Source organism: Cynocephalus volans, chromosome X (assembly GCF_027409185.1).
Source record: "Cynocephalus volans isolate mCynVol1 chromosome X, mCynVol1.pri, whole genome shotgun sequence".
NCBI lineage: Eukaryota > Metazoa > Chordata > Mammalia > Dermoptera > Cynocephalidae > Cynocephalus > Cynocephalus volans.
Window position 1 is genome coordinate 85,508,575 of NC_084478.1, and position 72,089 is coordinate 85,580,663.

General features: G+C 36.6%; 2 protein-coding genes and 1 pseudogene across 2 annotated transcripts; 1 reads left to right on the top strand and 2 right to left on the bottom strand.

Moving 5' to 3' along the window:
* Positions 1–4,758: 4,758 nt before the first annotated feature.
* On the bottom strand, positions 4,759–38,716 carry MAGT1 (magnesium transporter 1). Its single transcript, XM_063083096.1, has 10 exons — positions 38,498–38,716; positions 27,546–27,715; positions 24,290–24,407; positions 18,459–18,599; positions 17,834–17,974; positions 17,140–17,229; positions 16,051–16,114; positions 11,650–11,724; positions 8,701–8,791; positions 4,759–6,831 (listed from the first exon to the last, which is right to left on the bottom strand). The coding sequence occupies exons 1-10, from the start codon at positions 38,597–38,599 to the stop codon at positions 6,816–6,818; spliced, it is 1,008 nt and encodes a 335-aa protein (XP_062939166.1). The 5' UTR covers positions 38,600–38,716; the 3' UTR covers positions 4,759–6,815.
* A 4,192-nt stretch (positions 38,717–42,908) lies between these two features.
* LOC134367479 (cytochrome c oxidase subunit 7B, mitochondrial) lies at positions 42,909–47,984 on the top strand. Its single transcript, XM_063084230.1, has 3 exons — positions 42,909–43,047; positions 45,803–45,921; positions 47,785–47,984. Exons 1-3 carry the CDS (start codon positions 43,008–43,010, stop codon positions 47,860–47,862), a joined length of 237 nt encoding a protein of 78 aa, XP_062940300.1. The 5' UTR covers positions 42,909–43,007; the 3' UTR covers positions 47,863–47,984.
* Positions 46,856–46,954, bottom strand: LOC134368781 (U6 spliceosomal RNA; annotated as a pseudogene).
* Positions 47,985–72,089: the final 24,105 nt, after the last annotated feature.

A 72,089-nucleotide genomic window follows, 5' to 3' on the forward strand; every position in this document is an offset into this window, starting at 1 on the left:
GGTGCAGCCATGCTTTCCAACCTACGGCTTCCAAGGACCTTTTGGCTGGTTACCTAGCTCATAGACCTGCGTGAAGGGGTCTGGTGACCCAGCCTGGCGTGTGTGGGGTCTGGTGACCCAGCCTGGCGTGTGTGGGGTCTGGTGACCCAGACTGGTGTATGAAGGTTTTGTGACCCAGTCTGTGGATGGGCTTGAGGGGAGCTCCAGACCCAGCCTTAGCTCGACAATCGGCCCAGTTGGTGCGGGATTACTGGCAGGTAAAAGAGCTGGACAACTGGCGTGGTCACCTAGCTTTACAATTGGCGTCAAGAAAGGATTAAGAGCGCTACAATTGGCAATGTTGACAGGATTCCGACATTAGCCAGAGCTCCACAATCATTTATTACATTTATTCCTAATACTATACTAATTCTAATACTTAATGAATATTTGACAAATCTAACTAGCTAGTCATCAGGGAATTCTACCTTCCATTTTTCTGCTAAGCTGTTGGGAATTGAATCTAGTATGTTTGATACCATAGCAAAATGATAATACTGTTATTTTAGTATTTATTTTGCATATTACCAAAACACTGCTGTTTTATAAAAATCTAAGATACAGTTGACATAGTCATCTATATGTTGTATTCATATCTGTTAACCTGAAAGAGGGACAGGAACCAGGATTAAAGATGCTTTGTACTTCTGGCTTGTGTCTTTCCACGTACAATAACTAAGGAAGAAAATCTTGATTAAAAGAGGTGAGGAGTAGTCAGTCCTTGTGAGAATGAATTTGGCCTTGGAGGAAAAAAAAGGGAAGAGGAGGAAATCTAACCCTGAAGGAAGAAAAGCAGTTGGGTTTTCAGGAGTCTTGGAATTGTTCCTGGAAACCTGATTCCCCCTCTTTTTTCTTCTCCCCAAATCACCCTACTATCTGCTCTGTCTCTTTCCCTAAGGTTTCCCCACCTCAGTTTGAACAAGACTCCATAGGAGATCTTTGGAATTTGATGGGGTCCAAATTGGTTCTAAGGGACATACAGTGACTAATAAATATAAGAAAAAATGTTCAGAGTCACTAATAACTTGGGGATTGGTAATTAAAACAAGATACCTTGGAATAATTAGAAGAAATAGGAAAAGGGATAAGAATGGTAACAATACTTTTAAACTAGTGCATCTATGTTCAAGTAGAAATTTTCAAATTCCATGTAACTCTGGGCATGACTCAGGATGTAAATGACTCAGATTTCAGATTTTTAAGTACTGAAATGATATTATACCAATAAAAATACTTATTTTGGCATTTTAGCACTTTATAAAAATCTCTCTTGTGAACTAATCATCCCTTAAAATTTCAATCCCTGTTACAGAAGGCTTCTTCCCCTCCTATTCCAAGAAAGTGATCACAATATAACACATTTTCCACTAGTGCACAGGATTTCATTTGTTTACATGTTTATCTCCACTACAAGACAGTAAGCAACTTGAGAGTAAAGATCTTTTTTCTTCTTCATTCAGTCGGTGAAAATGTACTGAGCATGTACTATGCAGGCATGTTAGAAAACCAGCACACAAAGATGAGTAAGACAACACCCCTATTCTCAAGGAATTTAAGGTTTCATGAGGGAAAGGACAATTACAAGGTAGAGTAACAGATCAACATGTAATGAAGAACAGAGGAAGGGTACGGAACCCAAACTGGGAAGTCAGGAAAAGCTTCCCAGGAGTTAACATGTTTGAGCTGTATCTGAAGGGGTGAAAAACATTTCATTAATTTCATTGAAAGAACATAAAAAGAACTGCAGACCCTAAATTCTGTAGCTATATCTGCTGACCACAGAGCCATGGCCAGGTACTATAAGCTGGAAGGTTCAGACCAAATGGACCATTTCTGAGCCTGGATATTGGGTGAAGCCAGCATCTTAATTTTCTAGCTGGAAGTCATTATTTATGAAGCACTCATTGGAATATACTAATCATCATTGATTCTGCAGGCTGGGTTTAGCTGAATGTCCTTAAACTATCACCCAAAAAAGCCTGAAGACCATCTCTCAACATTTCTACCATGAGTCATATTCTATCCAGCTGTACTCATACTTTTAGGACCTACATGAAAGATCAAATACAAAGTAGTGTCACTGGGGATGTGCCCTAGGTTTGGGGCTCAGGCATTGACATTTAAAATTTTTTTTTTAAACTATGGTAAAATACACTTAAAATTTATCATTTTAGCCATTTTTAAGTGTACAGCTCAGTAGTGTTAAGTACATTCACATTGTTGTGTGACCAATTTCCAGAACTCTTTTCATCCTGCAAAACTAAAACTCTGTACCCATTAAACAACTCCTTATTACCCCTTCTCCCCAGCTTCTGGAAACTGCCCTTCTACTTTCTGTCATAGATTTGACCACTCTAGGTACCTCATAAAAATAGAATCATACAGTAATTTGTCTTTTTGTGACTGGCTTATTTCACTTAGCATCATGTCCTCAAGGTTCATCCATGTGGTAGCATGTGTCAGAACTTCTTCCTTTTTAAAGCTGAATAATGTTGCATTGTATGTATATCCACATTTTGTTTATCCATTCATCTGTTGACAAGACACTTGGGTTGCTTCTACCTTTCGGCTATTGTGAATGATGCAATGCATGTGGTTGTACAAATATCTCTTTAAGTCCGTTTTCAATTCTTTGGGGTACATACTATACTGAGAAGTGGAATTGCTGGATTATATAGTAATTCTATTTTAAAATTTTTTAGGTACCTTCATACTGTTTTCTATAGTGACTGCTTTATTTTTACATTCCCACCAACAGTGTGCAGTTGTTCTAATTTTTCCACATCCTTGCCACCACTTATTTTTTGAAAGTAGCCATTTGTGAAGGTTAATTGTAGGTGTCAACTTGATTAGACTAAGGAATGTTGAGAAACCTGGTAAAGCTATCTTTTTAGGTGTGTCAATGAGGGTGTTTCCAGAACAAATTAGCATGAGAGCCTGAGTGGACTGGGTGAGAAAGATCTGCCCTCAATATGTGTGGGATGCCTCCAATCTGCTGGGGGCCTAGAGAGAACAAAAAGTGGAGAAAAAAAGATGAAGCGCTCTCTCTATCCGCTGGAGCTGGGATACACTCTTCTCTCCTGTCCATGGACATCAGAGCTCGAGACTCATCAGCTTTTGGGTTCCAGGACTTATACCAAGGACACCATCGGCTTCTCTAGTTTTGAGGCCTTTTGACTTGGACTGAGCCATCCAGTTTGCAGACGGCCTATTGTGGGACTTCCCTTCACAAAATTACGTAAGCTAATTTCCCTAATAAATCCCTTCTCATATACTTATAACATCCTATTGATTCTGTTTCTCTGGAGAACCCTAATACACCACCCTAATGGGTATGAGGTGTCATCTCTTTGTGTTTTTGATTTGCATTTCCCTTATGATTAGTAACAAGCATTGGTATTTTTTTTTTAACTACCTAATTATGCACAGGAAAGGTTGGGAACACACAAATTAAAGGATGTATACAAAGCTCTGAAGAGTAAACTCTAAGCTATTGTTCCTGCCTCCCTTCTGAATAGTCCATCTCCCACCTAAGTTCTACTTCCACAGATTAAAGAGAGTTGATCAAAATTCCTCCCTTTAGGAAGACTGCATCAACTTCTCTAGGGAATTGCCTCCCTCATTAGGACTCTTGTCCCAGCCATCTAGATGTCAGGAAGCAATCAAAAAGGACTGTGGTTTCCACGTCTCTAGGAAAACTACAAGTGAAATGTAATCCATAGGGAATTTGTGGCAAAACAGGAAACTTGTAGGCCTTTCTTTGGAAAATAACCTTTAGTAAATTGCTTTACTCCTCTAGGGCAGATTTTCTTCAGCAGACCCAAAATGAAGGGGTTGATTTAAAGGGTATCTAAGGTCCCTTTAGCATTGACTTTCTATAATATCAGCATACTATTACAGTTGTTGATCTCACCCTTGCTCAAAATTGGGTAGAACCCATTTATCTCAAGTTCTGATATTAAATACTGGTAATGTTTCAATGCATATTATTAAAATTTGTAGTTATAATGGCCTCCACTAGCATTTCATAGGTTCTTCAGAAATCTGACTACAGAACACCCTACATTTCAATTGATTTAATTTAACACCAAATCTGGATATCACAAATGATATCTATTCAAAATTTAAATACATCTTTAATATTTTGCATAATAGAACAATACAGCAGGAAAAACACTGAAGTGGTTTAGCCTAACACATTCTTAGGATAAATAGGTCCAGAGAGGTTCAAGTGACTTGCCTATGGTCACATAGCTAGACAGAAATAGAGGAAGGACTAAAAACCCGATCTCTTTACTTCCTGTCCAATGTTTCTACTCCATATTCACAAATGTACTGTTGTCCAGTCTCATATAACTTGATAATCTGCAAGGGTAACTGTTTAAAATCAATTTTTTATTACCAAAAGGGAATTACCTAGTCAAGGAGTGTCCATTGATTAGGACAAAAGGTAAATCAATCATTGACAACAGCCATTCATCTACTTGTGCTCTCTGTTTTGACTAATCTAATGGGTGACAACATTAATGAAATACCACATATGAATTCCTGAAAAAAATGTATCTCAACATAGAAATACTTAAGGGATTTGTTCTATCAAACTGTCATTAGGACCATAAGAAATTTAATTATAACTTCAAAATGGAATATCCTAATTTTACAGTTCTAGTTTAGTGTTTTAAATTCACCCTTCTTTAGACAGTAATCAAAAACTCAGAATTTAGATTGTAAAAATTTATTGATATGGTCAAAAAGCAAACAGCCAGACATTTAGTTATCTTTGCCACTATAATGCGTTGTTTTGAATGGTGTGTTAAAAATGCATAACAAAGGATATTTAAACCGTTACTAGAAAAGTAAATTAAGAGTCTACTTAAGGCACTTCAGATAAAAAGCTAATTGCAAAATTTCCCCTAAAGTAACAGCATTTTAAGTGTAGTAATTCTGCTTTCCACACATTTTAGCCAGAATGCTACCTTTCTCCTTACAGAAGATGAGTGTGCTCTTAAAGGGAGACAAGACAAATACAAAAAACTGTCATTCTTTGAATGCTCATGGCAAATTATCTGGATCTATACAGATTACATGGCAGTAGTAGTCCCCTGGTCAATCTGTACATATCAGGGCATCTTCATACAAGTCTTGTAAAAACCACAGCATAAGTTTATTTGGCCTGAGACAAGTACAACAACAGCAGATAAGGAATCTAGAATTACACAATTTACAGGGCAGTAATTAACAAAAAGTGGCTCCATTAAAGAGTTAAAAAATGTCAGCTATATCCCATCCCCCACCAAATCTAACAAAAAATAAAAACAAAAACCCACATAAAACATTTCTTCTGAGGCAACTGCATCCATCTCCCGCAAACCTGTAAGACTTCCCTATACCACATGTGAGGGTTATTAGGTGGTAAACAGCAAGAGGCAGTCACAGTATCTTTTTAATGTAGTACTTCTAAGATTTCTTTAAATTTTTTTTCAAATAAAAAATCAATCAAACAAACAAACAAAATTTTTAAAAAGAAAGAAAAAAAAATTTTCTTTTGACAATTATAATTCTTGTACTTCCGTAATAGTGGCATTTCAGGTTACTCCTCATAACTATGAGGGAGGTTATAGTTAGATGTAATGATAACCATGAAAACATTCTTCACAGAAATTTGGTTAGCACATATGGTTATTTCTGATAGAAAAAAATAATTCAAACAAGACCGTTTCAAATTTTTACTTGTTTCTCCACTTAAAGGGAGAGAATAAAGGCTAAAATAACAGCTTTTAAAACAGAACAGCTTTTAAGAAACAATTTCTGTACATCAGCAACAACTCAATATTTCATGATTTTCTTTTCTCATTCTAAGGAAGTCCTTTTCCTAAACACAACTGAGCCTATTTTTCTCTTAGGCACAAAAGAAATAAGGGACAATCTCTAATTTGCAGAAACATTTTTGACCATTTATAAGTTACACTGATTTTAGCATTAAGCCATATTTTTATTAGAGATGAGCCATCCTAAATAAAAGAAAACTAAGGAGATAAAATGAATCTGCAATCTTTCCAAATACAAGGTAGTTAACACCATACTCATGCAGAAATCATAATCCTGTATTTAGAGATACTTTTTAATGTCTATAGTTATCAAGAAGCATAGATAGCACTGTATTTCAGTAGAAAAGATGCAGGAGGAAAAAGACTGACTAGTCTTTCTAAAGGCTAGACGTATACTCTGAAAAATTGTATCCCATATTCAGAAGACCACATAGTACACATGATCCCTCTGCCCAAAAGGAAAGATGTGTAAAGTATACACATCCATGCAAAGATGGAAAAGGTAAGAATGAATTCCTGATGAAGGTATCTGTAATAGGCATACGTGTGAACACCTGGTCAGGACTTTCTTTCTCCATCTTTGGATAAAACAATATGAAATCAGATGACCAAAAGTTAACTGAAGCAATTCTGAGTTTTGTTCTAATTAAAACAAAGTAGTAGTTTTAAAATTTTTATAATATACTTAATTCTATTAAATTAAATGTTCCATAAAGTTCACTGAGAAAGGAAGGTTAAGAGGTAAGTCATTTCCAAATACCTCATGATTCTGACAGGCAATTGCTTGTTAAGGCACTACACATCTTCTTTGGTTAAATGACTAACTATTTAAATCACATGAAAAAAAGAGGTAATACAAAATACACAAGTTGCATTTTTCTTTCAAATACATGTTTTTTGCTTTTCAATTTCCATTATTCCAGTGTCTACATATCTCTGGGATCCTTTTTAACTCATCAGAAAGCTGAAACAAAAATATATACCAATCTATTAGTCTCTGAAAGAAAAGTACACATCACTTCTAATAAATTTGTAGGATCTTGACTAACAGATCAAAGAGCATTTTGGTACATGTATGATAATCTTGGAGTATCAATAACAAAAAGAGAAACACTGAGAGACCAGGTAGTCTTATGATAAAAAGAAATAGACAATCACAAATTAAAATATCTCCTTAATATAGAGACACTAATTAATAATCGAATCAATCCTGGTGATCGAATAATTAACAGAAGTCCCAGAAAAATTACCCCTGAATCCCAGTTAGTATTCTACGAGGAGAAATTATCTTAAAAAACAGATATACAGAAGAATAAAAGTATAAAGTTGGAAGATTATAAATCAAGAATCAAGGTTCTAGGAGATTTCTGTCTTAAAAAGTTCACAAGAAAAAAGAAAAATGCAAAAGAAGATTTATTTATATTGTTCACTGATCAAAAGGCATTTAGCAATGCCACAATATAATGAATCAACTAGGAAGCTGTTCAAAATTATCTACTAAAATCTTGCGTTAAAAATAACATGAAGAATAAATTTGTCTCTCAAAAATACCAGCTGATATATTTTACCTTTAGTGTTCATAATCCTTTATACAAAAGGGACAAAGTTGTATTAACGAATAGGAATTATATTAACTGACACTCAGATTATGAAACTAACTTAGAACATCCCCCATAGTGTAGGTACATTTCTCTGGTCTACTAACAGAGTGAAATCAAGAACCTACACCAGGAGAACAATTTCCTCTGTGAACCTTGGGCATCTATAAACATTTCAAGCTGATCAGACCTTAAACACTCTTTCTTATACTCTCTGCAAAGTGGATTCTAATCAAATGTTCTGTTTATACCATCTAAACAACCTTGAAAAGTGGAGGTGAAAAGTTTTAAAAATCATTAAAAAATCAGTTTTTCCTCAATAGGAAGTATAGTATGCAGACAAGGAACTGTGTAAATAGATACGGTGTGATGGAATTTGGATTTTTGTCGTCCCAGAACTCATGTGGAAATCTAATCCCCAATGTGGCAGTGTTGGAAGCTGTTTGAGTCATGGGGGTGGATCCCTCATGAATGGATTAATGCTCTCCCAGGGGGTTGTGGGTAGTGAGTTCTCACTCTATTAGTTCCTGCCATAGCTGGTTGTCTAACAGACTCTCTCTCTCTCTTTTCCTCTTGTACTCCATTTGTATTCGCTGGCTGCCTGCCACTTCCCACCATGAGTACAAGCAGCCTAAGGCCCTAGCCAGATGCAGCTGTAAGCCATATAAACCTCTGTTCTTTATAAATTACCCAGCCTCAGGTATTCTGTTATAGCATCACAAGATGGACCAATACATGGTGTAAATATTCTAATCATTATGTGTTATTACAGATTTCTAGATTAAATTAGGTGATGTCAGAATAACCCTGAAAGATGTTCCTGAGAAAAGAAATCACATATGGGCCGACCCCCTGGCGCACTCGGGAGAGTGCGGTGCTGGGAGCGCTGCAGCGCTCCCACCGTGGGTTTGGATCCTATATAGGGATGGCCCGTGCGCTCGGTGCGGCCGGTCTCACACACACACACACACACACACACAAAAAAAAAAAATTGGAAAAAAAAAATTAAAAAAAAAAAAAAAGAAAGAAAAGAAATCACATACAAATACTGTCCATTATACCATAATTATCTTAAATTAATTTTTATATTTAACATATCTAAATAAAGCCTATCTCCTTTAGAAGCTAGAACAGTTTGAAAGCAAAGCAAGAAAAGAAAATATTATAAAGCAACATCAACTTTAATCATTGTAAGTATAGGTAATCACTACATAAATCAAAAGTAAGAGTCATACCTATATGGATATCCATGATATTTAGATCTGAAAATAGAGAGCATCCAACTGAAGAATAATACAACAAGTCCAATACCAGCCACACACATTACTAAAGAAAAAACAAAAGAAGAGTAAAATGAGAATGTTGAGCATACTAAATAACCAGGGCATAAATCTTAGTCTACATTTCCAAAGAGTAAAAATGAAGAGCTATAATTTATTGATAAATCTCAACTTTCCAACAATTTTCATCCCCATTTTTTTGTTAGGAGTCTGCCTTCTCTTTAACTTGCTCCATTACAATATAATAGAGTGACTAGACTTACTCATGCAATTCAACTGTATGAAATAATGAATTCCTGTAATGCCATCACATTTAAGAATTTAGTGTTAGAAACACTGTCTTACTAACAAGAAAATCACCCACTCATTTATTAAACTTCTTTTAAACCCTTAAAAGTGGCCTTCTTGTATATTGATAAATATTAACTTAAAGACATCTGATAACATCATTGTGATAGCCTCACTTGAAAGTACTTTATTCATGCATAGGTAATTACACAGCCTTGTACGAAGAACTCATTCAACATGGATTCTTATTTGAATAATGAGGAAGAAACCTGATTCCTAGCCCTAAATTCATGGCTCTCTCCACTAATTCCACATGCTCTGGTTCACATAGCAGATACTGACCTGAACTCCAGAAATTGACCCCACAATGCTTAAGTCTGAATTCCCATGACTTGAGGCTCTGAGTCCCTGGACTAAGACTAGCTAAGAAGCACAGAGACAGGGATGTGGGAAAACGTGTGCGACAGCAATAGGAGCTCTAGTGAAACATACTTAGTGATGGATATTAAAAACAACTTTTAGTTTTGTTATACTTAAACAACTCTTTTTCCTTTTCTAATTTTTAGGCAATATGATAAGGGGCTAAAATGCAAATTTTACACAATATTTTCCTGAGTATTAACACATGCTCAGTGTAGAAAAGTTAGTCTTTTTTTCCCCTAAGAAAATGTATGTATATATGTACATACATAGCACCACTCTGTATGTTTGTATTCTACTCTTTTTTTCCACATATCTAAAAGTACTTAAGAGTAGCTCCTGGTACATGCTAAAGAAATGTTTATTATTTTTATTAGTGATCATTTCATTAGGTTAGAATCTTAGAAGTAGATCAAATTGTGAGTTTTAATATATGTCATCAAAATGTTTTACAATTTAAGTTCATACAAGCAGTGTACTTAGATGGCCTTTTCCTAATAATGAAGACTGGAACGGGAAATTTTTTTTTTTGTCAGCTAATGAAAGAATGTATATCAACTGGATAAAAAGTGGATACATGTTACTTTTTCTAACATATAAAAATTCATTTTAGTTCCCAACTTTGAAATCTAATGTCTTCATCTTTTTTCTAGAAGACAAAAGTTTTGGTTTTTTTCTTTTTTGAAGTTTTTTGTCTAAAAGACAAAAATATTAGACTTTATTTAGGTAGGTTCATTTTGACAATATTTAACTCTTTAACCATAAAAGGAGAACCCTGACATACTTATTTCACGTAAATAAAATCAAAGTACATTGCTAGCCTCTCTCTGCAACAAATAACAATGTGTGAGTATTCTAATATATAAAATATCCATGCAAACCAATAGGAAAAGGACTAAGACTCTAATAAATGGCAAAAAGACAATTTACAGAAGGAAAAACACAAATAAACACAAATGACTAATGAACATTTAGAAAAATATTCAACCTCATAATAATCAAAGAAGTAGAAAATACAAAGGTACTTCAAAAAGTTCATGGAAAGATTCATAACATTTTTTAATTCTATTTTTCCACAAAGTTTTTAAAGTATCCCTTTATCTGATTAGCAAATGTGAGGGTACTTCAAAAAGTTCATGGAAAAATAGAATTAAAAGATGGTACGAATCTGTCCACGAACTTTTTGGATATTCCTTATATATACACACATATATTTTTAAATGAGATTCTCTAACGCTGATAAGATTATAGTGTAACAAGCATTCTCAAATACTACTAGTAGGAATCTAAATTATTAAAACTTTTGGGGGAAGAATTTGGCATTATCAGTTTGAAACATCAGAAGAACTGAAAACACTCAGACTCAGGACCACACAGTTATTCTACTTCTAGAAATCTACCTTAAGGAAATACAGCTGACCCTTGAACAACATGGGGCAGAGGGCTGACAACCCCCTGCATAGTCAAAAATCCTCAAATAACTTCTGACTCTCCCAAAACTTAACAACAATAGCCTACTGTTGACTGGAAGCCTTACCAATAACATAGCTGATTAACACATATTTTATATATGCATCACATACTGTATTCTTATAATAAAGTAATATAGAGAAAAGAAAATGTTAAGAAAATACATTTACAGTACTGTACAGTATTTATTGAAAAAAAATCTGCATATTAAGTGAACCCCCTGTGTTGCTCAAGGGTCAACTGTAATATGACAAAAGGATGTAGTTTAACGTATCATGACAGTCACTAAAGAAGTATTTATTAAAATGAAGGTCAGAAAAAAACTGAACGTTTAAGAAAATCAGAACAGTTAAATTACAGTGTAGAGTACAAATTTAAAATTATGTATAGGAAAATATTTATTAGTTAATTATTTAACTCCAGTTTTAAAAGGGGGTATAAGATTCAAAATTTTATACACACAATTTAAATAATGTCTTTACGAATGGAAGAAAATACATAGTGTTAAAATTATTAGATTTCAGCAGTAGAATAATGGGTGAATCTCCCCCCAAATGTTTCACACTCCTGTTTTCCACATTTTCTATAATAAGCATGTATTAACTTCATAATAGTAAAGGAATAAAATAACATCTTATAACTAAGGGGAAAAAAGTGATTAAGAGATCATTCTTTTTTCTGTACTAAAGACAAAACTGTTACATTTTGGCATACGACGGGACTTACTCTTTCGCTTTCCAATATCCATGTCAGAAGTAGCAGCTTCACATAAAAGCACCATCCCTAAAGTAACCCCGCCATCTAAGAAAAATTGTTTAAGGAGAAATTCACATAGATACAAAAGGCATACTACTTTACTAGTCCTAGTTTCTCATGAAGAAAATTAAAATGAATAAATATATAAACCTTGAATTCTTAATTACAAAAAAATTAAATAAGTAATCTTGTATCTACTATACAGTGTAAAAATTGTTTACTATGAAGATATAATAAAAAAATTAAGGTTGGAAGATTACTTCATTTGTGCAAAGAAAATTAATATTTAAAACAACTTTTACTTATAGATGAAATATGAGTTTTCCTGAAATTGAACTTTGAAATAACCTGCCTGAGCATTCAGCTATTGCTGTGGACCCATACACATTTAAAAATATTAAATAGCCATTCTGAATAATATTTCAACACTTCTAAAAGAACACACTTGAAATATGTACCATTTATACAGAATAGTAACTAATTTTTATTTGAAAAATAATTTCTCAAAAATGTTTCCAGAAATTCAACAATTAACCTTTAAAACACAAGTTACATATTACTAAGCTACCTAATTTTATCCTATTCTAATAAAAAAGGATAATCCCACATGTGCTGTGACCTTGCTTTTATTCAGCTTAATAACAGGAGCTAAACAAATACAAAATGGAACTACCCTTATAAACAGGTTATCCATGGCATGGTTGAATGTTAAAATAAGAAAAGTTGAATTTTAAAGCAAATAGAATGAATTCTAGTAGAAAAAAGAGATTCATCCTGCAGTTCAGTGAATACTAACAGTAGTAAAAAATTCCCAAATTAATTATGCATACACACATGCACATTGTATACTACTGCATGTGGGTATAATTAAGCAGAAAAGGAAAAATAGGTGTTCAGATGAGGTCTGAATTTATAATTGCCTCTATAATTTGACTATTCATCCCTTCATTAGCATCTTGCACTCTCTCTTCAATAGCCTCTTGTTAGGGATGATGCCCATTCATCATGTTTTTAGTTGCTCAGCCAAGTCTCTTTTCCAGCAATTTTTAAATTCTTACTTAGCTTCTTTATATCCAGATTTGTACAAAGACTGAACATTTCTATAGGCCTTGGTTCCTGGGTACCCTCTGATTAATGGTTGAGACTTTTGTTTTGGGGACTGTTTGTCTTTGTATCATGGCCTATATGCTTTTGCTTTGAAAGAGCTTTCCATTTTGCTATATACCCCAAGGTCTCTGTGTGCTATTCTCAGCTGTCAAGAGCTATCATGCACTTCTACATGTATTGTTTCATTTCATTTTTGATTCTTTGAATTTTTACTAACACTGCCTACTATATGGCAGGCACCACTAATTGTTGGAGTTACAAACTTGAATGAAACATTAGACCCTTCCACGGACAGACGAGTTTATACTCTAGTTGGGGATACAAACAATAAAATAAATATATAATTACATAATTAGGAGTAAATGTTACTCTGGGAGAACTGAACAGAAAATAGAGGAGGTGGTATTCCACAACGTACAAGAACTAGGCTATTGGGCCGAGCCCGTGGCGCCCTCGGGAGAGTGCGGCGCTGGGAGCGCGCGGTGCTGGGAGCGCAGCGACGCTCCCGCCGCGGGTTCGGATCCTATATAGGAATGACAGGTGCACTCACTGGCTGAGTGTCGGTCACGAAAAAGACAAAACAAACAAACAAACAAACAAACAAAAAGAACTAGGCTATTACAAGAGCTCGCAGAATTAAAGTACATTATATATGACAAAGGCAAAGACATTTGCATAAAATAAAGCATAAATTACAAAACCATTGAAAAATGTTTAAATTACTTTGATTATAATTGTCCAAGGTAGATTTAAACAGTGATGTATAATATCTTTGCCTGTTGAATTAGCAGTTTAAAAAAATGAGAATACATGATGATGGTTAGGACTTGCCAGGGATACCAGTGCACATATACATTTCTGGCAGCAAAACCCTTCTGGAAAACAATTTAGACATCACATCAAGAGCAACAGTTTCGTACACTTTGTTTGGAATCTTAGTTATGGGAATTTGGAGATATGCCAAATTATTTTTTATCTCCTAGAAAACATTCTTTGTAATATTCAATAATAGGAAAATAACTGAATTATATCCATTATTATAAACATTAAGAATGACTATTGTTCTTTCTCCTTGTCTGTATTTTCAGATTTCTCTGTAATCCTCATGTATTTTTGTAACTATGAAGGCCATACAACAGTACAGAAAATGCTTATATTAAGACACCAAAATCCATGCAAAGTATGTCTATAACTATGAAAGAAGGAATACCCTCTCCATAAAACATACACATGGGCAAAGAATGCAAGAGAATATGCAAAAATAAACATGTTTTTTAATATTAGTGTTTTAGACTATGGGTGATATTTTTCCATACTGCTACTTAATTTAAAAAATATGTAAAGTTCAAAAATAGGGCCGGCCCCATGGCTCACTCAGGAGAGAGCGGCGCTGGTAGCGCCAAGGCCACAGGTTCGGATCCTATATAGGGAGGGCCGGTGCACTCACTGGTTGAGCGTGGTGCAGACCACACCGGGCCGGGGTTGCGATCCCCTTACCGGTCAAAAAAACCAACAAAAAAAAGGTAAAATCCAGGATAGCAGTTACCTTTGGGCAGGAAGACAGCAAACAGGAGGGGTGATGAGAGGGGGATGCTTTGGGATGTGGGTAAAGTTTTATTTCTTGATCTGGGTGCTGGTTACACAGGTGTGTTCATTTTTTAAAAATTCAGCGGACTATATACACTTATGATTTGTGGATTTTTCTGCATGAATGTAATACTTCAAATAAAAAAGTTCAAAACGTAATTTTAAAAGTTACTTAGTAGATCAGGCAACTCATTATACAGTTTACTTTATTAATCATGCATTAAACTGTACAATATTAGGGCCGGCCCGTGGCTCACTTGGGAGAGTGTGGTGCTAATAACACCAAGGCCATGGGTTCAGATCGCTATACAGGGATGGCCGGTTTGCTCTATGGCTGAGTGTGGTGCTGACAACATCAAGCCAAGGGTTAAGATCCCGTTACTGGTCATCTTAAAAATAAATAAATAAATAAATAAATTGTACAGTATTAAACTAATGATAAATATGTGATTGTTTTCCAAAATCATAACTACTACTTAGTAGTGGTCTCATTCTATTAATTCTTAACAACATGGAAACTTTATTTTTGAGTCTTCAGGCTTCATGCCTACTAAAAAAAAATAAGTCAACTAGTTGTTGAGATGAGAAGGCAGGGCAAATGACTTTACCACCAAGTAGTAAACTGGGCAGGCTCTCCAACAGCCTGGTCTACAACTGATTCTAGTACATATATCAATGTCAAAACACCTTGGCTGAGAAGCACAACTCTAGGAACATTACCTTTGTTCACCTTGTTGATTTGTTCCATAGAGTCACTGCTCATATATTCAGGTGGGTAAACTTTGTTCTGTAATACTATAAATTTAGACTCTTACCTATCTGATGTTACACTTACCTATACTTGCAACTTACAGAGGCATACATTTTCAGATGTCAGAAAGTAAAAATTAGCTTGGGCTGAGAAAGTAAAAATCTGCTCTGCCATTCAAGAGGATGGAACAACTCACATGTAAGGCAGCTGCAAAGCTCACAGGAAATAATATTTCTCCCTAGGACATGCTGAAGCTGTAAAATGTCAAAATACCTCTGTCTTTGAGTAACTATTGCTTTCTTACTCACTGAGGAGCACTGTTCTGTAAAATCATAGTCTGTATAAAACGATACCAGTAAGAATAAAACATTTCATTCTTACCTGGACGATTTAAGTCACTCAATTTACAAGTACAATTTCTAAGTAGCCTCAATTTACAACCAAGGTACAGAGCTTCAAATAAAGACTTTCTGAAGAGAAAATCCCACATTTATCTCAACTTTGTAGTTTCCAAGGAAACAGAACACCAAGTCCACTTCACAGTCTAGAATCCCTTTATACTCAGCCTTGCTTTGCTTTTAGCCTATCAAAATAATGGTTTATTTAAATTTTACCTAAACTCCACCCTTCTCCCAAATCTTATAACAAATCTATCTTTTCTATGGTAAGATGTCCCATGGTTCATCTGATGTGTAGTCTTCCTTGCATCAACAAACCAATAAACCTGGCTTTATTAGACTCCAGGTTTTGTCTCTGGTCGTCTAGCTGACTGGGCTAAGATGAATGACACAGCAATATGATTTCCAAAGTATATTATGACCTGCATAAAGAGAGCAGCTCCAACCAAATGCTGTAGAGAGAATACTAGACTGTGAAAAATGGACAAATTAAAATGGAGCAACAAAGACTTATTGTAAAAAGGATACTAAATAGAAGAACGATGTGTGTTTCAGCTACAAACTGGGCTTGGCTGCTTCCATGGATATAATTCTGGTGGAGGGTGGGGGGCAGAGGAGAGACAAAATGGAATCTTTAAATATACATTAAATTTTGGTATCCTAACCCTAAAATGGGCTATTTAAAACTCTACGAAATTATTAATTCACCTGATGTATGTAAGCATATAACATACTTTGGGTCTGTGGCATTCATCAATAAATATGTTTGATTACTATAAAAGTTATTTTTATTTATTTATTTTTTTAAATTTTATTTTGTCGATATACACTGTGGCTGATTATTGCTCCCCATCACCAAAACCTCCCTCCCTTCTCCCTCCTCCCTCCCCCCTCCCCCCAACAATGTCCTTTCTGTTTGCTTCTCGTATCAACTTCAAGTAATTGTGGTTGTTATATCTTCTCCCCCCCCCCGTTTTTGTGTGTGTGTGTGTGTGTGTGTGTGAATTTATATATTAATTTAAAAGTTATTTTTGTATTATTTATTCTCTATGTCTTTTCATTGCACTTATACTATGTTTTCAACCAGAATATATGAGAAACCTAATATTTAAGTGTGTAAGACCATGAGGTACAATAATGTAGACTGCATCAAGACAGGGACCATATCTTTCTTGTTTATCACTATACCTAATAACACCTAGGTCTGGCCAGTTAGCTCAAGTGGTTTAGAGCATGGTGCTGACAACACCAAGGTCCAGGGTTCAATCCCTGTACTGGTCTACTGCTCAAAAAAAAAAAAAAAAAAAAAAAAAAAGCCTAGTACAGTACCTAGAAATGGTTGGTATAGGATCAAGTTCTTGATCAATTATTCTATTTAGCTGAAGGCTGACTTTCATTCTTAGCCAGCTTAGTCAAAAGGACTCACCGAATGGGATAAGGAACTCCCCACTTTTAAGAGCACTCCATGGTCTTATCAACAATTGAATCTTGTTAACGGAGAACAATTGAAAAGTCAAAACTAAATCTAGTTCCTTCATATGCTGGTACTGGTCTCAAAGGGTAATAATCATTGTTAACTTCTGTATACAATGGAAAGAAATCCCAGACTTCCCTTACCACATGTCCTGTGTGGGGATTCTTATGAGCATATGGTGGTCCTCTTATATGGTTCCACATTTGACCAGATGTCATAGCAAGCACAAAACACTAGGAAACAAAAAATAATGAAATACTCATGGTCCAGTTACTCCCACATTGATTAGATTACTGGGTATATGAAAAAGTATATCTGTTCAGGTAATGCACGAAATTTTTTTCATATAAATTTATTTATTTATTAAGGTTTATATTTCGCCAGAAAGATCATGATTCAAAAATACTTACTTCAAAAGGAAAACACTATTTAAAAATTATAACTAAGCTGACACAAGTTTCAAAACTGAGAGTTCAGATCTCCATACTGGCCAGCCATGAAAAACAAAAACAAAAACAAAACAAACAAAAGTTTCAAAACTGAACACTGAAAAGGCTTTTTAGAAGAATATTCTCAAAAGAACCATACATTTGCACAGAGATCACAGTCTATCATTAGCCTGAGTAAAAAATGGGTACAATCAGTTCGTTTAAGTTCTGGACATTTTAATGAGATAAAGGAGGAAGCAAACTGATTTTAAGGCAGAAAATAAAATACATAAAATCCTTTCCCTCAGGGGAGAAATAAACAAAATACTACTCATATAAATGAAAGCTTACCTAAAAATGCACTATTAGGTGTTTTATTTGAATAATTTTTCTTCTAAAATTCACTCACCAAAGCTGCAAAAGCCCATCCAGTTTTATTGAAGAGAAATTCCATATTGCTCCTTCGAAGATACACAAGTCCACCAATAACAGCCAAAAGTAATCCCAACATAAGGGGACCAGCATAATTTGGGGGTCTAATTACTCTAATCTAATGGAAAGGAGAAAAAAACACTTTAAGGTATAAAATTTATTTACTAATTATATGGGTCAAAATAATTTGAAATGAAAGCAATCAAAATCAGTGTGGTTACGTTCAGGAAAAATGATATTTTTTTCATTTCATCCTGATCAAAATAGTCTACACTGTATCCTAAAATGGGATGAAATAGGTACAATATTCTGTTTACAACATAACATCTTTCAGATTAAGAAGGATTTGCCAAGTACAGCTAAATAGCCCATGGACTTAAGAAGGTCCATAGAGTGGTTTCCATGCCAAATTCAATAGGGTAATAGAGGGTGTTTTGTAATTTTCACTCATTCATCAGGATGATTCTGTTAAATGCTACTTATGAAAGAACTGCCAAAGTATTATCACCTTAGTGATAGGAGGATAAGACAAATTAGGGCCTCCCAGTAAGATTCAAAGGAGATAATGGCAAAGTAACTTTCTACAAAGTAGAGAAACTTACATTGACATCAGTTCTGTCTGCGATCCACCGGGCAATCTGCTCAGCTGAGAAACCCCGCACCTGCAACTCATATGTATCACCCCGTTTGGGTTTCCCTTTTGCAGGAAAGTTGATGAAAGTTGGAGCTGAATTCATGTTTAGCTGAATAAAAAGTAGCCCATGAAAGTATAAGATACCCAGAAAATAATCTTAATGGCAAATAACATCTTGAAAATTAGGCATTTTACAAGGATGAGAAAGCCCAGGTTTAGGCAGGTTAAGTAATTTGCCTAAGGAAAGTGATAAGTAAGTGGTGGAGCCAGGATTCAAACTCAAGGCTGTCTGTGACCTTAACCGTTACACTTTACTGACCGAATATAAATTCCTAGCTAAGAAACCTACATTTCATTCCACTAGAACAGAAAAGTTCTTATACCACAGATATTTTAATTTATTTGGTGATTATGTAGCTGAGGCAAACTCCAAATAGAGTACATTCTCAATTTGGAGGAAGCGAGATCAGGATAAGATGATGCTCTAAAATTGCAGTGAAAACCAATACAACATAGTAGCCATATGCAGAAAGCCAATTTTAGGAGAGTTCATAAACGTTTACTGATGAGCATCACATTTCTCTACTCCCCATCATGAGACCATGATATGCTTGAGAACACTGGGATTGCTAAGGTAAAGAAACCATAAACTCTCATCTGCATTATATCTTTCCTGACATGGCTATACTTGTGGAAAAAAGAAAGCATGACTAAGTCTAGGGGAAAGATCCTGACCAACAACAGATGCAAGATTCGGGTCCCCTCAGCAGGTAATCCTATAATGGAGACTGGCTTGCACAAAACAGTTACAGTCATGTGTTGCATAACATTTTGGTCAATGACAGAACACATATATGAACACATATACAAAGGTGGTCCCGTAAGATTATAATGAAGCTGAAAAATTCCTATCACTTAGTGACATCGTAGTCGTCATAATACCATAGTGCAATTATTTAATTAAAGAAATAAATTTAGTGTAGCCTAAGTATACAGTCTTTATAAGTCTACAGTAGTGTACAGTAATATCCTAGGCCTTCACATCCACTCACCACTCACTCACTGACTCACCCAGAGCAACTTTCATGGTAAGTGGCTTATACAGGTATGTCACTTTTTATCTTTTATACTGTATTTTTACTGTACCTGTTCTATGTTTAGATATACAAATACTTACTATCGTGTTATAATTGCCTACAGTATTCAGTATAGTAACATGCTGTACAAGTTTGTAGCCTAGGAGCCATAGGCTATACCATATAGCCTAGGTGTGTAGTAGGCTGTACCATCTAGGTTTCTGTAAGTATACTCTATGATGTTCACACAAAGACGAAATTGCCCAACGATGCATTTCTCAGAACATATCCCTGTCATTAAGCGATGCATGACTTAAAAACATCAGCCAATAAAATGATCCAACATCCTTGTTTTGATTTTATACTCACAATAAACCCTTCTAACAGTAACTTTTTAGGATTTCCCATAAGGCGAGAGGGTATACTGACTACTGGATATGATTGTTTTGGTTTCTTTGGCTGTATAAAATGGTGAGATAATGAATTAATAAATTAGTCCTTTGGTTACTAATGTCAATGAATTTTTATGGTTTGGTTGTTGATGTACACAAAATTGTCACAGGTAGAAAAATTCTGGCCACACTGTTAAAATTCAATTTCTGAGTCTGCAAAGCTAAAAACTAGATCCAAACACTGCCCAGTTTTAGGCCAAACTCTTTCTTCAATATCTGTTTAGCTACACTACCTTTGGATTTTTGAAAACGTGTCTAAAAAACAAAACAAAAACTAAGTAACATATGAATACATTTCCCTTGTAAACATTTTTTTAAAAACACTACAGTGTTACAAGGACCAATCCCAGTGCATTCTAGCAGCCACAGTTACCATTTCCAGATCTTTCCGAATTTATTCACATATGTGTGTATGTACCAACAGAAAACATATAATATTGCTTTCTGTCTTTTATTTTAACATAAATGGCATTATATTAAATGTACCATCCTGTAATTTGCTTTTTTATACTCAACCATGTTTCAGACATTTACCCATGATAATGTATATATTATACACTTATATATATAAGGGTACTTCAAAAAGTTTGTGGGAAAATAGAATTAAAATATAATGTAAATCTTTCCATGAACTTTTTGAAGTCCCTTGTAATATATATTACCTCACTCTCATAGTTATTAAGTAATTATGCTATTTTTGGATTTTTAGAGTTTTTTTTCCTTTTTTCCAATTACAAACAATGTTGCAGTAAGCATCCTTGCACATATCTCCTTTTACACTCATGAAGGTGTTTCTCTAGAAGTGGAATTGTTAGTCAAAGGGCAGAAACTTTTTAAAATTAAAATGAAGCTAGCCAAAATGGCTGATCCATTTTCACAGCAGCATTATTCACAATAGCCAAAAGGTAGGAGAACCCAAGTGGCCACAGACAGATGACACGTAAACAAAATATGTTATATACATACAGTACAAGGATATTTCAAAAAGTTCAAGGAAAGATTCATATTATCTTTCAATTCTATTTTTCTATGAACTTTGTAAAGAACCCTCATACAGCACTATTTAGCCTTAAAAAGGAAGTTCTTACGCATGCTACAACATGGATGAACTTTGAGGATATTATGCTAAGTGAAATAAGCCAGTCACAAAAAGACAAATGGCGGTTGCCTAAGGCTGAGGGAGGGGGAAATGGAAGTTGTTTAACGGGTATAGTATAGTTTTAGTTTTGCAAGATGAAAACAGTTCTGGAGACTGGTTGTACAACGATGTGAATGTACCTAACACCACTGACCTGTACATTTAAAAATGGTTAAGATGGTAAATTTTGTTATGTATATTTTACCACTATTTAAAACAAACAAACAAACAAAAAAACCTTGCTTTGAAAATCCTTGGAGGTTAATGAGCCAAAATAAGATACACTATTTTTGGTAGATCACTTTTCATCCATGCTTAGCTTTTGTATACTATGGAATATGACAGTTACCTGAGGAAAGATTTGAATTTCTTCCACAGATGGACCCGCTACCATTCTTATAACCTCTAATTCTAAAATGTAGCCCTAAAATGGAGTAATAGGCATTGATATTAAAAACTGTTTGTGGTAGGAGAAAATTGGTTTTGTATTTTTAGAAATCACTAACAGAAGATATATATATATATGAATAGTTAAAACAAATGGAATTAAAATTTTTAATTTCTAAAACAATCCTAGTTTGAATAGCAGAGAATAAGAAAGCAGGGGCTGTCTGGTTAGCTCAGTTGGTTACAGCATGGTGCCAATAACACCAAGATCCAGGGTTAGATCCCTGTACTGGCCAGTAGCCAAAAAAAAAAGAAAGAAAGAGAATGAGAAAGCAATTTCTTAAACTTTAGAAATTATTTTATTTGGCCTAATAAAGGCTAAATGGACCAACCTTTTAGGTTACAGCATTTTTATAGATGCACTGATTTTGATTTATGGAGATGGTTGCGTGAGACTGAAATACAAATAGTACAATGGTATTCTGTAAAATAGGAACATTAAGCCATTTTTTCCAACATTTACTGAACATCTATTATGTACTTAGCACTGATAGCTACAGGATATTGGCTCTGCCATTAAGTAAATAACTATATTCCAAGAAAGACTGTCAAACAACTATAAGGCTAATTCTACCATAAGATAGGATGTGAATAGTGTATAATAGAAATATAAGGTAAGTAGTGTTAAAATACAAGAAAAGGGATGACTCGCTTTTTATCTGGAGGATTTGAAAAGGTTTAAAGGGAGTATCTGAAATGAGGACTAAAGGGTAAGCAGGATTTTGAGAGAGAGAATGGAATCAGGAAAGAAAGGATACTTCATGTTGTCATATACAATCAACCAACAGTGATGAAATAAGATAGTGCATGGCATAATATGATTGTGGGAAAGGTGGTCTTATATGTCCAGAGTAGAGTGCATGAATTGAGGAGGACTAAGGAATTCTGGCTTTAGTTTATACACCACTCTTCAAAAGTATGTTTCATGGTATCTAGCCAAAATGCTCCATTAAGTGGTCCAATAATTTGGGAAATTCTGTGTATTAGAGCCCCCTATTTGAAAGGAAAGTATAATACATATCAGCATGTTAAAGTCTCTGAGAAGTTATGTGTTGGGAGACAACTCTTCATGGGCTTCTCATGTTTCTGCACGTCTTACGGTAGAGGCACTGAATGCCTTTGTTCTGGATGATCTTATCAAGGATATTTTATAACTTTGGAAGACAGAGATAGTCTCCTTCGAAGCAAAGGGCAGGCATGCTTACACCTGTTATAGAAGATTTGGATTCCCAGAGCTTGGTGTTCCTCTCCCATAATACAAACAAACCATCGGCTCCTTTGCATTGCCCTATGGGAAGTGCATTGCCCTTGAGGAACCTGTGCAAGAAAATGCTGATACTTTGGGCTACTTGCTGTTGTTGTGAGTATTAAAGTCCTTTAACTCTGACCCAGGAGTGTCACACCTTCCAGCATTCATGAAACTGTGGCAGGTTAACTTGTTAGCTTACAATTAGAGTAAAAATTCAGACCCTTCCTGAACCCTGAGGTAAAAAAAAAAAAAAAAAAAACAGTTTAATTTTGATTAAACTACGGTTTCCCAAATTTATTTTTTCCAAGTATTCTTATTGATACCCTGTAGGAAAAACTCTGGGAAATGTTACAGCAGGCAATATGGAGAGAGTACCTATATGGAAAGTAAGTGGACCAGTTAAAAGGCTATTGCATTAGTTCAAATGAGAGATGATGAGGACCTTGGAATGTAAAGGGGGGTGGCTATGACACATATTGTACAAGATGATGAAGATGACAAAGAAGTGTCACTAATGATATAGAACACAGGAAGACCAGGTTTTGGTGGAATTGAGAGATGGGAGTTTAACTTGGAACATAATCAATTTTTGGATTGGGAAGTCATTCATGTGAAGATACATAGCAAGGAGTTATATCCCGATATTTCCTTTTATGTTTTAAACAATTATTAGAGTAAAACATGTATAAATGTATGAGTTAGACATTTATAAACAAAGACAAAATTGAATCTATATCTTTAAGTGTTTCTATGCAAGGGGAAAAACTAGTAGAGTGGTTGAAATACAGATGTGATAGGTCGTGATTGACAGAATAGGTGGGTATAAGATCCCGGGCACAGGAAAGGGCTCAGTTTTGAATGAGAAAAAGGATCTTTTCTTTTCTTTTTTTTTTTTTTTTTTTGTCTTTTTCGTGACCAGCACTCAGCCAGTGAGCGCACCGGTCATTCCTATATGGGATCCGAACCCCTGGCGGGAGAGTCGCCGCGCTCCCAGCGCAGCACTCTACCAAGCGCGCCACGGGCTCGGCCCGAAAAAGGATCTTTTCTACTAAGGCAAGAGTGCAAACAGGTACCTGGCTCTACTAAGGACTTCAGTATTATATAATGGTGGGATTCATGCTATAATTCAAAAAATTACTTGACAAATTGTACACTTAAAAATGGATAAAATGGTAAATTTTATGTTTTATATATTTTACCACAATAAAAAAAATATATAAAAGTAACTTGATTACTACACAATTTCCACATTCTAATAGGTTAGCATTAATCACTACACTTTATGGTTAGCTCAAATTTAGCTTTTAGTTCACTAACTACTCTAGTTCTTACACAAGAGCAGTCCTATTTAACTTTTTGTGGCCACTGAAAGAAATGTATCCCACTTTATTTACATTTTACCTATTCCTACATAGTAAAATAAACCAAAGATCTTACCATCTGAAATACATCGGAGCCTTCATCAAAATCCACCATGGCAAAAAATATTCTGTTGGTGAATGCACTGGAGTATCGCCAGGAGTTTGCCAGGATCTGGAATTCTTCATCAGCTTGCCTGGATGCAATCAGATTTGTGAAGATGACATATAAAACAATCTTTTAAAGGCAATCTAGTTTATCAGCAGCAAAATGGGTCCAACCAAGTAATAGCAGTTTTTCCAATGGGAGAAATATTAAAAAACATTGACAACAATGTTACAAACAAGTGAGGCGCTGCTGACAGAAAGTAGGAATTACCTGACTCCACTTCATGCTTTGTGCCTGTTTCTTATCCCGAAGCTATTTCAGTGGTCACTGAAAAAATCCAGCTACTGTCTCTACAATTTTTAATAGTCTAAATTACTTCTAAGAGTTCAAAGACAAGGTAGAAGTATTTTTTCCAGAGAAAGTAGAACTACAGTATTAACCCATTTAAAAAACTGAAAGCACAAACGCTACTTGGTAAGTAAAAATACAATCAGATGAATTATTAGGATGAAAGCATCTAAGGAATTGAGATTAATAGAAACCTCAAGTCATCTTTGATTTTTTTCGTATCTCCCATATACTATCATTTTCTAAGATCTGTCAATTCTTCATTTGTGAATAACTTTTCACTCTATCCGATCTTGTTTATTTTTACTGTTATCATCTAAGGCCAGATCCTTAATATCTAACAGGATATTAAAATACTGACTATAGTTTCTCCTCCTCCAATCCTTCCTACAATGTGATATACACCAGTCTCCCTAAACTACTACATTCCCTGAAACCCTTCCTCTTCTCAGAAACCACTGTTGCTTTTCTATTACCTTTGGAATACAGTCTACAAGCTGTTCCACTAGGTTATTCAAGGTTCTTTATCACCTAGTTCCAAATAAAGCATCTAGCTTTTATCTGGCCTTTCTACTAATCAATCTCAAGCAAGATCCCTTAATTCCAGCACCTTATTTAATGTCTATCTCTGCACCCTTTATGCTTAAGTATCATCTGGTATTTAATCTGGTATTTAATCATAAATTGCCTTATATTGCCAGCTAAATTTTCATGTGTGTAACATTTCCCTAACAAGATGATAAAGGTAAGGCATCTTTCTTACACTTCTCATCACCAAAGCATCAAAAATACAGTATTATTCACATTGCTGTTGCTTAATTTTTATTTGCTGAATGAGTTTAGGAAAATGTGAGTTAATTTAAAATTTGGTCTTACAGAAAGTAAGATACCAGTAAAAACTTAGGTTAGTAAAAATTCCATTAATTTGCATTTAATACGGAATTATGAATGTTTGTGTTTGCTCCCTGCCATTTTTGTATACTCTTGATTGCTACTAACTGAACTGACTGAATTAGAAATAATTCTAGATTTTAATTTTATTCACAGTTAATACCTACTATTCTTCTTCCTTTTTCTATTTACTTTTAATTTATATTCAGCATACAGCCTGCAAAATAAGCACTATGGAACCAAATACCTTGACTTTCCTCCACACCCAGGGAGAAAGTCCTTTAAGAAAAGTTAGCAAGGCTTGGGATAGCATAATACACCATTCTGAAACATGGCTGTCTATTCCTTCGTATTGCCCAGGCTGTCAGAATTTGGAGAGCTTCCAAGTTTTTACTAAACTAGTTCTTCATGGAGTAGCTTTGTCATTTTATTTAAAGTGAATTCCCAATAGATCAACACGCATTGTATACATGTACGGAAATACAACTCTGAACCCCATAAATATGTACAACCAATATGTTTCAATAAAAAATTTTAAAAAATAAAGTGAATTCCCAGATCAGACATACTAATATAAAAATATAAGTAAAAAGACACTACAAAACAAAAGCTATTTTATTTTTGTGTTCACGATTTTAAATTGTCCATGGTATTTTTGTTTAAAGAAATAGCAATCTTTATTCCTAAATCATTCAAAAACAGTAAAATAAAAGAAACAAACTATTGTTTGGTAAAAATTTAAATGAGATTAGTTTCCACTTCCAAGATTTACAATCACTACAAAATAATCAAGAAAAAAAGAAATCTCTCTAAATCATGCATCTTTGGGTTTTAAAAAAACTAACTTATTTCTATTTATGTATTTTTTTGCATCAAAAGTGGTTTATTTTTTTATTTTAAAGTTTATTATTAGCATATTCATTCTTACAAATTTTGATATTTCTTTATGCCCTTTACCTGACCTATTACTTCCTAAACCCCCTCCCTTCCTCCCCCCGACCTCTAGTATCCTTAGGTTTGTTCTCTCCTTCTGAAAGAAATTAACTTATTTTTAAATCGACAAATTGTATATATTTATGGGGTACAGTGACATTTTGATATATGTATACACTGTGGAATGATTAAATCAAGCTAATTAATATACCCATCTCCTCAACTACTTATTTTGTGTGTGTGTGTGGTTAGAACATTTGAAATCTACTTTTAACAATTTGAAAATACACAATACAATTATGATTAACTATGGTCACCATGCTGTGCAACAGATCACTAAAAATTATTCCTTCTATGTATCCAAAACTGTACTCTCTGATAACCAACATCTCTCCTTCCTCTACCCCCCGAATGCCCCTGGTAATCACCATTCCACTTTCTCCTATGATTTTGATGTCTTTAGATTCCACATATGCAATCACTTGTATCCTTGTTTTTTAAAAAAGTCCCATCCTCTCATATTCCAAATTTTAATGAAGCCACCATTATTGCATTAATAAATATCTCAAGCTTTGGGTAGACCAGTTAAAAGTTTGGAGCTTGTTTCTTCCAAAAATGGGAGAGTATTTACTTTATCTACCTTCTGGGATTGTTGTGATAAAACAAGAACATGAAGTTGAAAGCACTCATAAAAATAAAACTTATAAACATAAAATAAATAAATACTTATACATAAAACTTACAAATAATAAATGTATGCTACTGGAATACATTTAGATAAAATGATGCCAATTTATAAGATGATTGTTTGATTTTCAAGTTATTCATATGATGGCTACCACAATACTTTATCCATGCCCCCCCCCCAATACAGACAACCAATAACTGACTATAAAAGAACAGCAGTATTACATGTTACCAAAGAGACATACTAAGTAAGGCATGCATATTAATTATTTATGTACCCACTGAACTAATTTGGTTCTTCTGGGGTTGAGAAATGGTTAAAATTTTATAAGTTATTTAACTTTAAAGTGTAGTTGAAAGTTCATACTTGCAAACGACACACTGTCTATGAAGTTGAAGAGCAGTGAACATGACAATAACGGAGTAATTTCTTGGTGGGGCTTTAACAAGGCGACGGAATTTGTCTCCATTCATTCTTATCACAGGCCTTTTATTGGTCCATTCCATCAGCTGACTAACCTTTTCAGATAACACCATCTAAAAAAGGCAAGGTAAGCTGTTAATACACTCAACTTGGCATTTAAAGTTCCTTTACGCAACTTACTTAAAAACCAAGACTAACAAGCTGAAGTACATAGAAAATGTGAGAGATCTAAAAACAAAATTTGGTAGTTGGGCCTAATGATAATTATACTTAAAATATATTATTTTAGAAGATTTAATCAGATATTACACCTTTTTTTCTTTTCTTTTAGCAACTGGCCAGTACTGGGACCTGAACCCTTGACCTTGGTGTTACAACACTGATAGGATATCACACTTTTTGATGTGAGTTACTTATTATTTACTAATAAATAAAATAAGATAAAATCATAAAACCAGGGCCGGCTGGTTAGCTCACTTGGTTAGAGCCAAGTGCTGACAACACCAAGGTCAAGGGTTCAGATCCCCTTACTGGCCAGCCACCAAAAAAAAAATCATAAAACTTTTGATTTGCCAAAGATTCCAAAGAATGCTAAATTAAACCAACCAGCTAGTGTTATATAAAATTTTACTTCTCAAAAAAAACTACAAAGAAAACAATCTTGAAAATGAAAAGTAAAATGGGAGGAATCACTCTACCCAATTTAAAGTTTACTAAATAGCTACAGTAATCAAGACAGTGTGGTACTGATGAAGGCACAGACAAATAGATCAATGGAACAGAATAAAGAACCCAGAAATTGACCCACACAAGTACAGCTAACTGATTTTGCACAAAGGTGCAAAAGCAACTCAGTGGAAGAAGGATGGACTTTTCAACAAATGGTGCAGGAGCAACTGGACGTCCATAAACAAAAATATAAATCTCCAACTAAACTTCACATCCTCTACAAAAATTAACTCAAAATGGACCACATACTTAAATGTAAAATTGTTAAGCTACAAAACTTCTAGGAAAAAAAGATAGAAAATCTAGAGGATTCAAGGGTAGGAAAGAGTTCTTAGAATTGACACCAAAAGTAGAATCCATAAAAAGAAAAAAATAGGTAAAACCCACCTCATCAAAACTAAAAACCTTTACTCTATGCAAGATCCTGTTACAAGGATAAAAAGACAAGCTACAGAGCAGGAGAAAATATTTTCAAAACACATATCTGACAAAGGATTAGTAGCTAGAATATATTTTTTAAAAAACTATCAAAACTGAACGGGTGGGGGAGGTTTGGAGAGGGATATAGGTTGGGTAAAGGGCATAAAGAAAAGTCATGATTTGTAATAATATGCCTATAGTAAATAATATTTTTTAAAAAAACCCTCAACAGTAAAAAACCAAACAATTCAATTAGAAAATGGGCAAAAGACACGAAGAGACATTTAATCGAAGAGAAACTACAGATGGCAAACAGACATATGAAAAGATGTTCAACATCATTAGCCATGATGGAAATGCAAATTAAGAGCACAATGAGATACCGCTACACATCTGTTACTAAAATAAAATACAGTGATAATACCAAATGCTGGCAAGGATGTGGAGAAACTGGATTTTTCTTACATTGCTGGTGGGATTGTACTATGGTACAACCACTCAGGAAAACAGTTGTCAGTTTCTTTAAAAATTAAGCAGCTAGGGGCTGGCTGGTTAGTTTAATTGATTAGACCGTGGTGTTATAATACCAAGATCAAGAGTTTGGATTCCTGTATCAGCCAGCTGCCAAAAAAAAAAGCTACCTAAACATAACCCAGGAATCATATTCCTTGGCATTTATCCCAGAGAAATGAAAATTTAGGTCTACACAATAAAGGAGCTACCTTTCGTTTGTTCCTTTTTAATAGCCAATCATCATGAGGCAGTGGACGAGAAGCATGGTTAGTCAACAGGAATTCAGTTTGAAATTAAACGCCATCATATTTATTTATCCTCCTCTTCATCTCCACTGTTAATGTTCAATCTTTGCAAGAGTAGTAAGACAGGAAAGGATAACAAAGTACAGAAGACAAGAATCTCAAAGTAGAATTAATGCTAACTTACGATTTTGTTCTTCTTTTAGGGATATGTCTATAAAGGGCTAGGAAATCATAGAGTGGTTCATCATTCAGAAACATTCGAACAGTTACATTTCCCATTACCTGTATTCTAGCACTCACCATTCTAAGACACTTTGACATCTGATTCCTCCACTAGACTGTCAGCTACTAGACAGCAGGAACGTGTAGTACCTTAGCATATGGTAGGTACTCAACAAGTGTGTACTAATTTCCATTTAATGAAACCCAACTGGGAACGGAATGACTTGCACATGTTAGGAAGAAATAATGATTGCACACATAAACACTAACATAGAAATGAAACTTTTTTTCCATTTCAGGAATGGAACAGTAACATGGAATCTACAAATGCATTTTTTAAAATAAATGTATGTATGTTTCATATGTTTATTTTCTTTCTTACCAATTATTTTTTTGAATTTTTAAAGACAATTTATTTATTATACATACATGTGGGCACAAAGTTGATTTTCAATAGCTGTGTACAATGTGTGATGGTTAGAACAGGATAATTAGCTTATTCATTATTACTATCACAATCATTCTTTGTGTCTATTAACCAATTCCTCGTTAATCCCCCCCATCTCCCCCTCCTTTCCCCTTTTCCACGTCTAGTAACCAAGGTAACTTTTCTCTCTTTCTAAAAGTTCAACATACTACTGTGTTGTTTCTTCCTTTCTCTCTCTCTGTATCTCTTTGGTTATTTGTTTATTTATGGATTCAGCTCCCGCTTATGAGTGAGAACACGTGGTATTTCTCTTTCTGTACCTGGGTTGTTTCACTTAGGATAATTTTCTCCAGGCTCATCCATGTTGCTGCAAATGGCAAAATTTCATTCTTTTTTTTATGGCTGAGAAGTATCCCATTGTTTATATATACCACAATTTCCTTATCCAGTCATCTATCGACAGACATTTAGCTTGGTTCCATTGCCTAGCTATTGTAAATAGAGCTGCAATAAACATGGGAGTGCAGGTATTCCTTCGACATGATGATTTCCAATCCTCTGTATATATCACCAGTAGTGGGAATGCTGGATCATATGATAGCTCTACCTGTAGTTGAGGAAGCTCCATACTGTTCTCCATAATGGCTGTACAAATTTATAGTCCCACCAACAGTGCAGAAGAATTCCCCTTTCTCCATATCCTCGCCAGCATTACAAATGCATTTGTCTTTAGCTAATACTGAAAACAGTATTTTATTTCCTGAGTACACCTCTATGACTGATGGAAAAAGACTGCATAAATACTAGTTTTGTTACACATGCAAAATAATTCTAGTAAGAGCCACGAAATGAATATGCCACACATGGAAAACTAAACAGACTATAAACCCATAGAGAAATATATACACTCTCAAAAGATTGATATAACAAATAATTAACAAGATTGTGGAACAATGAAACAAGTAATTGGTAAAGGCTGTGGGAGAGAGTGAATCAGGAGATAGAATAAGGGGCAAATGGTGATCAAGATAGCCTCAGGATGTTACTAGTTCATCAATTCAACAGTAGAATTAGTTACCAGTAATTGTCAAGAGTAGGGAATATTTGATTTAAATTAAGGCTGCATAGATTAAATTTATTCAGTTTTTCCAACAAAATGAATTATTATTATTTGATACAGCTTTGATGATCCTCACAGCTCAGACAATAATACTGGTTCACATTTTAAAAATATGCATTCTATATTTTAAAGCAGTCATTAATTTTAACATGTTTTCAAATTAAATTGGACAGTTACCAGCAAATTCAAACATGAGTTGGCTATTTTATTAACCATGACTTCAGATTTTATTTAGGGCTATTTGAGAAAAAAGAGTGTAAAGCAGTAACAGGTATTTACATAGTTATATATGTTCTATTTCTATTTGACCACATATATATGATCATGACAACAAAACAAATATATGTACTTTGAATTAGTTTGTATTAGTGGTGTTTTCTTACATAAAAATCCTTAAATAGACTTTTTCAACCAAGTAATTATAAAAAACTTATAATATTTGTCTTCCTATTTATCAACAGACTGGAAAGACTAGATTTCTGGCTATTCAACCCCCAAATGATTTGTCAAGTAGAAGAAATTAGTTCGAAGGAATTACATATTCTTTTTAAAGCTCTCATAAGATGGGATAACCACTTCAAAAGACTGCTTAATGCAGAGGCAATTAGGTTACCTTCTGAGTTTATTTTTTTTAAAATGAAGACACATCACAACAGTTTTAAACTTTCACAATAAAATTACATGAACATAGCCTTGAACATGATAATGAAAAATTATAATCCTTATTCACTATGATCCAGTATTTTAATATATCCTAAATAAGCCTATCTTGAATTGGTTTTATGGAGAAAATAGCAGCTACTATTTGGAATACCTACTATGTGTCAGGTAGCTACTTCTTGCTTTATAGGGTATATAATTTAGTTCAATCCTCAAAACAATATTCTGAAGTAAGCATTCTATTTTTATGCTCACTTAACTGTTGAGTAAACAGGATCAGAGAGGTTAAGTAACTTACCCAAAGTGCCACAGTTAGTAAGACACAGAGCTAGGTTTCAAAAGCCCATAATCATTCTAAACCAGGATTTCTCAACAGTGGCATTACTTAATCTTGCACCAGATCATCATTTGTTGGGAGGAGCTATCCTGTCTGTGCACTGTAGGATGCTGAGTACCATCCCTGGCCTCTACCCACCAGATGCCAATAGCACCCCTCCCTCCAGTTCTAACAACCAGAAATGTCACCAGACACTGACAGATATCTCCTGGGGAGCAAAATCCCTCTCACACACACACCTGAAACTGAAAAGAATTTATGTTTTTTTATAATCTTATTATGCTTTCAAAAATATTTTTAAGTCATTACTGATCAGAATACAACAGAAAAAAAGGATCTGATGATAAAGTAAACCAAAACTTCTCTAGAGCAAGCCCTTAGCATAATGAATAGTAAACTTTCTAGACCTGTGCTTCTTAAAGTGTGGTTGGTATAAAGGAGCTTGTTAAAAATGTAGACTTCTAGGTTTCATCCCCCAATAAATTTAATTCAGTAGGTCTAGGGTAGAGCCCAAGAATATGGAATTTTAACATGTACCTGAAGTGATTCTTCACATACATTGAAGTTTGAGAACCACAGGTCTACATTCTAATCTTAAGAGCGGGGACTACATGTTATATACATTTCTATGTATAATGCAGGGAAATTAAATAAACATTAGGTGATCCAGTGATAAGCAACAGCAAAAAATACACCATTCCTAATATTAAATCACCTCCTCGGGCCGAGCCCGTGGCGCACTTGGTAGAGTGCTGCGCTGGGAGTGCGGCGACGCTCCCGCCGCGGGTTCGGATCCTATATAGGACTGACCGGTGCACTCACTGGCTGAGTGCCGGTCACGAAAAAAAAAAAAAAAAAAAAAACCCGATAAATCACCTCCTAATCTTCCTGGAATGGTTGAAGAATGCTATATTCTAGATAATTCAAATATAAATGTCTTAGACACTTTTTCACTAGTCCTCTTCTTTCGTCTTCTCTAGTATATGGTTTTATAAAAGAATTTCTCTTTTTTTCAAATTTGAGTTGAAAGTTTTCCTGATCAAGGTAAATCTCCAGTCCTGAAGAATCTTCTTCCTTGGGTGCCTCTCATCCTTTGTCAAGAGCCCATTATTTGGGTACTGAAAAGCATGGTTCAGAAATAAAAATTTTGTTCCTCTATTGCATCTACACTAAGTCCCACTATTCAATTTCCAGATATTCATTAATCTTCCAAAGTCACAACCTTCAAATGGAAAATACTAAAATTTTACCTGTGCCCTTCAGGTCCTTCTGTTTACTATTTATTACTTTAAGTCATTAGTTAGAAACACATTTTCCAAGGACTATAGTATGTAAAGGTAAGAGGTTTTTAAAGTGAACTACTTAGAAACCCCAAAAAGCAATTGCTTTGGAAACAACTCCTATTATAAATACTTTTTCCACTAATAGTTTTAAACATTTAAGAAAATATATCGATCCAAAGTTTTAAACTGCATTGGATATATTTATTTAAAGCAAATTGCATTAGAGTGTGGTATTGATAACACCAAGGTCAAGGGTTCGGATCCCTGTACCGGCCAGCTGCCAAAACAAACAAACAAATTACAGATGTACTATAGAAAAACACATTAAATTTATAAGCAAAGATATTCATGATCAATTAACTTCCCTCCTTCTTGGAGTACATCAGTCTATTTTCAACTATTCAAATAAAACAAAAAAAGCAATAATATTCACAATTAAAACATAATATGTACCAACAAAGTAAAGTAAGTTTAAAGTCTTTCTCTTCCCTTGAAACATTTTGATAAGTATGGCTAAAAAATCCCCCACTACCAAAAAGTCAATTAATATCTCTAATCCTGTCATTAATAATCAAGTGTTATGAAAATCTAGTATTACAAGAGATTAAGAGGACCAAGAAAGGACAGTGAGATAGCTGTTTAATTTCACTCTACCTGCTTGTATATTTACCTCGATTAGCTCTAGCAAAGTAGCTTAAACCTTAACAACTACACATTCTCCAACTGTCACTGAATATCACTCATCAAAAATAGTATAGGAATCCACTAATTATCATTTCAAGCTAAAATCTCATCTTGTCATTCAGATTTCTTTTGGATTTCAGAATAAAGCTAAGCATCACCAGTCTGAATTCCTTTAAAATGCACCTCCCTTCCCCCCCCCCAAATTTATGGCTGTATCTTTTTTCTAGACAATCAGAGTTTATTCATAAAAACTCTTCATATTTTTAGCTTTCCTAATCATCTACCAGTCTTCAGATGTTAATAAACTAAAATTCCTGGTTAAGCAATATATTTCCCGAGTGCGCTACAGGCTCGGCCCTAAGCAATATATTTCCAACTCCATCCTTAAAATAAGAGACTGGACAGATCTGGAAATATAATTGGCAGATAATTACTGAAGGAGACAGTGAGCAAAGAGAGCATTTTTAATCCTTAAATGCCATATGCTCCATTTTCAGTTCACCTACTTCGTGAATGGGGATAAAATGTAACTCTGTTCCTTTTCCTTGATTTTTTTATTTTTTGGGGGGGTGTCTCAATTTGTTTTGCAACTACTTTTAGCCTATTTCTCTGTAATAAGATATTTTCTAAAAAACTGCAGGAGTTTTGCACATGTGACACTTTCATGTGTCAGTTCTCAGAGTAAAGTTAGACAACCTAGAAGTTTTTATAATGATAGCCTGTTATGTTAAAATATGCAGATAATTCTATTTTCTGAACATTCCTCATAAAAACATCACAAAAAGGTCAACTGAAAAACATTTTACTTTTTTTTTTTTTAATACTTAACATCTTCTACATGCCAGGTACTGCATTAGGCATGTTTTACAGCCCTCATCATTTAATTTTCACAACAGTCAAAGACATAGAAGAAAATGAGAGTACCATTTTTTTTTTTTTTTTGTAGCTGGCTGGTAACAAGGATTGAACCCTGGACCTTGGTGTTATCAGCACCATGCTCTAACCAACTGGGCTAACCAGCCAGTCCCAAGATTATCCTGGTAAAGATCACTGGGGTTGGATTAAAGCATATCCACTTAAAAATTTTACAGAATTTTTTTGAAAACTGAGGAGGGGGACTATTTGCCATCCTAGTATTATTATGACCACATTTATTATGCTTCAGTATGCTTTGTGCATTCACTCTTTTCCATATTTCAGATAATTTCTCTATTATTATAGATTCCCAGAAGTAGGTTGAGAAATATAATTTTATCAAAGACCATACTTTTTTATTTTTATCATGCTGCCTCCTAAGACAACACCGGATGTGAGGACAAGCAACTTCCCTTCTACCACAGGGGAAAAATAACTCACCATAAAAATAAAACAAGTCACTGCAAAATACAGCCTGTGTGGCCCAGCAGAGAGCATAGGCTTTAGAGTCAGACAAATGAGGGGTGAGATCGCAGCTCAGCTTTAGAGCTGTGCTTCTTTGAGCAAGCCCCCAACCTCTCTCTTGATTAGTGTCAGTTCCCTTATCTTCTAAAAGTGGTTGATAATTACCCTGCAGTGTTAATGTGAGGATTATTAATAACATATGTAATCCATAGTGCCTGGCATGTAGAAGGCATTCAATATCAGAGAATAAGTCCACGTTCCAGTGAAAATATTGTTAAAGTTGTAAATAGTGAGATAAGTAAGGTAGCATTCCATTTAACAACAGGCAACTATGAGGAACTTGAATGATTTTTAATCGTATTTATTTAAGGGAAGTGTCTTTTTACAAAGAATACTTAGACTTTAATATCAGACATTACCGTACTATTTAAAGCCAAATTTACTATAGTGGATGGACATGAGATTTTTAAAAATAATGTTTTCAAAAACTGACAAAAAAATAAGTGTTCTGCCATAGAACACCTGTATTTTGAAACTGTGTCTAAGTAGTATCACAGTAATCTTTTTAAAAACAGTCTAAAGTATTCTCAGTAAGGGGAAAAAGGGGAAAAACTAAAACACCTTTACCAGCGTATATTAATTCCATGTTTACCAATGAGAAAATCCAATTTTAGGTTGTGAAACCAAAAACTACTTCTAAGTGAAACAACAGATTCCTGATTCTTTATGCCCAGATTAATTAATTAATTTGAAATTTATTGAGAATCTTTTTCATAGACACTGCTGGGTGTGAGAGAAAGAAAAATTAAGTAGTTTCTGCATTCAAGATGCTCACAGTTTAACGGGAAAGACTGATATATAAACAATGACAATATGACGTGCTGAATTTATCTCACTTCATCTGTGGGAACAAAGAAAAATTTAGCTTTAGGAAGAAGGTACTGTTTGAGCTAAGACTTGAGTAGGAACCCTCAGGAGAATGAGGGGGTGGGGTAAGAGAGAAGGGAGAGATATACTCCAGTAGAAGGCAGGCAAGTAATTCAGTATGACTAGTACAGGAAAAAGCTTGGACTGAGATGAGGCTGGAAGCAGCAGACCACAGACAGGCTATAGAAGCTCTTTTATACCCTGCAAAATAGGGTGAAAGGTTTTCAGATTTGCATGTTAGCTCCTCTGGTAGCACTACAAAGGATGGGTTGGACGCAGTTATTGCAATACATTTGCAAGAGCTATAATGGTCTGAACAGTGGGCTTGAAGGGAAGGGAGTTAGAATTTAATTCCTTTAAAAAAAATTTTTTATTGAAGTAAAATTCACATAACATAAAATCCACCATATTAACCATTTTAAAGTATACAATTTAGTTCTGATTCCTTTTTAAAAAATAATCTACTTTCTGCTATGTCCTCCTTCTTCTAGTTCAGTGACAGAGTGAATGAATAAATATAATTTCACTGGTAGAAATGCTAGCTTAAAAAAAACCTTTACTTTTTTTTTTATTAAAAAAGAATAAGTAGTCATTGTAGAAATTCTGACAATATCAGTATACGAAGGAAAAAGTGAAAGCGTTCCCCTCATCAACAATCCCAGCTACCCAGAGATAAGCCATAGGGGTTGGCTATGTATCCTTACAGAGGTTTCTCTATATATATACATAAACTTACATATAGGGTTTTTTAAAAAACATAAAAGGCTTCTAGGATATAAAATTGTGTACTCTGCATCTTGTTTTTCACATAGCAAGGACTTGGGATCTTCCCCCCAAAGTACATCACTTTCCAATTCCAGTGTACGAGACTGCTCACTTCACCATACCTTTGATAACTGTATAGTTTTATTTTACTTTTTGCCAATCTATTAAGTAACTCATTCTTGTTTTAATTTGTTACCTTATTTTTTCTTCGTATGGAATAGTTCACACACTCAGAAACATAGAGAAGATAGCTTCTTAATTCAGCTGAAGTTGACAAGCATCTGAAATATTAACTGGTATTTTAAAAGTGCGTGTACAAGTTTTGTGTACTAGAGGATGCACAGAATGTACAGGAAATAACATTAGACTGACTGACTTAGGGCTTTAGTCCTTGTTCTGCAACAGTTAACCGTGTAAACTTAGTACTCGGCTTTTCTCAACTATAAAATTAGAAGGTGTAAATAATTGCTAGTATTCTTTTAAAATTCTAAGAATATATGGCTCTAAGTCACAAATATTTCAAAGAACTGTTAAAATTCCTCTGCTTGGATTGCTTAATGGTGAATAAAGAATATTGTTATCTCCTGCATTTCCCAAAGCCTGTTAAGTTCCACAGAGAGAGATCTATTTTTGTTCACTTACGTATACCAAGCGCCTAGAACTGTGCCTAGAACGGTGCCTAGCACGCTTGATAATTGTTGAATGGTTGAAAATGGTTTGAGTTTTCACTCTGGTACAAAGTTGCTTTGAAACAATTATTTGAACAGTGTAACAAACCTCGCATAATTTCGCGCTTCAGTCTAATTCTCACATTCCTTAAGTGAAAATGCTACAAAATAGATAGCTTTTATACATCTACGAGGGAGTTACTTCTGCCAACAGCAGAAAGACTCTCAGATATCCTACCCCTGGACTTAAAATCGAACCCCCCACCCCCAGCACCCGAAAGAAGTGTCAAAACTCATAGCTACGTGCATTCATAGGCCTACATTCAGACGCTATATTCCCAGAAGACAAGGAGTTACAGTTCCTTCTCTTAAGAATCCCACAACTCCGAAAACGGCGAATTGAAGCCACCAAAGGCACAGAACTGGAGGAGAAAAGGGGTCGGGAGGGAGAAAACAGACCCTCCCAAGCTCCACTCATTGAGAAAAGCCCATGTTGCTGAAAACCGCGTTCTTACCTCCTTCTTTCTTTGGGCAGAGGCCGAAGGAACCTCATAAACGAGCAGCAGCGCCACCGCCATGGTCGCAGAGACACACCAAAACCACCAACGCGCTGCCATGTTCACTCCTCACTCCGATAAACTTTCCTCCGGCTCGGTCTGAGGGTGGGGCGTGAGAACAAGCAAGCCAGCCCCTTGCCTTTCTTCATTGGTCCAGCTCAGCCCTGCAGGGCGACCCCTCACATTACGTAACAGTGCGCTACTACCAGACGCCCGCTAAAAGACAGTTCACTTCGAACTGGTCCTTGTTAGCCAATAGAAAAAGGATCATCTGGAGGTTTTTCATTGGCCCACTAAAAGATGATGAACCGCCCCTTTATTTTACGTAATGATGTTGCCCTTAGCGACTCTTCCAACACGCATGCGCAGTTATGAAATGTTGCGAATTTTCCAGAGGCCAAAATGGTTTGAGGCTGCTAAAACGGAATCTTTTTCGCAAACATTCGTGTCGAAGTCCTTAAAACCCACCTCATTCGCGTAATATTCTGGAAAAATGGGACCTAGATACACGAGTGATGGGAGCTGTCTTAGTCCCCCATTCTGCCTCCAAAGTACTTCAAATCAAAATGGAAAAAAAGTAAAAGTAGGAAAGGAAGGGAAAAATATCACTGAAGGAGAGTGTTGAAAGTAAATATGAATAAGAGCTTGTCGAATATCTTCCGTGTCCTAGGAACTGTGCCAGGTGCGCTGAAAAAAAGAGGACATCAAAAATTATTTTAAAAAGTTTTTTGTTATTCATAACATCATTTTTTAGTTAAACTGCTTGACTTACTACTGAAAGCACCAGCAAGGACTTAAATTATGGGTAATAGACGGCGAATACCTTCTTTTTTGTTATTTTGTTTTGGGGATGGGTGCAAAAGTGAGGTTGTAAAAGAAGTACTTTGCCTCTTTTTAAAGATTTTGTGATCACAGTTGGTTTTCATTAAGCATTCAATTCTCCCATCTAACAGTAAAGTCCTACATAGCTGAAGAATTTTCCATTTATTTGTCCCAGTTCTGTTTCATCATAGTGGGTTTTAAAACTGGGATGATTTTACTAGAGAATAATAATATACTCAAGAAGAAAAACACCAACAAAATAAAATCAATCTGCCTATAATTTGGATTTATTTTGATGATGTGGAACATATATGACAATTCTTTTAGGCCCTGCTGGGGAAAAAAACAGCACAGGAAAATAATTTCATTATATTGGAGAGACAAGGAGATGTGTAAGGAAAGAAAAATGGCGGGTTCCGAAGTGAAGACGTGAAATAGAGATATGAAAAAATTAAAAATGTTTATGGATATTCATATTAAGAAAAATGCAAAATAAAAGCACAATAAGACATATTGTATGATTCCATTTATGTGACATTCTGGAAAAGGCAAACCGATAGGTACAAAGAACAGAGCAGTGGCTGGCAGGGGCTGGGAGTAAGGGGAAAGTTGACTACTTTCCAACTCCTACTCCTAACGAGGGAAAGTAAAGAACTTTGTAGAATTGGACAGGAATTGGAGGTATTAGTATAAACTTATCATTCATAACATATATTCCTAGCTCTATTCACTGAAAGGACTAGACGCAATGACACACCAATAGCAATGAACACACCTAGTGCTCAAATCTGTGTTGCTAACTGCCATTCCCAGTAAAATAAATTAGGGCTCTTTAGAGACATGCTTCATTCTAGTGGTGGTGCAGGAATGTACATGATGAACATTTGACATCTTGTGTCAGAAAATAAAGACATTCTCAAAAGATGATGGAGACATGTCAAAAAAGACACAGGAGCCAGCTTGAGGGGAATCCTATTGACCACATCTGGGACTATGAATCATTAAATTATGACAGTAATTGAATCCATGAATCCATACTGATAATAAACAAATAAATAGAGGAGAAAATAAAATTCATTCTTACAATAGAATACCCAACATTAAATATATATTAAATAAATTTAAAAATCATGACATGAAAGACAAAGTCTGACAAAAGATTCAATTTTATCTTATTTTATTGGACAGTTTTTTTATTGAAAGAATTGATTATATATATTTGTGGGGTACAGAATTGAATATCAATACATGTGTACAATATGTGGTGATCAAATCAGGATAATTAGTATACTCATGTTTACAAAACGTAATCGATCTTCGTGACCCTTAACTAGTTTCTTGCCAACCCCTCCCCCTTTCCCAACTCTAATCACCATAGTTCTGTTCTTTTTTTTTGAAAGTTTAATGTATTATTATGGTCCTTCCTTCCTTCCTTCCTTCCTCTTCTTTCATTCTTTATTTCAGCTCCCACTTATGAGTGAAGACATGCAGTATTTCTCTTTCCGTGCCTGGCTTATTTCACCTGACATAATTTTCTCTCAGTTCATCCATGTTGCTGTGAATGGCAGAATTTCATTCTTTTTTATGGCAGAGTAGTATTCCATTGAGTATTTATACCACATTTTCCTTATCCAGTCACCTGTCAATGGACATTTAGGTTGATTCCAACTCTTAGCTATTGTAAATAGAGACGCAATAAAAATGGGAGTGCAAGTATTCTTTCCCATGATGATTTCTATTCCTTTGGGTATATACCCAGCAATGGGATTGCTAGGTTGTATGGCAGTTCTGTCTGTAGTTGTTTGAGGAACCTCCATACTGTTTTCCATAATGGCTGCACTAAATTACAGTCCCACCAACAGTGTAGGAGGGTTCCCCTTCTCCACATCCTTGCCAGCATTTGTTATTCTTTGTCTTTTTGGTCATAGCTGGTCTAACCGGTGTGAGATGATATCTCAGCGAGTTTTGATTTGCATTTTTCTGATACTGAGTGATGTTGAGCATTTTTTCATGTGTCTGTTGGCCATTTGTATATCTTCCTTTGAAAAACACCTACAGCTCCTTTGCCCATTTTAAAATCAGGTTTACTTGTATTTTTTACTGTTAAGTTGTTTGAATTCTATGTATGTTCTGGATATTAATCCCTTGTCAGATGCATAGTTTGCAAATATTTTCTCCTGTTCTGTAGGGTGTCTTTTCACTCTGTTAATTGTTCCTTTAGTTTGATATAATCCCATTTGTTTGCTTTCTTTTGTTGCCTGCACTTTTGGGGTCATATTCATAAAGTCTTTGCCCAGTCCTATGTCCTGAAGTGCTTCCCCTATATTTTCTTTTAGGAGTTTTATTATTTTAGGTCTTATATTTAAGTCTTTAATCCATTCTGAGTTGATTTTGGTATATGGTGAGAGGTACGGGTCTAGTTTCATTCTTCTACATATGGATGTCTAGTTTTCCCAGCACCATTTATTGAAGAGGCAGTCTTTTCCCCAATGTACATTCTTGTTGCCTTTATCAAATATCAAACAATTCAATTTTAAAGGAGACACATGACAATTAAATTCAATGCAGGGACCTGGACTGAACTGTGGATAGAAACCTTGGAACAATTGGTGAAATTGGAATATGAGCTGTATTGCATCAATATTAAGTTTTCTGAATTTGGTAACTGTACTGTGGTCATGTAAGAGAATATCATACTCTTAGGAAGTGAACCCTGAAGTATTAACAGGTAAAGGTGCATGATGTATGCAAGTTATTCTCAAATAGTTCAGAAAAAAAAAAAAAAACCAACCACATATATGTATGGAGAATGAGAGAGAGAGAGAGAAACACATGTGGAAAAATATTACCAATTGGTGTACCTAAGTAATGGGTATATAAGTCCCCCCCCGAATATTTTATTATGAAAATATCCAAACATACAGAAAAATTGAAGGAATTGTACTGTGAACACCCACCACCAAGACCCTACAATCAACAGCTTACTAAATTTGCTTTATTACGTATTTATCATATATTACAGGAATTCTTTTTTTTTTTTTTTCCAGCGACTGTCTGGTATTGGTGTTACATGGGTGACCTTGGTGTTACAACACCGCGCTCTAACCGGCCAGTCCTTACAAGAATTCTTTTCACTATTCTTGCAACTTTTCTCTAAATTTGAAGTTATTTCACAATTAAATGTTAAACCAATTAGTATGTAGTAAAAGGAGACAAAAAATGAAAGAAGTAAGGGAAGCTTTGGGGGAGCAGAAAGAAAAAGAGGTAGTGTGGCTAGAGATACCAAACCCAAGCCTTTGGAAATTCAATACCAGCTTGAAGCTGGTGCCTTAAACGATTCAACCTAAGATCAGTATCTCAGCTCTCCTGTATGGAGCCTTAAACCTGCTTCAAGTTGTTCTTTTATTCTTCATTAAATACCTCATGTATAAAGCCTGAAACTACCTTTCCCAAAAGGCCTTCATCTTTCCTCGCGGTAAAGAGGATTACAATTTCTATAGGTTTTTACGGATCTCGCGAGATTTCCTCAAATCACATTAAGGACCGAAAGCCATTTTGTTTTTCAGGGTTCGTTGCAAGGGTTCTTGACGCGAGTTTTCGCCAAGCCAACAGCTGCATTTGCCGCAGTTCTGTCTTCCTCTTCACCATGTTTCCCTTGGCCAAAAACGCATTAAGTCGTCTCCAAGGTGAGCAAAAATTATGAGCAAATCGTTTACAACAGTTTTCTATCCATTCGTTCTCGTCTCTCGTGTCCCTTTCCTCCACCAACGTCCCGCTCTTCTAATTCTAAGTGCTCTGTCTCCCACTTCGCCCCATGTCATTGGGAAGATGTCCTTATAATTGGCTTTATCACCAGGTGTTTCTGTTTCGGTTCCCAGCTTTCTTTCTGTTACCGAAGTCATGCTCTAGCCGTTCCTTTTAACTCTTCAGTAACCTGTCATTTCAGGGAAAGACTACTCTTGGCGGACACGTCTCGTTCGTATGTAATGTGTTAAATCTTAGCTTTGGGCGTACGTTTACTCCTAACCTTACGTAGAAGAATCTCCTTCCAATTCCTATAACCGTAACGGAAGGAAACTAAATCTAGCTCTTCACTTGGTTTCATTGCAGGGAGACAACCTAAATGGTAGCCCTGCAGCTTTGAAGTTATTTGTGGGTTGTTCACTATTAGCTACTCCGAAAGCAGTCCTGGTCATTTTCTTCTTATCTAAAAGTAAGGCAGGTAAAGGGAAGTTTTGAGATCAGCATTATGTGTTGCGAATGCACTAGACGGAAAGAAGTCATTTCCATACTTGTTTTGCACTGAAGGTGACCTTGAGTAACGTGAGCAGTTTTAGAATGAAGGTGACCTTAAGCAATTACCATTTAGTTTCTGTATCCATCTTTTTATTTTCACTTTACAGAGTCATTGGGGGTATTACTAGATTGTGCTCTAAACACTCAACCAACTTTGAAAATAACCAAAAAAAAGCAGCCCGACTGGTTTTTCATATTCCAAAAGCCGTGTTTATTATCTCTCACTTTGGGCAAGTGATTTAACCTCTCTGAACCTCAGTTTCGTCCTTTGGAAAATGAGGGGTTAGTAAATACCTACTTCATAGGGCTGTCGAGGATTTTATCTCAGGAAAGCCCCCCCCCCAATGTGGAATTCACACGCTCCCTTTTTAACTGTTCTAGAGCAGAATACAAATATGCAATCGTATATTGTGAAATGTTTGTAAATTTGTTTTTCCCAGGTGTGACTATTTAAAGGTAAAAAAGAAAGCTGTGTAGGGCAGTTTGGAGAAGAACCAATAATAGCCATTGTACCACATAGAAGCCATTATATTCTTAAGTGCTAGTGAATGGGCAACATTGCTGTTTCTTAAGCATGATTCTCATTATGTATATAAGTACCTTTTGAGGTTCTTTAAAACAGCAACGACCAGGGCCGGCCCGTGGCTCACTCGGGAGAGTTCGGTGCTGATAACACCAAGGCCACGGGTTCGGATCCTATATAGGGATGGCCGGTTTGCTCACTGGCTGAGCGTGGTGCTGACAACACCAAGTCAAGGGTTGAGATCCCCTTACCGGTCATCTTTAAAACAAAACAGCAACAACAACAACAATCAAACAAACAAACAAAAACCCCGAAGGAAAAGAAAAAACACAGTTGGAAATATGTCTTGGCTCTTTCCCAAGCCCTCCTCGTTAGTTCCTCCAGGGGCAGTTTGAAAATTTAATTGTTTTACCCTTTCTGTAGAATAATAGTAAAAGCAAAGTTTTAATGTTGTCATTATGCCCCAAAACCTTTACCAGCTTCCCCTGCCTGCCAGGAAAGTCTCCCTCCTTGATTCTTTCTAGCTTTATCCCCTATTACTTGTCTGTACACCTTGTCCTTCAACCAAACTTAATTGGTTTTCCAGTACATTGGGCTTTTTTTTACCTCTGCTTTTTTTCAGATTCCCCTTTCTCACATCTACATAACCAAATTCTATCTGCCATTTATTTATTTATTTATTTATTTATTTGTGACCGGTAAGGGGATCACAACCCTTGGCTTGGCTTCACCCACACCGCGCTCAGCCAGTGAGCACACCGGCCATCCCTATATAGGATCCGAACCCGCGGCGGGAGCGCCGCTGCACTCCCAGCGCTGCACTCTCCCGAGTGCGCCACGGGGTCGGCCCTCTATCTGCCATTTAAAGTGCTTAGCTAATTCTGCTTCCTTGTATTATATGGTGATTTGTGTCTACATGTGTAATATTCCTCCTCTAGACTGGAGATTACCTAAGGACAGTTTGTGTCTTACACATTTTTATGTATCCCATTTCTTTTAGCATGGTGCCATATTCATTAGTAATTTAAAAAAAAAATAAAAATTACCATAGATTTTGGAGGTATTTTGTTACTATAGAATTACAAAGTCATAAACATTTAGTGTGCTTTAATTTGAAGTTCATTTTAGGTTTATTTGCCCTTGTATGAGTATGTTGTAAGTTGTTGAACACTGTTAAATAAATTTAAGTGAAAATTGAAGTCATAAATATTCAAATTAATAAAGAGGAGCCAGTTTCGAGAGTTATACAAATAGCACTTTGTAGCGAACGTTACTGACAACACTCGTTTTTTGCTTTTTTCCCAACATTATGAAAACTTTCAGACATACAGAAAAGTTGGAAGAATTGTACAATGAACACCCACATACCCACCACATAGATTCTACAGTTATCATTTTGCTGTATTTGTTTTATCACATGTCTGTCCATCTGTCAATTCATCTTATTGTTAATATGTTTCAAAGTATGCTACTTTGGTTTTAGCTACAATATGTTTTAACATTGAACTGCGTAATACTGTAAGGTTTAACTTCCTTGGCTTTCCTAATTGGCAGTATCAGTCATATGTGTTCTCTTTTCCTGATGATTGATATGCTTCTGTGTTTTTTTTTTCCCCTGTAAGTTCGAAGCATTCAACAAACGATAGCAAGGAAGAGCCATCAGAAACCTGATTTCCATGACAAATATGGTAATGCTATATTAGCCAGTGGAGCCACATTCTGTATTGCTGTATGGACATACGTAAGTACTATTGATTGATAATTTCTATTTTAGATATTTTTCATTTTCATTTAGTCCATGTATTCAAAATGTTTTAACACAGTAGTATACATTTTTAGTTAGGAGGGACTTGAGAGATTATCTAATCTAATCACCCGTCTAGTGCAATAATTTCTTCCTCAACATCCAGCATTCATTGATCCTCTGTTCTTAACATTTCCAATAACAAATTGCTTATGGGATCACAAGGCAGCCCTTTCCATATTGTGTAGCTGTTAACAGGATCTTATGTTAAAATTTGCCTCCCTTCATATTCTGCCCATCATTCCACTGCAACACAGAAATTCTGATCCCACTTCCATATGACAGGCAACAGATATTAGAAAATTGCTATCATGTCTCCTGAATCTTCTCTTTCAGATTAAACATTCTTAGTTCTGTTGATCATTTGTTGTTATATGGTTTCTAGAGTTTTCACTATCTTGGTTCACCCTCCTGGACACATTTAACTTATCAAGTTTTCTTCTGAAATTCTGCACTCAGAACTGAGCACAGTATTTCTGATGGATGAGATGTAAAGTAACTTGCTTTTCATATTTTAGGTTTTTTACATCTTTAAAAAAATTTATACTCGAAACATAATTGATTATGCATATTTATGGGGTACAGAATTGACTATCAGTATTTGTGTACAATATGTGGTGACCAAGTCAGTATTATAAGTTCATCATTATAAATTGTTATCATTCTTTGTGTTCATTACCCAGTTTCTCCCTAACCTCACTCTCCCACCCCTAGAGACCATAGATCTGTTCTCTCCTTCTGAAAATTCAGTGTGTTATTGTGGTTCTTCCATTGTTTGTTTGTTTGTTTGTTTGTTTGTTTCATTCTTAGTTTCCACTTATGAGTGAGGACATGCAGTATTTCTCTTTCTGTGCCTGGCTTATTTCACTTAAAAAATACGGAGTGCTTCACAAATTTGTGTGTCATCCTTATGCAGAGGACATGCTAATCTTCTCTGCCAATTTTAGTGTATGTGCGCCAAAGTGAGCACTTTTTTACATTTTGTATTTAACAATCTATTTACCAGTCACCATACCAACATGTTAAAAGTAGGAGTACTGAAATTTTTATAAATATATGAGTTGGTTTTAAAAGATCTGAATCAACCCTTTCCTTAATAAAGAAACTTTATTTAAATGAATAGGCCTTTTCATTCTTGTTTGGTTTTTTGGCAGCTGGCCGGTACAGGAATCCAAACCCTGGACCCTAGTGTTATCAACACTGTGCTCTAACCAACTGAACTAACTGGGGAGCTCCATTCTTGTTTTTATCTTCCTGAGATCAGATATACTATTAAAATACATGTGTACTTAATTAGAAAGATAAACAGATGTTGAACAAATGTGTGATCAGAGGAGCTTTTAGAGGTGAAATGCTCCTTAATGATGGAGGGGTACTACAAAATGCTCTTTGGCAGTTATTTAGGTAGTTGTGGTTGAAAGAAGCTATTTTTTGAGGGGGTAGTAAAAAAATGTGAAATATAAATTTGAATGAAGTAGAATTTTAAAATTCATTTTATCAGTCATAACTAGCCACATTCCAAGTGCTCAGTTGCCACATGTGGCTAGTGACTACTGTATTGGACAGTGCAGATGTAGAACATTTCCTTTTTTTTCCAAGAAGTTCTATTGAATAGCACTGCTCTGGAGAATTAGGACAGCAATTAGGTTTGACCTACATGGGGGGACTATATCCCAGGTAAGTTTTTGCGTAATTTTAACCTATAGAGCAGAATATCTTTGACTTTTTGAGAAACAGCCTCTAAGCAAGAGTAGACTCTGGTTTAAACATGTATAACTGACAACATTTTAATTCTTTCAGATGGCAACACAAATTGGAATAGAATGGAACCTGTCCCCTGTTGGCAGAGTCACCCCAAAGGAGTGGAAAGACCAGTAATCATCCCAGCTGGTGTAATAGTGAATTGTTTCAAAACCAACTCATAATTGATGCCAAGTAAAACCACTGTCTACCCATTAAAATATGGCATTATTGAAGAAATAAAGTACGTTTGAAACCTTCATTGTAGGTTTTGTTTCCTTTGTAAATGAAACAAAGCTTGATCACTTTTGATTTATTTAACCTTCGTGTTAATAGTAAAGTTGCTATACAAGGGCCGGCTCGTGGCTCACTCGGGAGAGTGCAGTGCTGATATCACAAAGGCCATGGGTTCAGATCCTATATAGGGATGGCCGGTTAGCTCACTAGCTGAACATGGTGCCGAGAACACCAAGCCAAGGGTTAAGATCCACTTACTGGTCATCTTTATAAAAAAAAAAAAAAAAAGTTGGTATACTAACTTCTTACATAGCTTCATACAACTTAAGTAGCTTCTGTGAGGTAGTGTGAAAGGAAAAATTGGCTATCACCTGGACGTCACCTTTATAGTAGGCTGAAATTTTGTTTGCGAATAATTGATCACAGAACTATTTTAGGTCATCTTTGAGCCAAAAATTTGGCCCAGATCTCGCTTATGCCTACTACTTTCTCCCTGTCATTTATGTTTATATTTGGAATTGGCATTATTAACTCCTTTTCATTACTGTTTAGAGAACTTAGGGTGTCACCAGACCCAAAGGAAGAGTGGTCCTATAAAATGAACTCTGAGGATGTCTGAAGACTAGCAAGCTCCTTGGCTCCTTTGGCATATTTACGTTAATTAAAGCTTTCAGTTTTTAAGTGTAGTTTTAGGGATGTTTATATTGTTAAAGAAAGGATCTGTCAAATATCATGTATTCCCTGTTATCTAACTACTATCACCTCACCTGTTGGCTTTTTATAATCTTAACATTTGGATTTGTGAATTATCCTGAGTTTAGCATGTGACATTGAATTTTACGTATAAAATATTAGCTGAAGAAGACATCTGCACCACATGTTTTATTACTTCCTTGGCTGAGAGCTATAAGTAGTCCCTTGTAGTTTGCTGATAGTGCTCAAGTAAGCAGAAAATGGAATTTCAGTTGAGTAACCTATGTATATTAGCTAAATTTACAGATTTCTAAAATCCATTTACCTGATACTATAAAAGTTATCAGGTAAGTCGCTTTAGAAATCTCTAAATATACCTTATGTAGATAAGGATTTATACTTAACCCAACATTTGAAAATTTTTCGCTTATTACATGGAATGCTAGAAGTATGCTTTCATGGCAGTATGTCCTGGTTTCTCATCAAATGCACCAAAGCCAGTGATTTCATGATCTGAGTAGGAAATGTTGGATGTCATTGCAAAACAGGTAGGTTGCAAGATTAGTAACTATATAGTATTACCACTATTTGATAAAATTTCAACGAACATTTTACGCTATCTCATGTTTATAAAGAATGTTCACAATAGGACTACAGTATTCAAGTGTGTGTAACCCTGAGGTGTGATTAAGCAAAATAAACATGTCTTTAAGGAAGTTTCAACCTTCTACTAGATTATGCAAGCATACCTTTTCATCACTGAATTAGCACTGAATATTTCTAATGACTGGAGGTAATTTTCAGTATGATTTGTACCACTTCTGTCAGGTAAGTGATAAATTGTCAGCTATAGGTATGACATTTTAGAATGTTACTGTGTCTTTGCCAATAACAAAAGTATATGTTGCTTTGTGGGATAAAACCTGGTGGTGGTAGCCAGCATCTTTGAACAAGCTTCTAAAATTTAATTTTGCTTTTGTAGTTAATCCTGTCCTGATGAGTAATTTTAAAACTACAATGACCACTACTTGAAGTAGTAGTTTAAATTATTTTGTGCCATCACAATATTCTGATTTTGCAGCTTTTATAGTGGAGTTTGAGCCAAGAAAGTTTTATCCTTTCACACAAATGCACTGAACTTATCCCATAACACATCACTTTGAGAGTTTTAATACCTAGAGTTGGGAGGTCATCAAATTAGTCTCCTTATTTATTTATTTATTTTTTTAAAAAGATGACCGGTAAGGGGATCTCAACCCTTGGCTTGGTGTTGTCAGCACCACGCTCAGCCAGTGAGCAAACCGGCCATCCCTGTATAGGATCCGAACCCATGGCCTTGGTGTTATCAGCACCGCACTCTACCGAGTGAGCCACGGGCCGGCCCATAGTCTCCTTATTTTCAAGTATGTGTATATCTGAAGAATTTAGGTAAGTGACTTACCTTAGAAGCATTGCCGATTTTTTAAACTATTTATCGGAGGGCTATGAAGTATTTTAAAATTAGGGTGAATGTCACAAATAATATTCTTAATTTCACTCTAAAACTGAATTATTTTAGCACCTGTGTTATGTTATTTTAAATTCAGCTTATCTAGAATCTGGTTCTGTGGTAGTTGTAGAGACAGATGTTGAGTTCTTGCCCTTGTGACTTAACTTTCATTACCACCACCTTGTAAGCCTTTTAGAGGCACCTATCTCCTCAACCCTCAGCAAACCTGATAACTTCTTGAAGACATTCCCCTCTATTTGAAAGCTCAGTCAATATAGTAATTGTGAAAAAAAAAAAAAGTTAGTATGCTTATGCATTGATAAGGAGGATTAGCGATCATGCATTTAGATAAGTGGTGTTTTAGTGAGGGAAAAGCCAAGTGATTGAGAATGTACGTGGTTGAAAAAAAAAAAAAAAAAAAAAAAAAAGGGCCGGCCCGTGGCTCACTCGGTAGAGTGTGGTGTTGATAACACCAAGGCCCCGGGTTCGGATCCCATATACGGATGGCCGGTTCGCTCACTGGCTGAGTGTGGTGCTGACAACACCAAGTCAAGGGTTAAGATCCCCTTACCGGTCATCTTTTAAAAAAAAAAAAAAAAAAAGAATGTACGTGGTTGGTAGAGGATCTTGCAGCCATAAGTGATAAACTTTAAGGTCTACATATCTACATAAAAATCTAGAGAGCTAGTGGATTTGATATTCTGCTTCTGATAAAATTATGTTTCTGTCTTTTAGTGAATTTCTTTGAAAACTTAACAGTGTCAAACTTTTTTTTTTTTTTTTTGTGGCTGGCTGGTCTGGGGATCCATAGCCCTTGACTTTGGTATTAATCAGCACCGTGTTCTAACCAAGTGAGCTAACTGGCCAGCCCTATGCAGTGTTAATATTACAGTTACAAACCAACTTGCTAGTACTTGGAGGTGGTATTAGACCGTTTCTGTTGCTTGTAACAAAATACCCGGAGCTGGGTACTCCGTAAGAAAATTAAATTTATTGCTTACAGTTTTGGAGGCTGGAAAGTCGAAAGTTCAGGGAACACATCTAGTGAGGGTCTTTTTTGGTAGTGGCTTCAGTGACACAGGGTATCATACTGTGATATGGTGGAAGCAGAGAGAGAGAGACCCTTTTGTACTCTGTTTAAAGCCCTCAGAACCACTGCTCATGACCACCATTATTAATCTGTTTATTGGGGTATGGTCCTCAGAATCTAATCATGTCTTCAAGGCCCCACCTTTCAGTTACCATAATAGTATTTCCCATCCTCTTAACTGTCACAGTGGGGATTCAAGCTGCTAATACATAAAACTTGGGGGACACAATCCATATCAGAAGCCCATTAAAAAGCTGTTTTTAATTTCACAATGTGATTTTTAGGATTTTAAATTGGGGATTGAATTTGTATCTTAATAGTTAAGGCTGTGCACATTGATTAACAACTACAACTTAATGTCTGGGAAGATAAGTGTGGGGAAAATAGGATAATTTAGTCAGGTTCCCTCCACATTTCTTGTAAACAAATTATGTGTGGGTGCAGTTAGTGTGCATGTGCACCGATGTATCTCTTTAGTTATTGCTGTTGTGTGTTCTTCAGTTTGTAAAGCAAGCTGGCCAGCAGAGAGCTCACGTCTAAAAATAAAGCATGTTTACTCTGCTGGCAGCTGCTCAGTTTCAGTTTTTCTTTGGACTTTGCCCGTAGCAGTTGAGTTTCTAAGTTTCTCTGTGGACTGCTTGGCTCATAGTGTTGTGTATGCTGAATAAAGACTATTCCTTCTTCAATCAAGGCTCCAAGGATATTTTGGTCTGGTTACCTAGATTGTAGACCTGTGTGTGAACAGTTTGTGAATGGGTTCGAGGGGTTTCTGAGACCCAGACACTAGCTCTAGCTCTAAAATAAGCAGTCCTGAGCCAAGTTTAAAATTTATGTGGAGGGCTGGTTGCTTAGGTCAGTTAGCTCATACCACCAAGGTCACAGGTTTGGATCCCCATACTGGACAGCCACCAGAAATAAAATTTATGTGGATAGGTATAGAGGGATAGAGAATAATTCTTTTTTTTTTGACTGGTAAGGGGATCGTAACCCTTTGGCTTGGTGTCCTCCGCACCACACTCAGCTAGTGAGCTAACCGGCCATCCCTATATAGGATCCGAACCCACGGCCTCAGCGCTACCAGCACTGCACTCTCCCGAGTGAGCCATGGGGCTGGCCCAGTAGGCCTAAACTTTAGATCTGTGGGTAATTTTATTTATTTATTTATTATTTTATTTACTTATTTTTTTAGATTTATTTTATTTTGTCAATATACAATGTGGTTAATTATTGTAGCCCATTACCAAAACCTCCCTCCCTCCTCCCTCTCCCCCCTCTCTCCCAGCAAACTCCTTTCTGTTTGTTTGTGGTATCAACTTCAAGGAATTGTAATGGTTGTGTCTTCTCCCCCCCCCATTGTTTTTGTATTTATTTATTTTTAGCTCCCACAAATAAGTGAGAACATGTGATATTTCTCTTTCTGTGCCTGATTAGTTTCACTTAATATAATTCTCTCTAGGTCCATCCATGTGGTTGCAAATGGTAGTATTTCATTGTTTTTTATAGCAGAGTAGTATTCCATTGTGTAGATGTACCACATTTTCCGTATCCACTCGTCTGATGATGGACATTTGGGCTGGTTCCAAGTCTTAGCTACTGTAAAGAGTGCTGCAATGAACATTGGAAAACAGGTATACCTTCGACTTGATGATTTCCATTCCTCTGGGTATATTCCGAGCAGTGGGATAGCTGGGTCCTATGATAGATCTATCTGCAATTGTTTGAGGAACCTCCAGACCATTTTCCATAGAGGCTTCACCATTCTGCAGTCCCACAAACAATGTATGAGAGTTCCTTTCTTTCCGCAACCTCGCCAGCATTTATCATTCACAGTCTTTTGGATATTAGCCATCCTCACTGGGGTGAGATGGTATCTCAGTGTGGTTTTGATTTGCATTTCCTAAATGCTGAGTGATGTTGAGCATTTTTTCATGTGTCTTTTGGCCATTTGTATATCTTCCTTTGAGAAATGTCTATTTATCTCTTTTGCCCATTTTTTAATTGGGTTGCTTGTTTTTTTCTTGTAAAGTTGTTTCAGTTCCTTGTATATTCTGGATATTAATCCTTTGTCAGATGTATATTTTGCAAATATTTTCTCCCACTCTGTTGGTTGTCTTTTAACTCTTTTAATTGTTTCTTTTGCTGTGCAGAAGCTTTTAAGTTTGATATAATCCCATTTGTTTATTTTTCCTTTGGTTGCCCATGCTTTTGGGGTCATATTCATGAAGTCTGTGCCCAGTCCTACTTCCTGAAATGTTTCTCCTATGTTTTCTTTAAGAAGTTTTATTGTTTCAGGGTGTATATTTAATTATTTAATCCATTTTGAGTTGATTTTAGTATATGGTGAGAGGTATGGGTCTAGTTTCATTCTCCTGCATATTGATATCCAGTTCTCCCAGCACCATTTGCTGAAGAGGCAGTTTCTTCCCCAGTGTATAGGCTTGGTGCCTTTGTCAAAGATCAGATGGCTGTAGGTGTGTGGGTTGATTTCTGGATTCTCTATTCTATTCCGTTGATCAGTGTGTCTGTTTTTCTGCCAGTACCGTGCTGTTTTGGTTATTATAGCTTTGTAGTATAGTTTAAAGTCTGGTAGTGTTATGCCTCCAGCTTTATTTTTTTTGCTCAGCATTGCTTTGGCTATGCGTGGTCTTTTGTTATTCCATATAAATGTCTGGATAGTTCTTTCCATTTATGAGAAAAATGTCATTGGAATTTTGATGGGGATTGCACTAAATTTGTATATCACTTTGGGTAGTATGGACATTTTCACTATGTTGATTCTTCCAATCCAAGAGCATGGGATATCTTTCCATCTTCTTGTATCCTCTCTAATTTCTCTCAGCAGTGGTTTGTAGTTCTCATTATAGAGATTTTTCACCTCCTTGGTTAACTCAATTCCTAAGTATTTTATTTTTTTGGTGGCTATTGTAAATGGGCAGGCTTTCTTGATTTCTCTTTCTGCATGTTCACTATTGGAGAATAGAAATGCTACTGATTTTTGTGTGTTGATTTTGTATCCTGCTACTGTGCTGAAGTCATTTATCACCTCCAAGATTTTTTTTGTAGAGGCTTTAGGCTGTTCGATATATAGGATCATGTCATCTGCAAACAGGGACAGTTTGACTTCATCTTTTCCAATCTGGATGCCCTTTATTTCCTTCTCTTCTCTGATTGCTCTGGCTAGTACTTTCAACACTATGTTGAATAGGAGTGGTGAGAGTGGGCATCCTTGTCTAGTTCCTGTTTTTTCTCCCCATTCAGGATGATATTGGTGGTGGGTTTATCATATGTGGCTTTAATTATGTTGAGATACTTTCCATCTATACCTAAGTTATTGAGTCTTTATCATGAATGAGTGTTGAATTTTATCAAATGCTTTTTCAGCATCTATAGAGATGATCATATGGTCCTTGTGTTTGATTTTATTGATATGGTGTATCACATTTATTGATTTGCTTATGTTGAACCAACCTTGCATCCCTGGGATGAATCCCACTTGATCATGGTGTATAATTTTGTGTAGGCATTCCTGTATTATGTTAGCTATTATTTTATTGAGGATTTTTGCATCTATATTCATCAGGGATATTGGCCTGTAGTTTTCGTTTTTAGTTGTATCTATACCTGGTTTTGGTATCAGGATGATGTTTTCTTCATAGAATGAGTTTGGGACAATTGCCTCTGTTTCATTCTTTTGGAATAGTTTGTAGAGAATTGGTGTCAATTCCTCTTTGAATGTTTGGTAAAATTCTGCTGTGAATCCATCTGGTCCTGGGCTTTTCTTTGTTGGGAGCCTTCTGATAACAGCTTCAATCTCTTTTATTGTTATTGGTCTGTTCAGATTTTCTACATCTTCTTGGCTCATTTTTGGTAGTTTGTGTGTGTCCAGAAATTTATCCATTTCTTCCAGATTATCAAATTTGTTGGCATATAGTTGTTTATAGTAGTCTCGAATGATTCCTTGTATTTCAGATGAATCAGTTGTAATATCACCTTTTTCATTTCTAATTTTTGTTATTTAAATCTTTTCTCTTCTTTTTTAGTTGGCCATGCTAATGGTTTGTGAATTTTATTTATCTTTTCAAAAAACCAACTTTTTTATTCATTAATCTTTTGTATCATTTTTGGGTTTCAATTTCATTAAGTTCTGCTCTGATGTTAATGATTTCTTTCTGTCTGCTAACTTTACGTTTGGATTGTTCTTGTTTTTCTAGTTCTTTAAGGTGAAGTATTAGGTTGTTCACTTGCCATCTTTCCATTCTTCTGAAGTAAGCATTTAATGTGATAAATTTCCCCCTTAGTACTGCTTTTGCAGTATCTGACAGGTTTTGGTATGATGTATCATTGTTTTCAGTAGTTTCAATAAATTTTTTGATTTCCTGTTTGATTTCTTCTCGGACCATATGTCATTAAGTAGAATGCTGTTTAATTTCCATGTGTTTTTATAGTTTCCAGAATTTCATTTGTTATTGATTTCTAATTTAATCCATTGCGGTCTGAAAAATACATGGGATAATTCCAATTTTTTTGAATTTGTTGAGACTTGATTTGTGACCTAACATGTGATCTATCCTGGAGAATGATCCATGTGCTGATGAGAAGAATGAATATTCTGAGGTTGTTGGATGGAATGTTCTGTAGATATCTGCCAGGTCCAATTGGTCTAGAGTATTGTTTAGATCTTGTGTTTCTCTGCTGATTCTTTGCCTGGATGATCAGTCCAATATTGATAGTGGGGTGTTCAGGTCCCCTGCTATTTTGGTATTAGTGTCTATTTCCTTGTTTAGGTCTAATAGAGTTTGTTTTATAAATCTGGCTGCCCCGACATTGGGTACATATATGTTTATGATTGTTATGTCTTCTTTATGGATCAATCCTTTTATCATTATGTATTGGCCCTCATTATCTCTTTTTATGGTTTTTAGTTTAAAGTCTATTTTATCAGATATAAGAATAGCTACTCCAGCTCGTTTTTCATTTCTGTTTGCATGGTAAATCTTTTTCCATCCTTTCATTCTTAGTCTATGTGAGTCTTTATAGGTGAGGTGGGTCTCTTGAAGGCAGCATAGAGTTGGGTTCTCCTTTTTAATCCAGTCATCCAGTCTTTGTCTTTTGGTTGGGGAATTTAATCCTTTTACATTAAGAGTTGTTATTGAAAAGTGTTGATTTACTCCTAGCATTTTATTGATTTTTGTTCGGATGTCTTAAGTGTCTTTTGTTCCTGTCTTTCTGATTTAATGTTTGTTTTCTGTATTTGTTGGTTCTTTGGGTTGTAGGTAAACTTTTTTTTCCTCTCTTTGTTGCCATTTTTATTTTACTCGTGGGTTTTGATTTTTCTTGAATTTTTATGGCTGTGGTAGTTATTTTTCAGGTACTAAACCCAGTACGCCCTTGAGAATTTCTTGTAAGGGTGGTCATGTGGTAGTGAACTCCCACAGTTTTTGTTTGTCTGAGAAATATACTATTTGCCCTTCATTTCAGAAGAATAGCCTTGCAGGGTAGAATATTCTTGGCTGGAAGTCTCTGTCTTTTAGTATTTTGAATATATCATCCCATTCCTTTCTGGTTTTTACGGTTTGTGATGAAAAGTCTGAGGTTAGTGTGATTGGGGCTCCTTTATAGGTGATTTGATGCTTCTCTCTTGCAGCTTTTATGATTCTCTCTTTGTCTTTGAGTTTTGCCAGTTTGACTATAACATGTCTTGGAGAGGACCTTTTTGGGTGGAATACTTTTGGGTATCTTTTAGTTTTCTGAATCTGTAGATATGTGTCTTTTCCTATACCTGGATCTGTGGGTAATTTTAAATGTTGCCTGTCAGGGCTTAATAGGAATTTGACAACAGGTAGGATGGAAATTATTTAACACTTAAATATGCTTACTGTGTTTCAGATACCATTCTAAGCCCTTTACAAATATTTACTTAATATTTGTACTTTGTGTACTATTTTGAGTTCTACATTTTTAGACTTGATACTCTTCTATGAGAACTGGGTTCAAATGGTTCCGGTTGAAAATACAAATAATCTTGTGATTAGTTTTCCCCTATTGCTTATGACAGATATGTCATGAAAGGAAATGTTAAAAGGATACATCTTGCTTTGAAATAAGTGAGATGGAGCCTCTCCCTCTTTTATTATTAATGTTCATGGTTTCAAAAATCCTAGAATTGTGCTGCTTTTTAAAATTTCAAATAGGAAAACAAGAATAAAAAGACACTTTTCTCAAATACGTTTTGTACCATGTATTTATTGCATTGTATTGTTACTTTTTTGGCGTCTGGCCCCTATGGGAATCTGAACCCATGACCTTGGTGCTATAAGGGGCTCTAACCAACTGAGCTAATTGGCCAGCTTTGTATTGCCACATTTTATACATCTCATTTTTATATGAACTCATGATGACAGATACTTTAATAATTTTTGCATCCCTGGAATCCCCTAGGTGTTTAAAAATGATGGATGAGTGAGTGAATAAATGCAGAAGTGGTTCAGAGTTTTGAATGGCGATATGAATCAGGTAATGAGGTGACATCACTGCCCCTACAAAACACACACATGAAAGTTATGAATTTATAAACATTTTTTCCCTTGATGTCATTTTTTTCAGTGGTGGTATAAAGGCAAGTTCATAGCTCTGGAATGTACATGCAGAGTTAGGCTACACAGTCCTAAAGAAGCAAGTTAACAGAGTATAACAGATGTACTCTAAATGCATGCTGGACAAGGATGAAGTATGTAAAACATGAGTTACAAGGAGGTTTTACGTCCTGAAGTTAAGAAAATATAGATGACAAAGGCACTGTTTTGGTAGGGTTTTGTGTTTTTTTTGGTTTGGTTTTTGGCATGGGGTGGGGCGACTCTCCAGTGCCCAAAGGAAGACCCGCCAGAGGCTGCGTGTCTGCCCAGGGGCAGCAGGGGGCGGGAGAAGCCCGATTATAGAGCCCGTGTTTCTTTTCACGTGACGCGTTGCTCTCTCTCCCTTGTCGGCCCTGCTTCCGGCCGGGGCATCACCCGGAAGTGCGGGTAGTCAGGGAGGGAGGGGTAAAAGCGGCCGGCAGCGGCGGTAGGGAGTGGAAAAAGAGAAGAAGCAGAGGGAGGAGTTGTTGTCGCCGCTTCAGCCACTGCCACTACTGTGACTTCTCCGAGTGTGTGAGCTTGGAGCCTGCGTGCGTGGATTGATCGCTGCCACGGTCTGCGTAGCTCCGGAGGTGTAACCATAGGACAGATAAACCAGGTAAGTCCTACATCGTCGTCCCCTTCTACTGGAGAGGGTGTTCTGTGCTGTCAGTCTGTTCTACGAGTGGTGAGAAGGTCACGTTAATCTGGGGCAGTCTTTAAACTCTCACTCTTCATAATTCACCTATTTACCACACTTAGGTTTTACCTACCCAAACAGGAGATAGAGGAGGGGAGGTTAGGTCCTGACCCCTGTCACTTTCTTGTACCCTCCTGGGGAGGGTATCCTGATCATTCATGGCCTGTGTCGCCTAATTAATTGAGGGTACAAGAAGGTCTGTGTCTGATGTTGGAAGTCACATGGACTGGGATCTTTGGTTAGTGATACCTCTTTATACTTTGGAAACTAAGTTTACTAAGATCACTATTATTGATGGAATCATAATTTTAAAAAATAGATATTTGGCTTCTTGTCTTGCTCTGGGAGCATAAGCTAAACTGAGAGAACACTCTTGTTTCCACTTCATCTTGTTCATTGTGACCCTTTCTGGTAAAGTTACTCTCCATCCTTGTCCCACCCTCTGGCATCTTATCTTTGACACTTTTTGTTGTAGACTTTGAGGTTATCTTAAGCACCGACTTAACTTTTACTGTTTTACAATTCATTATTTTTCTAGGATCTGATTTTAATCATAACTTCTTCATCTACAGTAGTGTGGCATTGTATTGAGACTTAATGTGTGCAGAACATTTAATTAAGTGATATTGACATGTGGGAGGTGGGATGCACAAGAAATAGGATTTCCTGGCGGCAAAAGAGTTTGGCAGTCAAGTCAGTTGAGTTCAGCTGTGAAGACAGTGGGTTCTAGCAGACCCACTGATTGAATAACTAGGTGCTTATCTCATACTTTTTATTTATTTATTTGGCAGTTGGCTGGTAAGGGGATTTGAACCTGTGACCTTGGTGTTATAAGGCCCCGCTGTAACCAACTGAGCTAACCAGCCCTACTCATCCTTTTTAAAGGTTATTTTGAACTGAGATTTTATTTTCTATATTTCAAACTTTCTTGTGGTTATAGTCATGACACGAGAGGTTTTTTCCCCCCCTGTACTGGAAGGTCTCACAATGGAGTAGGAAAGACAGATACACGATCACCTAAACACTTTTTACGTCAGTAACATTGTCTTTTAGAAACAGAAAGTGTTATGAGAATGCAGGAAAGGCAGCATTTGAGCTGGGCCTTGAAAAATGGATAGGATTTAGTTTTGCAGGAATGGAGGAAGGGGAGGAAATTCCAGGTAGAAGAAATAATGTGAGCAAAGGCTTGGGGGCTGGAAAGATGCAGGACATCTGATAATACACTGTATGTCAATATTCTTATTTCTAACACAGCTACATCTTCCAAGACGTTACTGGTTAAAAGAAAAAATATAGGATCCAAAATGGTCAGCTGCAATCAAATCCAGCTACCCTTCAGCCGATAAAGAAGCCAATATATAGGAAAAAATACATGGAAATGACACAAACAATGTTAATGTATGAGGTTTAAATTTATTTTTTTTTTTGGCAGCTGACTGGTATGGGGATCTGAACTCTATATGAAGGTTAATTCCAATGTAAACACAAAGCTAAAATAGAAAAAAGTAAGACTTGCTATATTTTGATTCTGATTGTGTATTGTGCTTTAAATATAGTTTGGAATCCTTTTTAAAATTTCTGGGAATGAATAACAACATTGTCTGAAGCCAGAAGCCGTTCCGGGTTTTCCCCAAGGAATCTCTGCTTTTCCTTTTCTCCTACAAATTGATTTCTCTACTGGACTTCTTAACCTGACAAAAACTATTTTCCAATCACAGTCTTAGATCGATTCCTGGCCTCTCAGTAGGGTTAGGTTAATCTCTCCAAAGGATAGGTTAACATATGTGTTCTCTAATGCAGAAGGTTGTTTTTCTTTGAAAAATGCATGCAGAAGCAGTAAAATCTGTTTAAAAAATGAGAGAGAGAGAGGGAGGGAGGGAGGTAGGGAGGGAGGGAGAGAAGAGAGCAGAGAGAGCACAAAAATAACTGCAGCTAACAACACAGTACAACCTTTACTTCTGTGAGGGCTCTAAAGGCAATACATTCCTTTTTATAAATTCCTTGTTAAAAATGCTTTTATCTGTACATTTGAAAGTGTTTGGCAAACTTTATTAATCAAGACTTTTAACACCTCAATGACAGAGAATAATCTTCATTTGCTAGTTGGGAAAGTAAGTTGTGAGGAGAGAATTGTCTGAACTGATATAGGCACTGGTGTAAATAAGAATACAGTAACATTTGGGAGTTTCGTCTCAAAATTCCCTCTACTCATCTTTGTTAAAGGGTGGTCCAGGTTTTACAGTGTTTTGTTTTTAAACAGTGGTATTTCCTAGGACACCAGTCAAAATGGGTTTGCGGGGGCAGATGGCAATGGTCAGGCAGAGTATTTCAGTTCAGTCTACCATCCCAGCAATCATGTTTTTCACTTCTAAATCTCAGTCTTCAGGTTGATTTAATGTGATATAACTTGCTTACTTAACTTGCTGAGATAGTATGGCAGGAAAAGTATCAAAATTCTTTCAGAATGTGTTTCATCAAAAAGTGGAAGGGTGCAGTGTTTCTGCTTTCATAAACATGTTCCTGCTTTCTCCACCACTGTTAGCAAATTGATTTCCTCATCTTTATGAGCTCACATGTATGGGATATTGGTAGATCACATCAGTTTTCACAGACACTTCTTTCCTTGAAGGAAACGAAGATAAAAATATCCCCTTTTTGAGCCAGTTATGTGCACTTTGTACTATGTTTTTGTTCCACATTTTGAATTTCACTGTTACGTCTCAAGGGTTAAAAAAATTTTTGTTTTACCTATTTTTACTATGGCTCTCTAGTATAGAAGTCAAGTTTATCAGACTTATATAATCAGGAGTGCATTTTAGCAACTTACTAATTGCAATAAATGGGTTATTTCACATCTTAGGTATATTGGTTTAGCCTGGCCATTTACCTTAGTTGATTTTGTTTGTAAAAAAAGTGATGTTTTGTTTCATGCCATTGCAATTGCTGCTGATCCTGCATGTGCAATTGATGCCCCAACCAAAGCAGATAGGAAGGAAAAATATCTGAATTACTTTTCTACCCTACTCCCACCTGAGAGTTTGCAGAGCAGTGTATACTCCTTGGAATTGTGAAGAAAATGGTTTCTGCTAAAGGGTGTTCACCTGAAGTGTGCTACTCAGGAGAGCAAAACATTAAGAGGGCTTCTGTTACGACCTGAAAAATGGTCAACAGAGATAAGAACATAGAGAAAGAGCTCCAAAGTGGAAAGCCCTGTAAAGAAATTCTCAGGACTATTTAGGATAAATTTGTAGCTGACCTCTAGTGTTATGAGGATACTTAAGAGTTGATCCTTGAGGTAACACAACATTACAGTGAGCTTAGTTGTTAAAGAGTTCCAAGTATAATCTTCTTTGTTGTGGTAGAATTAAAAGAAGGTATCTAACTTTTTTGATGATAGTAAAATTATTTGCTCTAAGAATTCTTATTATTTATTAAAAATTATTAATTTAATAATATTACATTAATTATTGTTAATTTAATGTTATAAGATCAGTAATATCCAGTGTATGGTCTTCATTATTTGACCTTGAGTGTCAGGGTGTGATTAGAATTGCCTAAGAGTTTGTTCACTATATTTATTACAAAAATAACCCACAAATTCCTGTTTCTTAACTTTAGAGCAAGGGGTAAGTCACGGTATCTTGCTTTTACTATTTTTTTATACACATAAGTGAAGGAGACTAGAACTGTTCCTCTGTCTGATGTGAAAAATAAATCTGGTACTTTGTCTACTGTTTGCACTTTGGTAAGAGTAGACGGATTCTTTCATAGGGCCAGGTTTTATTCCCAGGCCTAGCAAGTGGCTAAACTGGGATTTAAAGCCAGTCAGTCTTGGCTTCAAAACCTGTACTCTTACCTAACATAAAGGAATTGTATTTTTAAAAGTACATGGACATTTGAGCAAAGTTAGGTCTATTGGAATTAAGTTCTTTGTCTTAAAAGGGGAAATGCTCATTTATCTTCTTTGAAAGTACTTGTATGAATGAGCAAATTAATTTGATGATTAAAAAATTAAGATGTCTGTAGCTTATAATTTCCTTGGTACTTTCAAACTCATTTTTTAAGGTAATTAAATCATTTAAAGATATGCTAAAAGACCTACTGTAAAATGGTGTTAGTCTTATTGTATTTGTATTCTCAGAGTCTCCTAGGAAGAAAAAAGAAACGGTCCATGTGTGTTTTTATCATCTTTACAGTAAGCACAACTTTGGACTTAGCTAGACTGATATTTATAATATCTTGTTTAGAATTTAAACTGTTCTAAAAGAAAGTACAGTAAAAGTTGATAAACAAGCACAAATCGGAACATTGCCAGTTATATTTTCTGGGCTTTTGGGTATTATTCTCTTGATACTTCAAGGCATCTTAACCCACTATTGTATTGCGATGATGTGGTGTTTTGAAGAGACAGTAAAACATACGATTAAGAGTGGGGCTCTGGTACCAGACTGCCTGGGTTGGAATCCCAGCTCCTCTGATTACTTCTTGTATGGCCCTGGACAGATTTCTTACCTCTCTGTGCCTCAGTTCCTTACAATTTGTAAAATGGGGACAATAACAGTACCTACCTCATAGGATTGTCAATGAATTAATACATGTAAAACCCTAGGAACAGTGCCTGGCAGGTGGTAAACATACAATAAAGTTTAGTTGCTATTATTATTTTAATATATTATTTACTGTAGAAGTAATTTTAGCAACATATATAATAAAATTGTAAATTATAGTTCTGCCACAGGAGCAGTGTATTAATCAATCAATACCTGTAAACAATATTTCATTTCTAAATTATACCACAGAAAATGGAAAATTCAGATTGGGGGGCCCAGTAGCCTATAGTACACCTGCAGTACGCTAACATGGCATCTCAGAACTCATTATGACAGCTAACAAATCAAACCATCATGTTGTGTTCATTCTACTTCCCTTCCAAGAAAACTCATAACAATCTGCTTGTGTAATTAGTGAGCCACAGACTCTGGGCCATCGAGATTTTCCAGATTATTTCCCTAACTGCCAAATGCTGAACCATACTTCTACTGAATGAGTTTTGAAATAGAAAAATAAGCAAGGGAAAAGGTCTTATGTATGTCTAACCTACTCTGCAAAAAACTGCATTCTTACAAAGTTGTGTGTAAATTGAATTTTTATAAAGCACATTAGCACTCCAGTTAGTAAATGTTTATTATGTGCTTATTGCATATCCAGTGTTTACCTAGGCCCTGTGAGATATGCAAAGTATAAGGCATGTGCTCCAATATCTAGCCATGGAAAGAAGTCTAATACCAAACAATTACAGGGAAAGTAGGTACTAAACCATGGTACTGATTCCAGGGTATTTGGAATTCAAAAATAAAGTGGCTAGGAGTATTTGGCATGTTTTTTCATGGAAGAGGTGGAACTTCAGTTCATTTACTTACTCAACAGTGATTTACTGAGTAGCTACCATGTTCACTGGGGGTATTACAGTGAACACAGTGGATATGGTCATGCTTTTGTGGAGTTTATAGACTAGTGAGGTGATAGAATTTAAATATATGAAAGAGAGCATTCTAGGTGAGGGGACCAGCATAAACAAAGTCATAGAAAGAAATGGTAAGAGCATGGATTGTATGGTAGTCAGTGAAAGGATTTGTCTGACTGTAGTAGAGATTTTATGTCAGGGAGAAGCATTGAGAGTGATAGATGTGAACCATCTTCTGAATGCTTTGAAGAACTGTTTGGGAGACGGTTGGGAGCATGGGCTTTAGAGTCATACAGCCTCGGTTTGATCTCATCTCCACTCTAATTTGTATCCTAAGTTTAGAATTTGGTCGTAAGTTTGCCAGTGACACAGCTCTATAGGTAATAAAATGACATTTACACTGAGTGTCTGGGGTCAATAACCCTAGTAACGCCAAGTAATACCAGAGAGGTTAAACAATGTGCACATGAAGTGCCAGAGGAAGTCTAAGGAGAGGTTGGGAGAAGTGGAAGGAGGTTAGGCAAAGAAAGAGAAAGAAATACATTCTGTGATGGTTGGTAGAATGCCATCAGAAATTCTTCAAGCAAAACAGTGCATTTGCCTAGCCCTTTTTCTAGTTGTGCTTCTGTAACAGTAGTGTGTTTCCCTAGTCCAGATATGAGGAAGAGAAACTTGACCAGTTATTTGACTTGGCTATTTGAGAACTACCAGTGGTTGTCTTAGGTATGTTCTACATTTGAAATATCTGGTCAGTTTTAGATTATTTGCTGTATTTGAAGTGTCTGACTAGACCAGTTGTGTCCTGGTTTTGTAAATGTTGTTTGTAACCTCTGTTAGTATTCTCTTAACTTGGCTTAAGGCATGAGTGGATTGCCAAATTAATGCCTGTTATGACCTACATTTTATCTCTTCGTATCTTTGGATTTAATGTAAGTATAATCATGCTCTAAGAAGGTTTGACAGTATTATCCTGGCACTTTTTAGGTTTTGTTTTTTTTTTCCCACCAGATAAGTAGAAATGATCACACAAGACCACTTTTGTCTCCTTCCAATCTTTGTTATGGTGATCTCCAACCTTGTTATAAGGAGGAACTTCTTTTAATCTCAGAGTCTTGAGATCAGGGCAGATACTGACAGTGTAGCCCTTGAGAAGTAGTTGCCGGATGTGCTGTTCTCCCCTTCATGCTGGGAATCTTAGCTGGGACATGTGACAGAAAGGGGATGTAGCAGAGAGGAGAAGACATTACTGGGAACCAGCTTAGAGCTCCAGGAAGTGAGGTTTCTAGATCTACCAGTAGATCTTGATCTGCTGGTTAGAGACTCCTACTTTATTTCATCCAGGGCTGTTGTATTATGCAAATCCAGGAGGCAACAGTCACAGTTAGTCTGTAAAAATTATGACATGGAGATATGCAGTATGGCAGCCCTGAAAGCTCCTTCTATTTCTGGTCCCTTTCTCCCTTTAATACCTCATATATGTGGTAGCCATGGTAGTCTCAATAAGTTCATCATTTGAATGTCTTCATTTCCTACCTTAAGGGTCTCCTTTATCCTTTAATCCAACAGATAATTGTTTTTTTGGGGTTTTTTTGGTGGCTGGCCGATACGGGAATCCAAACCCTTGACCCTGGGGTTACAACACTGTGTTCCAACCAACCGAGCTAAGCGGCCAGCCTGCAACAGATAACATTTAGATCTTTGACAATTTCAAGGAGTTGCATCAATTTTTTTATTCTTCTTAAGTGTACTCATCGGTAAAATGATGATACCTGCCTTGTCTAGCTCATACGATATTGTATGAGTATCAAGTGAATAATGTTTGTGAAAGCACTTTGTAAATCATAGAGTGCTATACAAATGTAAGATAATATTCTTTTTGGATGTGTTGTGTTATTGTGGAAAGAGTACCAAATTTGAGTTAGGAGTTTGGTGTTTCAGTTCTAATTCTATTAACAAATAGTGACCTTAGACAAATTATTTTTTGTTTCTGGGCCTTTGTTCCCTTATATGTATATATAAACGGAAATTAATAGTGCCACTCCTATCTACCCAGAAACCCAAGAGTTATTTTTTCTCACCCCATATTCAGTTAATCACCATGTCTGTTGTCTAGTTCATAATATTCCTCAAATTTGCCCCCACTTCTCTCTATCTCCCTAATCATTTCCCTTCTGGTCAATAGTCTTTTTAAAAGATTGTGGTAAAGTATACATAATATAAAATTTACCATTTTAGCCATTTTTAAGTGTACAGTTCAGTGGCGTAGAGTACATTCATAATGTTGCACAACCATCACCTCTATCCATTTCCAGAACTTTTTCATTATCCCAAACTGAAACTCTGTACCTGTTGACCATAGCTTCTCATTCCCTCTTTCCCCTAGTAACTTCTATTCTACTTTCTGTCTCTATGAATTTACCTGTTCTAGGTACCTCTTAAAAATGCAATCATATAATATTTGCCCTTTTGTGTTTGGCTTATTTCACTTAGCATAATGTTTTGAAGTTTCATCCATGTTATAGTATGTATGAGAATTTCATTTCTTCTATGGCTGACAACTTTGTTCATTACCCTTTGGTCTGAATTTTCTTTCTATTCTTCTGGAGAATTTCTACGCAGTTTTCAAGACCCAGTTCATGTAACAGTAAGTAGATTGATTAAATTATGATATATTCATATAACAGACTTCTAGTCAGTCTTTAAAAATTATAACATATATATATTAGTGGTTAAAAGCACAGACTCTATACCAGGCTTACTGGGTTCAAATTTCAATTCTGTCACTTAATAGCTGTGTGACCTTAGGAAAGTTCTTTACTGTCTCTGTGTCTCAATTTCATCATCTGTAAAATGGGGATAAAAATAATACTTTTCTCATTGGGTTGTTGTGAAGATTCAATTAGTTAAAAGTATTAGCTATTGTTATATATTAATATTTACTGACAGAAAAATGTTCATTATATAGTGTTGAATGAAAAGGGGCATCTTATAAAACAGAATAGTGTATCATTTTTATTAAAAATGTGTGTGCTTATACATGTACACACATACAAGGTACAACAAAAAGTTCATGGCAAGATTTTTATTATCTTTTAATTCTATTTTTCCACAAACTTTTTGAAGTACCCTTGTATATGCACATCCCTCTACATGTTAGCATTAGTTATCTCTTGGTGAACCAAATTTTTGTTTATTTTTTATATTTGCTTATCTATATTTTCTATTTTTCTCCAGTTGACATTATTCCTCATATTTTAAAGAAAAAAAAGGCAATTAAAGTATTTCTTCTGTGACGTCTTCCTTGGACTCCCTTCCTTCATCCTTTAGACCACTGATATACGTATTGTTGTGCTCTTCTACTTCCCCATAATCCTGCCAACTGGGCCAATTGTCGAGCTAGGGCTGGGTCTGGAGCTCGCAGACCCCTCAAGCTCACCGTCCAGACTGGGTTGCAAACCCTTCACATGCCAGACTGGGTCCCCAGACCCCTCACACATAGGTCTATGAGCTAGGTAACCGGCAAACAGGTCCTTGGAAGCTGTAGGTTTGAGAGCATGGCCATGTGGTGTCCTGGAGCGGACACCCAAGGCAGATGACAGCCAAGTTGTGGCACTGTGCATGCGCATCAACTCCACCCACACACAACTTATTTACAAAGAATGTGGGGCACCACTCCCAACCAGATGGGCAGGTGAGGAGGCCTGATTAAATTATTCTATTTTCCCAACAATCCTCCCCTGCAGGGTCCCTTCCATACAATCTATGCATTCAGAATCTTCCACAATGTTCCCTTAGCGAGGATAAATGACCCTTACATTTACATAACCTATTGTCCATTTAGTATGCCTTAAGGTTTGTAGTTCTGTCCTTTTAACTATTAGCTACATATGTCTGGTTAGTAGTCATCATTGGTGTGATTCTCCATGGGAATCCTGCAGTCATACTGATGGGAAGTTCAACGCACATTCAGTACGTGATCACGCCAATGTATGTACGTACCCAGTCGACTATGGTGCAGTGCCGGCAGCCAGAACACTATGGGTGAAAAAACAGAAGAGTTATTGGTACCAATAGGGGAAGTTCTCACCCCTCTGGTAAGATACATGCCAGTTTGCCATCCTGAGAAAGGATGGTTGCAGGAATAGGTATCTTACCTGGCTTATGATACCATACATTATCTGCTAACGCTGTTGGATCTGTAGGTTCTACATGTAACAGTATAGGGGAACAGCACATACTGGACAAGCACGACAGGCATTCACTACATCTTCCCATTTTATAGGCAGGGCCCATCTTTGAGCTGCCATCCACATGGTTTTACTGCCAGCATGCTGCATTCGTCGATGTAACCACTGGGCTACATCAGCAGCTGGGACTCTCTCCAGCCATCTTACCTTAGCCAAGGCATTGGCTTCATCATTTCCTGGACTGGCTAAAGGGAAGTGTCCTGTGACATGAAAAAGGGTTACTTCTTTCTCATGCCCCAATTCCCATAACTCTTGCCACATGGCTTGTCCCCACAGGGTCGGTGGCCTACCATCCACCATGGATACTTCCAAGTAGAAATCCAAAGGGTTAAAACTTTGTACACGGCCCAGCTGTCAGTACAGATGGTTAATGGCCCAGGCTCATTTTTTATCACCATCCATACTGCTCTCAATTCAGCCCATTGACTGCTTTGCCCTGTGCCATTTTCATACCACATGGTATCTGTTAAGGGCTGGACAGCAACAGCTGTCCATGATGCTGAAGGTCCCATGCTAGAGCCATCTGTATACAAAGCTTGCTTTGTGATAGGTCCCTGTCCCTCATGGAAAGGTGTAGCCTCCACCTCCGTGGGTAATGGCTGTGTCAAAATTTCCTCCACAACCTCTACTGGACCTAGCACAGTTTGCAACTCTTTGGACAGAGGACTCGTTGACACAGTGCTCCTTTGTTCTATATATGCTATCCATTTAGACAGAGTAGGAGTCTGATCTACACCCGTTTTAGGGTTGGTTGCCCATGTGCACAGCCAACCTGTTATGGGGTATGTCGTCCTTACTAGGACTTTGGCAGTTCCGGTGATAGCTTCAGTGGCTATCAAGGCAGAATACACAGCTGCTAACTGCTTTTCTGTTAGGGTGTAGTGCACTTCAGCACCCTCCCAGAACTGAGACTAGAGTCCTACAGGTGTTCAGAATCGGTCCTATCTCTGCCACAAACCCCATCCTAACCCCTCCTGGGTTAGATGTGCGTCTAACTCAAAATGCTTAGTGGGGTCAGCCACTTTTTTTTTTTTTTTTTTTTTTTGTCTTTTTGTGACCGGTAAGGGGATTGCAACCCTTGGTGTGGTGTCGCCCGCACCGCACTCAGCCAGTGAGCGCACCGGCCATTCCTATATAGGACCCGCACCCGCGGCGGGAGCGCCGGTGCGCTCCCAAGCGCTGCACTCTCCCGAGTGCGCCACGGGGCCGGCCCAAGGGTCAGCCACTTTTAAGGCCTGTACTTGCTGTATTGCCCTTTTTGTAGCCCAGGAAGCCTGTTCTACTTCCTCAGTCCAATCCCAGAGGGCTCCTTTCTTTGTCAGTGCATGCAGTGGGCATGCCATTTGGGCCATAAAAAGCTCTCTAATACCCCAAAAGTCCCAAATATGTTTGCAGCTGAGCTACAGCTGTGGGTCGAGGGTATGCCTGTATCTTATCTGTAATAGCTTCTGGGATGACTCTTGTCTTACCTGACCAGACCACTCCCAGGAATTTGACCGACAGCCCAGGTCCTTGCACTTTGGCTGTGTTCACAGCCCACCCACATTGTTCCAAATGACTTAACAGCATTGGAGCTGCCTGGGTTAAATTTGCAAGAGAATCAGAGGTAATAACACGTCATTATTGTGGTGAAACATTGTAACTGTGCTGGGCCTAGTCCACTTGGCTAAGTCCCCAGCCACCAAACCATGACAAATAGTTGGGCTATACAGATAACCTTGGGGCAATACTTGAAAGGTCCACTGTCTTCCTTCCCAGCTGAAGGCAAACTGATCTTGGCTATCAGCCAAGACTGGAATAGAGAAAAAAGCATTTGCAAGGTCCAGTACATAATGATAAGCCCCCAGCTGACTCATCAGCTGATCCATCAAGTCGTGAACTGAAGGCACAGCTGCATGCAAAGGAGGCACTACTTTGTTCAGTTCTCAATAATCTACAATCATTCTCCAGACACCATCATGCTTTTTCACTGGCCATACTGGAGCATTAAATGGGCTATGAACTGGACGAATAATGCCAGCTTTCTCTAATTCCAATATAGTGGCACTTATCTCTCTGCATGTCCTCCTGGAAGGCGATACTGCTTTACATTAACCACACATCTTGGTTTGGGTAACTCCTGTGGGTCATGTTTAGCATATCCTTGTAACACAGGCTTTACTGTCCGTATTCACAGCCAAAACTCTCCAACTGTTGTTTGCAGGTGCAAACCATAAAGTAAATCCATACCCAAGATGTATTCAGCTACGGGAGATATATATACAGTATATTCATGAGGAGGTAATCTTCCTATGCCCAATGGCAATGACACAGCTTTGACCTCCATCGTATTTCCTCCATAGCCATCTGTATGAACTGTGGCCCCTGGAACCTTATCTGGATTGCCATATATCAGGCTACATTCTGTGCCTGTATCCACCAATGCCAAAACATGCTGCACATTTGTACTCAACCAATATATTGCCAATTCGACATGAGGCCTCTGGTCCTCGCCTACCCCCAAAAGACGAATACCTTGGCCTGTTCCCTAATCAAAATGGAACAGTTCATTCGTCTCTTCGGGAGCAACCAAAAAGTCCTTTAAACCCACTGAACGTACATTTCTTCCTGTTTCCGAACGTTTAGTAAAATGTGGTTCAGGGTGCAATTGCTGCCACAAAGCATACAGGACTGCATTTGGCTGCCAGTCAATTTTCTTTTTATCAACCCCTGCTGCAAGCAAGTCAAGCCACATCTGCTTACAGCTAGTCTTGCTTGGTCCCTTTGGGATAAAATCCTGAGCATTTCTTGGGGGTTTTTGGTCTTAGCCACCTCTCGGACCCCTTTTGCTTGTCTTCTGTCCTCTACTTCACCCAAGCTGGCTATCATGGTCGTTACCTCATGTATAAGATGACCAATGTATGGGGCCAGTATGGCCATCAGTGACCCAAAGGACGTTGATGGGGCATTTTGCAGCATTATGTCTCTCATGCTGCCTGTAAAAATTTTCATCATCCAGGCCACGAGTGTTCACATTAAACATGGACTGCTGCATCCCCAGCTCCCGAATTATTTGGACCAACTCAGCATACATTTGCCATTTACTAACAATCTTGGGCAGTTCTTCAGCATTTGCTCACACGGTTCGGGCAGCTGCATTCACCCTGTCCATCAAGGAGCCATTACCTTGCCCTTGTACGTATCTGCGGCTATTCTGCAGCTGCTGCCTCAGGGACGGGTGTATGGTAATAGAGGCCAATTTCTCCATCTCCTCACTAGAGCAGATCACACTATCCACCCCTAGGTCCCATAACCGCAGCAGCCAAGCAGCCAGGGGCTCTTCCTGTTTCTCCTGGAACTGTCTCCCCAAGTCAACCAGTTCAACCTGGGTATATGGGACATAGGTGGTGAACTAGGTCACCTGTGGATTGCCCACCGGTTGTCCGTCCAGTCCCATAGGCTGCTCGTGTTTCAATTTCTCGTGCACAACAGGTTGTGCGTGGAGACGCATGGCCATTGGGTTGGTCGTCTTCCCTGGTGTGAGAGGCAGGAGTGGCCAGTTGCTGCATGTCATCCTCCAGGATAGTCATCCTTGCTTCCAACAACTCTGCTTTCTGCCACAAATCTTGATCAGTTTGCAGCGTAGTGAGCAATAGCCAGGCTCTGGTCAGCAGAAAAGTGGCCGATGGGCACCACATGCTCAAGGACAGCCACATTTCCTCCGCTTCCCAAAGGGTTTTCCATTGTAATGCCTGGTCTATGCTGCCTTGCAATACAGTGAGCAGCAACCAGATCCCGGTCAACAGGAAGGTGGCCGTAGCACACAACATGTTCAAAATTTCTTCCTTCTTCCAA

Excerpts from the sequence above, each read along its gene's own strand:
- MAGT1 (XM_063083096.1), bottom strand. The coding sequence starts at position 38,599 with ATGGCAGCGCGTTGGTGGTTTTGGTGTGTCTCTGCGACCATGGCGGTG. Across the intron at positions 17,975-18,458 it reads CAGACAGAACTGATGTCAAT|ATTAGAGTAATTAGACCCCC; the intron begins GTAAGTTTCTCT and ends CCTTTCCATTAG. Across the intron at positions 17,230-17,833 it reads GATGGGCTTTTGCAGCTTTG|TGTTTTGTGCTTGCTATGAC; the intron begins GTGAGTGAATTT and ends TTTGTTTCCTAG.
- LOC134367479 (XM_063084230.1), top strand. The coding sequence starts at position 43,008 with ATGTTTCCCTTGGCCAAAAACGCATTAAGTCGTCTCCAAG. Across the intron at positions 43,048-45,802 it reads CGCATTAAGTCGTCTCCAAG|TTCGAAGCATTCAACAAACG; the intron begins GTGAGCAAAAAT and ends TTCCCCTGTAAG. Across the intron at positions 45,922-47,784 it reads GTATTGCTGTATGGACATAC|ATGGCAACACAAATTGGAAT; the intron begins GTAAGTACTATT and ends TAATTCTTTCAG.